Source organism: Pomacea canaliculata, linkage group LG7 (genome assembly GCF_003073045.1).
Source record: "Pomacea canaliculata isolate SZHN2017 linkage group LG7, ASM307304v1, whole genome shotgun sequence".
NCBI lineage: Eukaryota > Metazoa > Mollusca > Gastropoda > Architaenioglossa > Ampullariidae > Pomacea > Pomacea canaliculata.
The window spans coordinates 29,784,591-29,856,679 of NC_037596.1; the positions used below are offsets into that span (position 1 = coordinate 29,784,591).

General features: G+C 38.1%; 5 protein-coding genes across 8 annotated transcripts in view; all 5 read left to right on the forward strand.

Annotated features, from left to right (window-relative positions):
- LOC112567607 overlaps positions 1-9,242 on the forward strand; it is a 19,125-nt gene extending 9,883 nt beyond the window's left edge. The window contains exons 14-20 of the mRNA XM_025244302.1: positions 1,048-1,195; positions 4,566-4,716; positions 6,685-6,854; positions 7,191-7,332; positions 7,861-8,009; positions 8,828-9,047; positions 9,239-9,242. Coding sequence (XP_025100087.1) covers positions 1,048-1,195; positions 4,566-4,716; positions 6,685-6,854; positions 7,191-7,332; positions 7,861-8,009; positions 8,828-9,047; positions 9,239-9,242 — 984 coding nt within the window. The remainder of the gene's footprint in view (positions 1-1,047; positions 1,196-4,565; positions 4,717-6,684; positions 6,855-7,190; positions 7,333-7,860; positions 8,010-8,827; positions 9,048-9,238) is intronic.
- Positions 9,243-27,342: 18,100 nt separating this feature from the next.
- On the forward strand, positions 27,343-33,366 carry LOC112567608 (deleted in malignant brain tumors 1 protein-like). Its single transcript, XM_025244303.1, has 7 exons — positions 27,343-27,649; positions 29,087-29,237; positions 29,765-29,934; positions 30,276-30,417; positions 30,954-31,102; positions 31,826-31,951; positions 33,284-33,366. Exons 1-7 carry the CDS (start codon positions 27,592-27,594, stop codon positions 33,364-33,366), a joined length of 879 nt encoding a protein of 292 aa, XP_025100088.1. The 5' UTR covers positions 27,343-27,591.
- Positions 33,367-35,076: 1,710 nt separating this feature from the next.
- Positions 35,077-44,318, forward strand: LOC112569299. Its single transcript, XM_025247055.1, has 10 exons — positions 35,077-36,049; positions 36,309-36,459; positions 36,654-36,826; positions 38,062-38,212; positions 39,736-39,929; positions 40,555-40,839; positions 41,432-41,761; positions 42,218-42,328; positions 42,614-42,778; positions 43,422-44,318. Exons 1-10 carry the CDS (start codon positions 35,995-35,997, stop codon positions 43,517-43,519), a joined length of 1,713 nt encoding a protein of 570 aa, XP_025102840.1. The 5' UTR covers positions 35,077-35,994; the 3' UTR covers positions 43,520-44,318.
- Positions 44,319-46,998: 2,680 nt separating this feature from the next.
- Positions 46,999-52,948, forward strand: LOC112567610 (lysyl oxidase homolog 3A-like). The gene is made up of 7 exons (XM_025244304.1): positions 46,999-48,173; positions 48,453-48,603; positions 49,053-49,216; positions 50,312-50,462; positions 51,007-51,182; positions 52,444-52,512; positions 52,938-52,948. The coding sequence occupies exons 2-7, from the start codon at positions 48,512-48,514 to the stop codon at positions 52,946-52,948; spliced, it is 663 nt and encodes a 220-aa protein (XP_025100089.1). The 5' UTR covers positions 46,999-48,173; positions 48,453-48,511.
- Positions 52,949-66,492: 13,544 nt separating this feature from the next.
- LOC112569288 overlaps positions 66,493-72,089 on the forward strand; it is a 14,441-nt gene continuing 8,844 nt past the window's right edge. Inside the window, exons 1-5 of one of the 4 annotated variants that reach the window (XM_025247035.1) lie at positions 66,493-66,778; positions 67,929-68,035; positions 69,199-69,339; positions 71,271-71,418; positions 71,854-72,026. In XM_025247035.1, the coding sequence (XP_025102820.1) occupies positions 69,285-69,339; positions 71,271-71,418; positions 71,854-72,026 (376 nt within the window). In that variant the 5' untranslated portion in view covers positions 66,493-66,778; positions 67,929-68,035; positions 69,199-69,284. Of the gene's footprint in view, positions 66,779-67,833; positions 68,036-68,783; positions 69,340-71,270; positions 71,419-71,853; positions 72,027-72,089 lie in introns of those variants that run through there. The other 3 variants (XM_025247034.1, XM_025247036.1, XM_025247037.1) reach the window with 3 other exon arrangements.

Here is a 72,089-nt window from a genome sequence, read left to right on the forward strand (position 1 = left end):
TCCGCCAGGTTGACGGGGAGTGAGGTTAGTCACCTGACCACCACGCCACCACAGGTCAGTAGGGAGGTCGTTCTCTTGTCGATGGCTACTTGACTGGTTGGTGAGTGACCAATGGCATCCCTCGGTGTATGTGTCGCGCCACTCTGTAAAATAAAAAAAAAAAGGGAACGGAGAACCTGCAAGTGATTTCTCGACACGACGAGAGTGCGATGCCCGTATCCTCTCCTTTTCCGCTTTTTATTATTAAACCTAAGTCGTGGAGCTGTCTGTAGGAGGTTACCATGGCACGACTGTTAGTTTTCTTAAAACTCAACATGCACTCGTCAATAGCATTTGCGTGTGGCGCGCACCCGTTTTTCTCTAGTGGATTTGTGTATTTAGGACTTTTGTCTCGTTGGTAACTTGTATGCTTTTGTACTAGAATATTTTTTAGAAACTATGCAGTTTTGGGAGAGTCGCCTGTTGTTTTTAAATGAATTGTTTTTCTCTTCAGGCTTCTACTCGTTCTACCTCTTCTCCATATTTTGCATCTTACCCATATCCGACTTCTTCTACTTGTTTTACTTATTCTTCGCCCTTGACGTCTCATTCCTTTCGAGTTATCCACCATTGTGTCAACCGGCCACCCTGCACCCTCGTCACCTCATCGGCATGTGAACTCTTGACCCCGCTGCGCGAGCGTGCGGCCAGCCTCGTGTGGAGCAGCCAGGGTTAGGACCGGCGAGCATGGGGGTCACGTGACCAGCAACCTACCCACGTCTCGTACCTGGAAGAGGAGGGGGGGGGGAGCCAGCTGGAGGAGAAGGGTCCGGCGCGGGAGCGGCACGCAGGGTGTGAGGGCGGGCTGCCGCCCGCGGACACTTTGTACAGACAGGTGATCTGCCACCCCGCAGTACGAGCGGGTGGTGGGTCTTCTTCGTGTTGTTTGTTACTCGCCTGTGCACAGGGCAACTGTTTTATTGTATTTGTTTTTGTTGAGAGCGGTAGCGAGCGTGCATCCGGTGACGTCGGTGGCGGTCACGCGACAGTTACTTACTTCCGTGTTAGCTCACACCCTTCGGTTTCTGCTCAGTGTCAGCTTTCCAGCCACACTCTTCTCACAACCTCTTCGTCCCGCAAGACATCACAGCAAGCATGATGATCAGCTCAGTCCTCAGTGTCTGTGTGATGTTTACTCTTCTACTACAAGGTTTGAGTAAGTACTCAATTACACTTTGTCTTAATATCGTTATGTTATGATGCTGCAAGAAGACCATGCAACCCCCTGTAGTATATTGAGACCAGCCTACAGTTACACCACTCTACCGACTACTGTTTGTATTTTGCTTTGGCTACGAAACTGAGTCATCATGGTAGACCATCTGGGGGTGTTTTATTCATGGTTAAGAGACAGATAATTTTATGAAACAAATAAACACTGTCTATGATCATATGGTGGTACTTATCATGAATCGACTTGTAATGAATCTAGATAAAGATGTTATTTTGGTGTTTACCATATATTTCTCATACGACTTGACTCAGTATGGTACAAAACAACGGAAGGCAGCGATGGTATCGATAGTTTAGAACAGTGTTTAACGGATTTCTGGGAAATAAAAGAAGACTTTCACCTCATCCTGTGCGGAGACCTGAATGCACGAACTAGTTTATCAACAAACAGTAATGTGTGAAGTTTGAACTGTTTGAATATCAAGAAGACGTAAGCTACGAACGAATATAATACTATTTTCAAAATGTTATTGCAGAAAACTAACTGTTTTATATCAGTTATTTAATTGTATTATGCTGAATGGATGTAGATTTTTCTAAGTCAATTGTTTTGTTACCTTTAGTTCACAGTCAGGGTTCTGTGTTTTAGATTACTTCTGTGCATTCAACGAGCTGTGTAAGGAAGAGATTGTTGTTGCCTTTAAAAGTCGAAAATATTGTAGAGTTTAGGGTCACTGAGAGTACACACGACACGAATGAGAGAACCCACGTGGAAATGGAAAAAAAACGAAGAAGTAATGTGGGACGGCGACAATGTAAACCCTTTTTAAAGCAGCACTGAACAATGGAAAAGCCAGAGACGAAATTGCAGGTGCGTCCTCCGAAATAGAACAAAATGTGAATGAAGCGATTAATGTGTTGGTGAACTGCCTACAGAAAGTGGCGACGTGTGGGAGGAAAAGGTTTTTACAGGTAACCGCAGAAAGCAACCAGACTGGTTTGACCAAGAATGTACACAGGCAAAAAATATGGCTAAATCTTGTTGATGTAAATACAGATGTCAAAGGTCGGATCAAAGTCTTCATCAATCCGTAGACGCAAGGGGACAGTACGGGAGGCTAGTTAGGGAGAAAAAGAGAAGATATAATAGGTTTGATACAAAGAATTAGACAAATCAAATCAGTTACCCAAAACTATTTTGAAAAGAAATAAAAAGTTGGTAAAAGTAGAAGACACCTACTGGTTGAAAACATTACAAAAGATGAATGGATAAATCACTTTAAAGACGTTTTCCAAGAAAAAAAAGTTATTAATAAAGAAATAATATTCTTCAGAACACTGCAATACCCGTCAGTATTTTATACATGAAAATACATTTGTTAAATTTAAGTCTGTTTTTTAGAGGAAGGACGCCTAGAGAGGTGAAGTCATTCAGGTCTACTTTCGGTTTCAGCAGGACAGCTTTGATTGCTCGCCTCTGAACACTAGCTAGAGGTTTCATTGAAGTTCCACTAGCAGAGTCCCAGAGGGTGGATGCGTAGTCAATGACTGACTGGATGTGGGTGATAAAGAAGAGTTTTCTTGTGTGAGTGTCAAGGAAATGTTTTATTCTTGACAGCTGGTAGACTTTCTTGGAGATGTTTTACTTGTGGTGGAGATGTGTTGGGACCACGATAAGTTATTGTCAATGGTAACACCCATCAGTTTGTGGAACTGTTCTTCCATGACTGATTGAGCTGCGATTTGGATATTAGGAAATGGGGTGGCTAGGTTTTGTCTTTTCTGTCTGGTTGTTAGAAGCATGACTTCAGTTTTCTGGGGGTTGAGGGACATGTGGTTTGAATCAGTCCAAGCCTGGAGCTCGTCAGCGCTCAGCTGTAGGATGGAAGCAAGTGGCTCAATCTGTTGGTGGTGTGCGTGTATTGTAGTGTCGTCTGCAAACATTTTTACAAGATTGGGATATAGGGAGAGGAAGATCGTTTATGTATATGGAGAAAAGCAGGGGTCCTAATACTGACCCTTGAGGGACATCAAATTTAACATCAAGGGATCAAAACAGTTGGTTTTACATCAACTCTTTGAGTTCGGTACTACTGGTACTTAGTTTATATAAAGTTAGTTTTCTGATAAGCAGATTGTGATCTATAACATCAAAGGCTTTGGCAAAGTCAACAAATAAGGAGGCAGAAAAAAGATTGTCATTAATATTATTTAGCCATTGTTCCACCATAGATGTAAGTGCAGTGTGGCAAGAGTGACGGGGCCTAAAGCCGGATTAGTTTGTATGGAGGAGTTCATACCTTAGAAGGTGCTCTTGTAGGTGCTTGTGGATGTGTTTTTCTAAGGGTTAAGAGAGAGGCGATAGAATTGAGATTGGACGATAATTTGTAGGGTCACTTGGATCACCTGATTTGTGTATTTGTATTACTTTTGCTTGTTTAAGGTGCGTTGGAAAGTAAGATTTATCAATGCAGACGTTATACAGATAGGTCAGACTTTCAGTAATGGCAGGTGCTGAGAGCTTTAGGATTTTGTTGTCGATGCTGTCTGGTCCTTTGGTGTTAGTATCTTTAAGTTTGGTAAGTGCTTGATAAACATCCAATATAGTCATTGGGTGAATGGAGAGAGCCATATCAATATAGAGTTACAGTTAGGAAGGGCTGCTTAACAACAGATAATATATTCTCATTGTATGCTGTGATTCAAAAATATCTCAGTCATCCGGTCAAACCGTATTTATGGTTAGTGGATAGGGGCGTATGACTGTCCAACACGCAACATTACTGAGAGCTTTAATTAACTCTTGAACATCTCTCCTCTTTACTAAAACAATAATGTCAATGTATGAATCTCCTAAAGCATGTATTCGAACAAATAACCAACTCACCGATGACAAAGATAAAAAAACAGAAACCATTTTCCACCATTATTTTTTGTCTTCTATTCTTCAGATTTATCATGTATCACAGCATTTAAACCTTTGTATTCGGGCCAGCAAGTAAACATCATTGCGATATTTGTGGTGACATGCATTTATTCAGCTTTTCTTTTTGTGATCTCATGCGTCGGTGTCCTTTATTACTTTTATGTTCGACATAGTTACAATGTAATATAGAGAGGTTTATATAAAGCTAGTAAGATGCTTCTTCTGAGGTATGAAATGTACAACACATTTACTTATTCATTCTAGAATAGAAAAAAAGATTTTTACTGTTAGGTACAGTTGTTTTCATAAATTTGATATGAAAGTGTCTTACGTAAATCAACAGAGGAAAAGAAAAGTTTTGTTTTCCAGTCTGTAGGTAATCAGATTTGCTGTAGCTCGTTACGAATTCACTTTCATGGTTGATTAGATGCACAGCTGCAAGTCCGGCTTGTGAATGGAACTGCCCCGTGGAATGGCGGCCTTGAGGTGTTGTACAGAGGAACATGGCGCAGAGTGTGTGACCGTAGGTTTAGAAAACAAGAGGCACAGGTGGTCTGCAGGATGCTGGGCTTCAACACGTGTGTAGCTTGATGTTGTCTTGTGTTTATGTGCAGTGTAATTATATTTGATTTTTTTATGTTATATTTGTCGCGTGACCGCGACGAATCCAGTCGAACTTCAGTTGAGCGCAGACCATACACAGAAATGACAAAGACAAAATTCACGTAACAAACAAAACTAATTTATTAGCCACGAAAATAATACTGATAGGAATCAAATATCAAACATTCCACACTCTCACATGAACAAATATAGATCAGCGCGAACAATCCAACAAACAAAAAATAGATAAATTAAAATAAGACAAATCAGCTGCCCTGTGCACAGGCTAATCTCAGTCACCGTCTATACCAGACCTGGGCAAACGCCGGCCCGCGGGCCGGATCCGGCCCGCCTCCTGTCTCTGACCGGCCCGCCCGCTGGCCCGCCCGCCAGTATATATACTATGTATACAGTATTGGGTAAAACTGAGTTACCTATATTAGTCCGGCCCTCTAGAACCATCCCAGTTTCTCATGCGGCCCCTTGGGAAAATTAATTGCCCACCCCTGGTCTATACAATACATCACCCGCACGCACTGCAGGGTGACAGTTAGAAGTCCGTTGAAGATGTCCACAGACGGCAGCCCGCCCTCTGGCCTTGCTTGCCGCTCTAACGACGTACCCCCACCCCTCTCTGTCTTCTCGTCCAGATGCGATGACGTGGGCCGGCCACTGGCCACGTGAGCTCCTGCTCGAAGATTCCTGCTCTAGGTGTTCAGTCGAAAGCGTTTTCGCACACTGATGCAGCAGGGTCGCGAGTTCACTCGCCGACGAGATGATGATGATGGTGCAGGGTGGACGCTCGACACGATGACGGACAGCAATGCGAACAAAGGATGTGAAGACACGGTGACACGAAGGAAGAGCGAAAAACAACAACAGGTGGAAGAGTGAAGAGGAACGAAAAATAAGCCTGTAGATAAAACAATTCTTACAATCAACAGGCGTGTCCCTAACTGCTCAATTTCTAAAACAATATTTTCACACCGACACATATATCTGACCATCGGACTAATCCTAAGATTCGTCAAAAATCTAATGTTGATCTTACACAAATCCATACAACGGGAAACGAGTACGCGCTACAAGCGTCGCGACCCGGCAATCACGAACGTTAACCTAACAAAGTACAAGTCTTGCAATTAAACATCGGACTATGGCTTTGAACATAAAAGGATTCTCTCACTTGCACTTCCACCGCCACCCAAAGGCCCTTACAGACTAGAATGGTGTGGAACCCGACACAATGGATCTCTACTCACCCAAAACGGCTTGTGGCAGATCGGTCGATACAAAATGAAAAACTCTGACTGTCATGGCCACGGTCCAGCACCGTCTGTTACTTGATGACGACTACCCATGACGTCAAAGAAGTAAAAAGTAAAATGACGCATCAAGGAAGCTGTGCGCGCGCGCAAGACGTAAGACAAAGAGGGGACAAAAGCGTGAAGACAACACCTAACGATGGGCCAGCTCAGTATGGGAGGCATGCAAGGATGACAGCACAATCGCTGACACGTGACAATATTCACGATAAACTGATGATATACTACAGTTTCTTAAGCGGTCATTTTACTTTCGTCTTATTCTAACCATTAAGTTCCATACCGATTCGAAAAAAATCTTTTCATATAAAATACAATAAGAAAAAAATGTTGATGCTTGTGTGTCTGTGTTTGAGTGTGAGATTTGTTTAAAATAATGAAACAAGTTTATAATTATGTCATTTGTACTGATTAAAAAATATTGACTAACGTAGCCTATAAGTAACGAGAGATAATAAAAACAATGCTCGTGTATGTATATGGAAAATTGTTTTGTGAAAAAAGTGTTGATTTTGACTGCAACCTGTGTGTATATATTAAAATGTCTTTTTGTTAAGTCGGTACAATGTACAGATTAAAAAAAAAACCAAATGCACAAACATCCCTTTTGTCAAACAGGCCGCACGTTTATCCCTCGTACCTAGTTGTGTACAGTACGAGCAACAACGATATCAGGTTTGCTGACCTGAGGTGTACAGGCGAGGAGACCAGCTTAGAGAAGTGTAGTCATACAGGGATTAGCAGTGACACCTGGTGCCGCAATGTCGTTGCTATCACCTGTAACTCACGTAAGAATCTGTTGTTTCTATTCTGTTGTTTGCTGTGTCGCATTGTGTATCCTCAAATGGAGAAAAAGAAACATTGACACATTTACCGTTTTTATGCAAGAATTCCTGACAAAAGAGATATCAAGCATGCAAGAATATCTAGAGATTAGGTAAAACACATGATGTATTTTCACAACAATTAAAATGTTAAGACAGTATTGCAACGCATCTTAAATATATAAATGATTTTTACCTTTTTGTTGATGCAGAAACTGTTTTGTCTGCACAGATACTGAAGTGGCAATGCACATATAGACAAACTTATAGAGATAGTGAATAACTGACGGCTTGTTACAGAAAACATACAGGTGAGATTGGACGGCATCTCACCTAACAGAGGTCATGTAGAGATAGACATCGGAGTTGGTCGTTGGGGGAGAGTGTGTGTGACATCTAATATCACTGCCAGGGTCGTCTGTAGACAGCTCGGCTTACCATGGTAAGTTCTTTTCTCCTGTTAGTGAACAAGTCTGTGAAAGGATGATGAACAGATTCTACTGAAATTTTACAGTTTAAGGGAATGAACTATCAACCTTGCTAATCATTAAATGCTGATTTTGAAACTTTACATTTTACACACACAGTTAAACACATGTCTAAAAAATGTTCACCTGTTGCTCCATGCTTCATTCATTCTTTACTTACAAACTTATCCTCTCCCTTTAAAAAGAAAATGCTCTACATGAGTTACTTCAGATGGAAATATATATATAAAGTGGAGTAAATAAAAGCCTGTAATAAAGTTATGTTCTCATTAAGAGTATATCTATCTACATAAATACTGATCTATGAATGCAGACTGTTGTCGTCTGAATTTTGCCATCATCTATTCATTTATCTAACCTTACACGATACGGATGCATAGCATAAAAGTTCTTCTGAATTAAGAACACCTGAAGCATTTTAATTAAGCATTAATAATTATCAGAACAATTGTTTTACGGAAAAAGTATTCTGCAATGTTTAGGCTTGGTGCGAGGACGTTTTTAGAGATCGTGGGTTGGTTCCAAAGTGATTTCCCATCTTGCCTTGGGAATGAGACTAGCATCACTGAGTGTCAATATGAGAAGTCTAGTGACGGAGTCTGCTGGTCTCACATCATCACTTGCATTGACTGTAAGAACTTTTTCTTTTTATAAAACTAAAACTCATCAATATGTGTATAGTTTGTATATCAGGTTTTACAAATGAAATGACCTGTTTTGCATATGGAATACAGAAATTAAATATTGTAACGGTTTCCAGTCTCATATTAGGCTAAATGTGTAAATCTATTCCCCAAATGCAACCAACTAAAGGGATGCAACTTTTTATTAATAAAAAGACCGCTACACTTGCCTCTTTAACAGTACATGTTTCACTTCATTTAATATTTATTCTATGTTCATTTGAAATTCTTTTTATAACCTCAATATTTTTGTTAAATGCACACGGTGAAAGTCTTATCTTTATACTCTCCTTCTAACGTTTCATACATGTGAATCCTTTCTTACCCTTGCTGGTTTTTTTTCGGTCACTTCATTCAAGAATGTTAAGGTTCAGTTTAAGTCACACCTGATATAATATTTAGGGACCTAACGAAATGGAATGATAAATATCGTTTATTTAAACAAAGAAAAGAAACGACTTTTCAAAAAAAAAAAAAAAAACCAAAAAAAACTTATAGCTTTAATTTTTTTAATGCCGTGAGGAAAAAAAGGGGGCATCGTTGCAATATTTAGCTATGCTAAAGAGGCGTTTGTTCATTATGAAATATTTAGTTACGAAAGACAGATGGAGAGAGAGAAAGAGAGAGAGAGAGATTTAATTACATATTTTGCTTAAGAACGTGTTATAAGGAGAGTAAAGACATGAGGTATTTGGTTACATCTTTCTGCGGAGGCGACTTAATTGTTAGTTTAATGTCGCTAACAGTTTCAAGTGTTTTTTTACAGATCTTGTCAACATCCATGCAAACAGTAGCAGATATCCTTTAATGGAGGAAACCAGTGCTACTTTAAAGTGTGCGAGCAATAAAGAGTCTGGTGTAATAAATTACACGTGGCCAGAAAATGCAGGCGGGTTCCCTGATGGCAGTAGCCTGATCATCACTACAGTGACCAGGGAACATCATGGAAACCGAGTGAGGTGTGAGGTGATCTACAGTGATGGTGAAGTTGTCTCCAGTGACACACTGCAATTACAGGTTTACTGTGAGTATATTTATCCAACAACAATGAATGTGTGTGTGGACGTGTACTAGCGTGAACTGTCAATATAGATAGTAAATTTTGTTTGAAAGGAATATATATAATAAATATATAAATATATAAAATGAAGATTAAGTCATTTGTCTGACTGACTAGATGAGAAGGTCGATGAATATCGTTCTATCGGCTTGTTTACAGATCGCCCGGTTATCAGAATAACACGGAGTGATAATCAGGGTCAGCTCCTGTCCACCTCCTCTGAGGTCATCAAGGGTCACAATGTGACGTTTGTGTGTGACGCTGACAGCAACCCGCCTCCTGCTTCCATCACGTGGTCAGGGAAAGTGAGCAGCACTACTGGGGAGCTACACATCATAGCAGCACAGCAGACGACACACGACGGTATCTACACCTGTACCGTGGTCACTGAGACAGCTGTTGATGATGAACGCCTTCCACTGAGAGCATCTTACCAGCTTGCTTTTGTCGTTAAAGGTATCCTTATCCTTACTTCTCTATCTTTTTCTTTCTTTAACTCTCTCTGCGTCACGAAAGAGTAGTGTGTCAGGGACCTAGTCAGAGGGCTAGAACTGAGTGCACGTGTGCGCACGAAAGCCGTGAGTGATGGGAGTTTCTGGAATGTGTGCCTCTTTGATGTAAAAGAAGAAAAGGAAAAGGTGTGACGGGAGAGGGAGAGAGCGGTCAGCGAGGAGAGATTGGGGTAGAAAGCAATGAGTGAGAGGAGGTGAAAGTGGACGCTTAATGGAGGGGAGGAGGATTGTTTTTCTAATGGAAGCTAGAAGTCAATATATATACTTATGCCTATACATATATATAATCACCCCTTCCCCACAAACTTTCTTGCGATGCAATAGTTCACACAAACATTTGACTGAACAGCACAACTACTGCAGCTCGCAATAATAACATTGTGCCATCTATACCAGCTCTCCGTGTCAGTGCTTCTCCCAATCCCTACTTCTTTCGTTAATTGGAAGAGAAGAGATTCTTCAGCTCACATTTGTTAGTCGAAAGAAAGGCCATTGCCACGACAGTGTGCTTTAATTATTAGTAGATTCAGTGGATTTTTGTGATTGTGTCATTCGGAGTAGAGGCCATTGTCGAGTCAGTGTGCTTTATAGTTGTTAGGAACAGGGGGTGGTTACCCCTGTCTGTGTTAGTCAGGGATTACTGCCCTTACCTTACATATATGAGTGTGGTGGTTGCGTCGTGGTTTCGCGTCAGAACCCGACGTCATTTTATGACGTAATTTTAGTTTGGAAGAGAGGGAAAATTTTTGGAAGAAAGCAGACGACGGGAGATGAGAGAAGAGAAAGAACAGGTGTGAAAGTTGTCTGACTGTACAAGTGGATACAGCGACGGTTGGGAGTGTGGAATCCCAACGTAACCGCCGGAGAGGTGATGAGAAGCGGATGGAGAAGAGAAGGGACGGACGGAAAACTGAGGAGCTGTCTGTCTGTACGTGTGGATACAGAGACAATTTGGAGTTACAAGGCACTGTGTCGAAGCCCAGTAGCGGACTAGAGTGTATGGATTTTCCGTTTTGGGGAACTTGTGTATGTGCAATTGAAGGAAGATTTCATTTTGGGTGTGAGTAACTAAGACTAACGATTTATTTAAAACATACGACAGTTTGGAGTTGCAGGTCGCTGTGTGGAAGACCTATGGACTTTGTATATATTCAGTTAATGTTGATTGATTTAAAGTTGTTTTTTTTTTATTCCCACGACAAATCTTTGTGATATGTGATTGAAAGAACACGCAAGGGGACGCGTGCGTGTAGTGAGTGAAAGTGAGATCAAAAACAGCATCTCTGACAATAGTGTGTACAAGATTTAGTGGATTTAGTGGATTTTGTGATGGTCTTAGTCAAGGGAAGAGCCGTTGCAGAGACAGTGTGCTTTAATAGTGTGTAAGAGAGTGGATTTCTGTGATTGTGTTAGAAGAGCCATTGCAGAGATAGTAGGCTTTAATAGTAAGAGATACAGTGGATATTTGCGGTTGTATTAGTCGAAGAGTCATTGCAGAGACAGTGTGCCTGACTGGAGCAGAAGAAATTCAGAGCTTTTGTGACTGTGTTTTTTCATAGTTTGGTTTTTCTTCTTATTTTTTTTATTAATAAACGTTGTAACGTTTTGAGGAGAGTGGGTTACGAATGTATGCGAACGCGTGTAAACATCTACATGTAAACCTCCCTCGCCGCACTCTTCCGCCTTTTTCAACAAAAAGGTCCAGCCAACGGTTAACATATTTAATGTTTTAAGAAAAAATAAATGGTAATGGAATGTGAAAGAAACAAGAAAAATAGCTCTACCGCCTACTGTCTACCAGCTGTAGAAAGTAATTTCCCCGACATTCGACACTCCGTTCACCAGGTAATCCGATACGAACAATCCAACGCCTCGGTGTCTACACACACACTATAGGTGCAGGAGTCTGACGAATTATATCCAAACGAATCCCAAGCAGGTTATGTCCAAGCGTGTCAAGCGAGCGAAACGTTAATGCTGGAAATTAAAAATGTTTGAAATCCAAGGAAACAACTTCGGTTTACGACTCATAGGTCAGATTTGTCATGGGTGACTTCCCAGGGAATACATTATCGTTAGAACCCTTCAGCAGAAAGACAGCGATTCAGTCCTACCCTTGGGTAGGTGCAGTGTTAGCGACTGTTATGTCTAAGATGCCAGTGCGTCCAAGGTCTGCCCTCCACACAGATGCCCGCTGTATCCCTTGTGCTGGTGTAGTCGCTATACTCCTTGATGGCAGGAAGGTGTCGTTCAGGTCTACCCTTCGGTAGATAAGATTTAGCATCCGCTGGAGAGTAAGCATCGAATAGGACTTCGCAACTGAAGTCTTCGCTACATTGTGTGTCAGCTATCAACAGTCACACAGAAGACGTGGGGTTAGGGACACGGACCAAGAGGGTTTCATCAAACTGAGTGTAAAAGAAGAGTGACTTTTGTCCTTGAGAACTCCAGACCAACTCTTGGTATCGTAGTGGAAAAGTTGCTCTGGTCACAAGAATCGGCGCTGATTCTACTTTGAGAAACTTCAGGCCTGCTGGTGACGGAACCAAGGTGCACGTGGTGCACGGGGAAGATTCGTGTGAGAATTCGTCCCAGTCTATAGCTTTTACATCGTTCATCTCTCGTCGTGGTGCCGGACAATAAAAGACCAAAGTCATTGAACTTCATTTCTTCTGCGGTGCGTCGAGGGAGTCCTCCTTACAGCAAGAAACCATTGTGCGAAATCGCAAGTGACAGTTGTGTGTGTCCATCAGAGACTAACATTCCACACAGAAAGGGCACTTGGGTCAAGCTGAGTGGCGTGTGTATGTGTATTGTACGGAATGAGTGAGCGTGTAGTAGTACGAGTGTATATAGACTGACTCACTAGATATCTGGATTAGTATTAAGGTTAATAATTAGTATTAATGAGACACCCTAGATAACTTTCCAAGATAGGGAATTAGTTCATTTGCATAGTTGCATGTTGTTTTTTCATTCCTTCATCATTTTGTAATTTGTATAATACTCTCGATGATTAATAACTTTCTTTAATACACTAAATTGCCCTGAGTTATTTGATAAAGTTATGCGTGCACGGGGTCTCCAGCTCATTACAAATATAATAATCAATTTAGTGTAAGTGCATGCGGTAAATGTCGCGTGAGTTGGTAGAGGTATCGAGAGTGTGATAGGCCGAGGTGACGGAAATCACAACCTCTGACCATCTCCACGTGCTCATTCCCCTTTAAAGTGACACTCTGCTGTTTGCATTAATAACACATTTTATAAAATTAATTTTTATCTGTTCATACATTTTAATTTATCTTAAAGAACGTAAGCGTAGATGCCAAATATATGTAACAAGTATAGGTAGTATACCTTTGTTTGCAAAGATCGTTTTAAATGTAGCGGTCAGACATAACTTGTTGGCTTTTAGCTGCTGGTTAGGCAAATGTCATTGAATGTTGCTAACAATTTCACGTGTTTTTTAAACAGTTTCTGTCAACATCCACACAAACAGTAGCAGATATCCTTTAATGGAGGAAACAAATGCTACTTTAAAGTGTGCGAGCAATGAGCGGTCTGGTGTAATAAATTACACGTGGCCAGAAAATGCAGGCGGCTTCCCTGATGGCAGTAGCCTGATCATCACTAGAGTGACTAGGGAACATCATGGAAGGCGAGTGAGGTGTGAGGCGATGTACAGTGATGGTGAAGTTGTCTCTAGTGACACACTGCAAATACAGGTTTACTGTGAGTATATTTATCCGACAACAATGAATGTCATGAATAAAGCTGCTTAGTGATCGATATCATTTAGTTTTCTAAAGTCAATGAGTTCAACGTTTAAGAGCTCTATTACTTGAGTAAAAACTAAACACGTGACTAGACGACGGTAGAAAGGGTTTTAAGTAGAAACTGTCATTGGTGGGTTTCATCTTGCTTTTTCTGTGCGTGAGTATTTGTGTGTGTAAATTATCTATGTCAACAAAAATAACTACTCCTGCACCAAACATCTTTCTGATTGAATAGATTATATGTTTGACCAATATCGTTCTATCGGCTTGTTTACAGATCGCCCGGTTATCAGGATAACACGGAGTGACAATCAGGGTCAGCCACTGTCCACCTTCCCTGAGGTCATCAAGGGTCACAATGTGACGTTTGTGTGTGACGCTGACAGCAACCCGCCTCCTGCTTCCATCACGTGGTCAGGGAAAGTGAGCAGCACTACTGGGGAGCTACACATCATAGCAGCACAGCAGACGACACACGAAGGTATCTACACCTGTACCGTGGTCACTGGAACAAACGGTGATGATGAACGTCTACCACTGTCGACAGCTTATCAACTTGGTTTTATCATTAAAGGTATTCTCAGACATTTACCCACCTCTCTCTCTCTCACACACACACAGATTAACATTGTGTATTTTCTACCAGGTTCGGTAAAGCTTTCTGATCTTGCGCGAAACACGGTATTTTCTCGCTTTTATTCGCCTCTTTTGCGCCGTTGTAACGGGATGAATCTTCCCAGCAGGACTAAACGTCTCGGTATAGTCTGCACCTGCGCATAAAGCGAAACTTCACTTCGTTATCACTGCATAGCCATTTTTTTCTTTTCTTTTCTTCGCCGATTTACTATAACATTTTTACTGTTACTATTTTACTTGTTAACTCGGCGAAGAAAAGGAAAAAAAAATGGCTACGCAGTGATAACAAAGTGAAGTTTCGCTTCATGCGCATGCGCAGACAATACCGAGACGTTTAGTCCTGCTTGGAAGTTTCATCCCGTTACACAGTCAGCCTTAACTAGGTCACGCTTTTTCCCGTGGCATCGAAATTGACCAATTTCAAAAAATCATAAAAAAATAACTGTAAGAGATAGAAAAAAAATTGAAACTAATAATAAGAGATCAAACTGTGTGAAACAAAAATGTTTACATTTGAATCCTGCATAAACAGTCACTTATTAGGTAATCCAAAGCAAATTAGGTGTAATTGAATTTTCAAAAAACTTTCACACAGGGTTGCACAGGATATATCATGCTAGCACAAGTTAGACCTCCAGGAATCACACTTTGATAACCATATATAAACTTAAATTGAATAAAAAATTGTTCTTGTCCCAAAAAAATCAGATTGATGCATTTAATAATATTATTATCGGTACGCTAAGAAGGTAGAGAGCCGCGCGAAAAAAAAATCACTACGCAGCACCGAGTGCCTGCGAAGCAAATTGTCACCCGTGTGGAAAAAATTCTATCTGTTAAACTATAAAAAGACAAATATATGTGATACGCCGTTTAAAAGAGCATTTTAAACACATTTGCGTGGTGTTAATGTTCTGATTTCTTGTAGTAAGCTCAAATCAAAGATAGCAACTGTATTGGGAAGACCATTCACAATCCGAGTGGAAGGCCTCAAGACAGAAATTAAGAAATTTTTTTTTTACATAATATATACAAGCATAAAGTACCAAACAAGATCATATTTTATTTGAATATACATTAGAATTGAAATATTACTTACTGTTTTCTTCCCATTTTCTGTACAAATCCACTTCAAATCGAGCGACCCCAGCGAATGTGAATATTTCGCTCAAACTATTCAGTGGTATAAAACACGAGGAAACACATGATTGGTTGAATTTTTTAGCCTCTAAAGGGAAGTAATCGTTGGAGGAACAAGTCCCAAAGGTTCCCGTGTTTTCTCCCTTGTGTATTCGTTCATTTACGATTTATAAATGTCTTTAAAAAAATACAACAACGCATCCATCACCGTTGGGAGTCGCGCCAGCTAAGAAAGTAGCCGTTTCATCCCCCACCGGTGGGGTAAGCGCCGAGTATGTGCCAAGAACATTTTCCTTCTTTTACCAAGACTTTTTCATGTACATCATGGGCCTAGCAACATGACACAATGTTGAGGTAAGTGCAGCAGCAGCAATTAATCAAAGCAGAGATTATTACTTACCCTAAGGTCACGTTAGATATATTTTTCTGTTATCCAACTTTTAAACTAATAGTTACTTAAATCTGTGGCTTCTTTGTCTTTGCTGACCTTTCAACCGAGGAAATATACATATAAGTAAAGTTTTCCTTTACGTAAATGTCAGATAGAATGCGAGTTTGAATCACTATATGTTTACTCTTGCATTGCTGTAAATTTCAAAGGTGTTTAGTGTAGTAATCACAGTAATAACCACACGTCATATAAAACTACAGTGAGTGTAGTAAAACCAATTTTAGATTATTAACTTTTAACCAGCATACTTAAACCATTCTTTTCTGTAATAACAGTATATTGTGTCTCCTATGACATAAAGATTTCTGGGAACTTATAGTATTGCTAGAAATATTCCGTCTTGACCTGTAAAAATTTCTTTGCAAGCTACTGTGGGTTTTTTAATATCTTTTTTTGGTTTTTCAGGGGAAAAAATCGAGACCTAGAGTGATTTCAACAGCCTAGCATTTTTATTTCACGTGTAGTAGAAATTGCCTGATGGTAATGAATTTCAGGGTATAATGAATAGACGACCGGGTCAGTGAGTTAACCTTACGTCTAAGTTTTTTTTTTAAACTGAACACCAACAAAATTTCTGCAGATTTTGATGACTTGTGTAACGTTCAGCAGACACGTAAGTATCAAGACACTAGTTCTTCTCCCTTAAGTATGTAACTAAACTGTGGTTCACTGGGGAGGCTCTTTACCCTGTCTGTTCAATGTTTAAGGTCTACTTCAACCTGTGCAGAGAATTCCACTTCCTCCTGCCCCATCAAGTCCATCCTACAGGAAGTCCGGAGCATGTTGAAGAACAGGTACCAGAAGCTAAAGGTCAGGTTCCATCTTGCACTTGCATTGTCACGATGTGATAACATACATTTATAAAACTATGTTCGAAACCAAACAGGCTCACGCACGACAATATGACCGAAAGAAAAAAAATTATCGTGCACAAATGACAATGTACGTTTAATGTAGACACTCCCTGTGTTTTCGCAATCACACGTACAGACTGAGAAATGTTTGTCTTTAGACCAACAATAGTCATCGTTGTATGGCGCATGCATCACAACTAACAGCTTTCATTTTGACCCAAGCTCCTCGTCTTCTGTTTAAGAACAAAAAAATCTCATATGTGACAAACGCTACAAACAAGAAATCACGAAAGACTTTTTGTTAAGGGCAAAATGGTTAGTTGAGATTTAAAGATTACATTAAAACAGTTTTAACATGTATCTGTTGAAAGTTGAGAAAGGAAAACCAAACAGTTCCTTGTAAAGAAAATTTCCTAAACATTTAGTTGTTTTTTTATCATCACATGCACACGTATGGTTTGAAACTAGTAGTAGAAGTAGTTATCTTTATTTATGCATGTTGTACAAAATGTTCACTATTTTGGGTTAAAAGGTTAAAACAATAGTGGCTCATTCTCTTGCCATGACCTTTACTTATCTCACTTTTGCAGAAAACACGCAGGTTATACGCCAGGTGTCCATTGACAAGATTGACAGCCTTATCTTTTTACTCATTGTTTTGTGATAATTTCAGAACTGGACGAATGAGAGACACTCGTGTTGAACATTATTCTACTTTTTGAAAAAATATCTAGTGGGAACAACTCGTTTTTCTTACTGGACATGAAAGGGCCTGACCCTCTTGCCTATTTGTGACCGACAGTCCGTAAACCAAGTTCTTGCTGGCCACCACCGGGTGTCGACCACGTCGTTAAGGTGGTATAGTCTTCGACAAGGTGTCGTGAGGTCACTTTCAAATATCAATTAAAGTCGCTTGACTATTGAAAGTACAGGTTCCTGGCGTCCAACGAGTGTGGCAATCTTTTCTTAGTAAGTCGTTGGTTGTATTTCTTTGTGTGAGATCAAGACAGCTCTCTCATTGCACTTGTTTCTCGGATGCCTGGATTTTTTTCCTTTACGTTTAGGCGAACAGAGTCCACGAGTCACATCCTTACAGCAAGACCATCACTTCCAGAATTCGTGCACCTTGTACGAGGTAGTGCAATTTAAAAAAAATTCAAATTGTCACAAGCAATTTTTTAATTCATTGTAAAGATATCGAGAGGCATGTCGCAGCTCGGCATCAATATGGGTCTGTCTAATGGTAGTTAAAATGATGATAAATGAAAGCTACAACTGATTTGAGTGAGGTGACTGAGGAGGAAATAAAGTTTGTAGAGTACAAGGAGGCTGTGTGCTTTGTAATGTTAAGAAATAAGCAATTAAATTATCTCATAATAAGAAAGATAATATTTTGTCATGTTTAAAAGATCTTACACATTAGTCTGACACCTGCTCAAGAGATTCTGAGCCTTCTGTGAAATCAATGACACATTCTGGATAGAGGATAAAAGTTAAATACCACATTTAGACAATGTTTTAATGGACAGGTGCAGACTTTGTCCTCTTATTTGTATTTTACAAATTGTTGCCAGACAGAGTAAATACTTGATTTTATGAAAAAAATAAATACCGTCCTAGTATCGCAGGAACTAAAGAGAATATTTCATTACGATTGTCAAATTATATTTTTATGGTTCGTGCACATCACAAGTGCAAGAAGTATATGGAAAAGTTTAAACTGTCAACACATACCTTAAAAAAAAACGTAAGGGACTTGGAAAGTCTGAAAGCCCTAGCTCAAATGTGTAATTGGGGGTTTAATTTTGAAATCCACTCTATCCAGAATATGGTCAATGATCCGCACTCCTGAACATACAGAGTTGTGATCTGGCAATTACTCTCCTTCCCTCACCTAATCCTTTGTTACATGCTGTTGATTTAATAGTTCTTTGAAACACAACAATTGATTCCTGATTTCTTTTTTTCACTGCCTCATGTTTTTTTCTTTGTTAATGCCTTGTCATACTGTCTGCTTTGTAAAGAAAATAACATAGCACAAACATATTTAGAATAATGAAATTTAAAGGGAAAATGATTGTAATTTTCTTGTCTCTCCCTAAGCCAATGGGAATTTAGAATGTGCAACCAAATTAATATACACTTAGATAACATAATATACATATGCTTGTATTTCGATTAATTTTGTTTCATATCCTTTACTGATATTTGTGCAATATTGATCATAATGTTATAGTGTTAAACCACCCTCCCTACTTTACCTTGATGCTATTTTCTGCTTAATGAGAGATATTATAGTTAATGTGTCAATGTCTTGGTTAAAAAAGTAAAACATTTAAAGTTTAAGTTTATGTAGAGAATGGTTATCATCATACATGTAATACTTTTTTGGTATAATGGCCAATTAGACTGTTTTAGCAAGCCTATGTAACAGAAAGCATTGGAATCTTAAGTATTATATATGTAAATGAATTTTACTTATTGCATATATACATATATAAATGAAAAATTGATCTGAAAGTTGATTCTATGGCTTTTGTTTACGTAAGCACTAAATTCATGCACACATAAAAGAGTCAGTAATAAAGAAGCATAGTAACCCCTTCTTATTCACTAATTGATACCCTGAGTGAAGTAAAATTAAATGTAACATGCAGTGTACATTCAGAATCTCATACCTCGAGTTTATAAAAGATGTGTTAAGGGTAAAACTGCTGCTGTGAACGAACTTAAAATGTTAACAAAGGTTCTTATACAACCTCTTATTATTGAAACAACAGTGACGTCTACTCTTATTATTATAAATGCTTTAGCTTAGCTACTGCAAATGTTGTTAACCAGTTGACATGAAATATAGATGTCTTACTATGTTTTGATGTCTAATAAATCTGTAAGAAACAAACGAAAGTATATTTAGAAAAAATAAATTTATCATTACTGACTTACAGTTTTGACTTCATCTTCTATTTAACAAATCTAAGAAAAATGCAGGGGAGGTAATACACAAGTAAGCAGAACTCTTCCTTACGTATTTGTGATTACAATAACTAGCAGTTATCTCCGCTAATCCATAATTAGGATGTACCATACATACACTCTGAATGGTAAATGTTTGCAGGGCTCTACACAAAATAATACAAACACACACATAAACAACAAAAACTGGGATTTCCACACACAGCCTGTATTATTATTATTAGTAGGACAGATAAAACAAGTCTCTTACGCACAACGAATTTTCGACTTTTATCGGCCTCATCACGGTTCCCACGATGAAAGTACTGACCAAGACACAGTGTTAAAGGTCAAACTGACCTAACAGGTAAAAGGCTCACTCAGAAAGAAGATGAGCGCCTCTACATGTATAAGACCAGAGAAAAGACTGGCAGACAAGAAACTCGATGGCCGAAAAGACAGATTAACAGGGACCACGCTACTTATTATCACATTCCAGTGACTGAGATCTTGAAGGAATGACACTCGTGGAGCTGTCTGTAGGAGGTTACCATGGCACCACTGTTAGTTTTCTTAGAACTGAACATGCAGCTCATCAATCGTTCAAAGGTTATGGTAGAACAAGAAATACTTTTCAATAATGACAACACCCAAATCGATATTTTACAATAATCTAAGACTGGAGTATTTGCTGTCGTAGATTTATCGGAGATAAATAAAAGCCAATCGCAATCTTCACAATATTTTGTATTGTGTACTGTGATATGTCCCTTGGTATACGGCGATGTAATTTCTTACTCAAATAATTGTCCTTTCCCTCCGTGGTGGTGTTGAAAATGTACTCATTTCAATGTTACGTGTTAACTTTGTACGATGGGATGGGAGGTTCATCTTAGCATCTTAGCTCAAAACTCTACTATTGTAATCAATTATACAGAACATTTTGCTGCCGGCCGCTAGCTTAATGCGCTTTGACAAAAGCAATCAGCTTAATATTATCGCAATCAGCTTAAAATTATCACACACACCCATGCACATATCTTACATGTGTATCCAATAAGGCGCCTACACAAAAAAGCAGACACATGTACAGTGTGAAAGAAAGGCAGCAATCTACTAAAAACTATTCAAGAAAAAGCAGGTTCTAAGGTCAGACATACTGTCATCCCATGTGGTACTTGTATTCCAGACCCTGATGCAAGAGAAGGAAGACGAGAGGCATTCGGTGTCAAACGTGACACATGCTTACAAATAGAAACCGCGAGGAACCATAAACAACTAATTTGTCATAAGATAAGGCTGACATGAGGGATTGAGAGACCCACCGAGCTTAGAAGATTAAATAAAGCAGGTGTTGCGAAGCCTCTAAATTATCTTGCACAAAACGGAATTCTTGTCTGTATGATCCCAATGATTATATACCTCATACAGTCTTACCATATTGAATTTCATTATCCTGCCTTTTTATTCTGCAGTCACAAACACTAACAACGTGAGGCTTCACATTTACATAGACAATTTATATAGCCACCAAGTGCTGTTTTGGAGTTAATTTAATATTTATATGAGACAGGTTGCCTGTAAATGCTCAAGGACATTGTGATCATTGCACAAAATAAATGTTATTACACATCAGTTACGTTTTCATTACATACTGTAAATTTCTAGTTTGAAAACCACGTGAAGATTAGTGTTGGATAAAATACAGCTTAAAGCTACAATCTGAAGGGATTAGTTTCAATGATACTCGCGCACTGGCAGATTCGAAATTTAAAGCCGGAACTTTTGGTGTTCCTAAAATTTTTTAAGCAGATATTTAATACAGTTGTCGCCTGGACAATCATTTTTACACACGACTGATGTCGTCTACTAGACAAAAGCGATTAACTGGGGGATCGACGTTTCCGCAGTTTGGGGACGAAGTACGATGACGACCGTAAGTTTAAAAAAAACAACTATTCAGATCGTATTATCACTTTTGCAGGAACATGTTGACACTTTGTGTGTGAACATTGCACAACATTTTGAAGTGAAAAGTCTCAGTGTACCCCGAGTGTTTAAATCTTCGTAATGGGAAAAGAACTCATGTCAAACGTGACTGACCCTCCACTGGACATTGTTCTCCTTCGGTGATGACGCAGTTCCCACCTTGAAACACACAAAACATGTAAACAAAATCACAAAAAGCCAATATAAATGCATGTATCACCTGATACCTTATCATTCATTAATGCAGTTTTGGGTTTAACCAAGAAAAAATTAAGATGTTGTAAGCAATCTAACTCCGACTGTATGCCAGAGGCGAACTAAGTTCACAAGCTCATATACATCAAGATGAATCAAGGTACTCAAAAATTAAATTAGATCTTTATACAGGACAACATAAAGCGGTTATACGAAATAAGAGAAAATCAGGAAAATCAACCCAAACAATCCCATGAAAGATAAAGACGGCAAGACGATAACAAAGGAAGCAGGATAAAGAGACCGCTGGATGGAACACTTCGAAGAGGCAGATCCAGAAACAACGGCAAAACCTTTAAAGCGCCTTCTACACTAGGTCTGGGAGCAAGAAGTAGTACTAACACACTGGATACTAGGCGACCTGGTTAAGTTACCAAAGAAAGGAGACTTCTCCCACTTCATCAACTGACTGGGGATCATGCTGCTCTTCATCATTAGCAAAGTTTTGTCATGGGTAGAACTAGAGAGAGGGATGAAGGCACTGGACAAGAGACTGAGACCAGAAGAAGAAGGGTTTCACAAGGAAAGGTCATGCACTGACCACATTGCTACTAACCGTATCGTCATTGAGCAGTCTATTGAGTGGCAATCCTCCCTTTACATAACTTAGTGGACTTTAAAAAGGCATTTGACCGTGTAGACAGACAAATCACCTGGATGCTGATAACCCACTATGGAATTCAACCCCATGCTTCTCTAGGAGTAACAAGGAATAAACATAAAAATCGGGATGATCTTTTAAAGAAAAGCGTAACTAATGTTTGAAAGTATAGTGATTTTACAAGAGGAAGACAACCAGGAAAGTAGCAATAATCGGAAAGGGAGGGAAAGGTATAAAAACGGACAAGCATTGTGGGAAATGGTCTATGAGTTCCGTTATTTCGATGCCTTTAACTAAAACTCATGTGTCCATATGCTGCTTTGATCAAACGATGGTTGTCAAAGAGCAAAATTTCTAGCTGTGACTGAAGAGAAGTTCAAAGAAATAGCCATGAATTAAAACACAGCACAGACAGTTTACACTTGATACAAGAGCTATTGGGTTGCCATCACAGACAATGAAAATAAGAGGTAACACCGATTCGTTTCTTAGCTCTAAACACCTGAATTATAACAGGCAGAAACAGTTGACAGTTTCTAAAATCTTTTGTCACCACGAATATTATGTGTAGCTGCATGCAGGACAAACAGGTTGAGGCCGTTAATCGTTTATCCGGTTGTGTGATATCTGAGTGTGAAGTCTATGTGATCAGGAAGGAAGAGGCGTGAACGTCGCTTGTGTCCACACTGACAACAACGACAGTATTATCGACACGTCAGTGCTTCTTCCTGCTAACGAAGCTTGACTTTACGGCTGAAAGTGGCGATAATACAAAAGCTTTTTCCGAAAATTCCGCCATAAGCTCCTGAGATTATTAGCTAACAGAATCGTTTACAGAAAAGGCAACAACACAGAACAAATAATCCAGTAGGGACTAATTTTGGTGCAACGAAAAGTCTACAATACACGAAAGGCATTTTAATTTACATCCTCGTTATCCCTTTTGTAAGCAAAACTAGTAGTTTTATTGTGTGGTTTGTTGTTGTTGTTGTTGGTGGTGGTGGTGGTGGTGGTGGTGTTTTTTTGTCTTTAACGATTCACTTTGATCCTGAATTCGTGCTTTCTAGATTCTGTTAAAAAACAAACTTGAAATAAACAAAAGGAAAACTTCCATACCAGAATAACAAACACTGAAAAGAAACACACAGAAGTAAAACATAACAGTGAGGTAGGGCAGGATAAATAATACAGAAAGTGATATACATTGACTATCTACACATATCACAGACACTTGCAAGAGATAAATATTAGCCAGTTCAACATAAATTCGACCACGATTACCTCCCAAATTGTAATAACAACTGAAGTCTTGCTGTAATATTAAGAATACAGTCAGTCTCAGCAACACTGACGCAACCACCTCGAGAAAACACAGATTGACTGTCCGCAATCCTAGCAAATGAAGCTCTTAACATAACATAAGCTAACACACTTAAAGAGCACAGTAGGAGAACAGGCTACTACCCCCCATTATGAGATACTGACAGTGTCCTTCAGGCCGCATTATTTACCTCGTGAATTCGGCCAATTACTGTGGTCCTAGTCTATGTGCCCGGCCCAGACTTCAACCTTGCAGCTGAGCACATTGCAGACACATATAATCGAGCGACAACAAGATCAGTTGATCAGCCTGTGTTTTTGCTCGGTGACTTCAACCTCTGTGATGTCAGTAAGCTGCTCCCCTGTCTCCATCAATACGTCACGTGTCCCACCCGCCTCGACAGAACTCTAGACAGGTGTCTCGGTAATGTGCCGGGTGCTTATGTATCCAAGTGCTGGGCAGATCGGACCACAACATTGTTCATCTGCTACCCACATACAGACAGCTCCTTACATACAGTACATACAGATAACTCCTTAAACGTGAAAAGCCGACAACACTATGTATTAGGACCTGGACAAATGAAGCAACTGAGCTGCTCAGAGACTGCCTAGAGGCCACTGACTGGGATTTGTTCTTCACTACCTGTGGAGCCAACCTGGACTGTCTGGCAGACCCAATCACCTCTTACATCACCTTCTGTAAAGAGTCTGTCATCTATACCAAGCAGATCTGCAGCTACCCGAATAACAAACCATGGCTAGGTAAAGGACTGAAGCACTGTCTCAATGAAAAGAAGATAGCTTTTATGCAAGGAGACAAACAGAAAGTGAAAGAAAAGGAGAAGGAGTTCAGGGCAAAGGCAAGAACAGCTAGAGTGGAATACAGAAAGAAGGTAGAAAAGCAATTAAGTGAGGGCAACGCAAGGGATGCTTGGAAGGGCCTGGACACCATGATGGGTAGAGAACGCAAGACACAAAGAGTAAAGTGTGATGACCCAGTGACATTTGTTAATGAGCTCAACACTTTCTACGCGCGGTTTGATGCGAGAGACTTCAGCAATGAAGCAGAAAGTATCTGTTCTTCACTGTCGGCAGCCACTGTCACAATCTGTGAGGGAGCTGTTGTCAGAATTCTCTCTCATGTGAACCCACGGAAAGCCCCTGGACCTGATCACGTGAGAGGCAAGGTACTCAGTGTGCTAGTCAGCTGAGTGGTGTTTTTACCAGACTTTTCCAGCTCTCCCTTGACTCTCATAGTGTCCCCCGCGTGTGGCGAACATCAACAATCATACCAGTGCCAAAGAAGCCTAATGCTACAAACTTGAAAGACTTTGGACCTGTGGCTCTCACGTCTATTGTGGCCAAGTGTTTGGAGAGGGTTGTGGGAAGATTGTTAATCCCCACCATGGCTGATCGCCTGGATCCTTTGCAGTTTGCCTACAAGCCACGCAGGGGGGTGTCTGATGCAACTCTCACGCTTTTAAATACTATCCTACAACACTTGGACACTTCTGGCACCTATGTTCGGGTCCTGTTCATGGACTTTTCCAGCGCCTTCAACACGGTCCAGCCACACCTTCTTGTACAGCGCCTACTAGACCTGGATGTCAACACTGGCCTAGTTCTATGGATCAGATCATTCCTGAAGGACCGATCACAGAGGGTGGGTCTCAGAGTTCCACCGACAGGTACTATAGGGTCCAGCAGCTCGTCTGACGGAGTCAATTTGTCAGTGGATGGAATGATTCTGTCAGATGAGCAGATCCTCAACACGGGTACCCCTCAGGGATGTGTGCTTTCCCCCCATCCTGTTCTCTGTATATACAAATGAGATTACTATTAGCAGTGCTATTCTCAAACTTGTTAAATATGCAGATGACATGGCCCTTGTGGGCTGCCTGAAAGACGAGCAGTCCCTGTCACAGTACCTGGCCTGTGTGGGGGAACTGGAGGAGTGGTTTATCAGCAGCTTTCTGGAGCTAAACGTTCAAAAAACGGAGGAGATGGCCTTGGAAGAGCATACAAAGGAAGAGATGTCACAACCCCTCTCTCCCCACCAGTCCAAATCAGGGGACAGCAGGTGCAGAGGGCTGTTGTGTTCAGGTACCTTGGTACAGTGATCGACGGGAGGCTCTCCTTTAGTGATCACGTGAACCAAGTGTACAGACAGGCCCAGCAACGGCTGTACCTTCTGAGGAGACTCCGCAGCTTCCACGTCAGCTCTGGGGTGCTGTAGACTGTGTACAGGTCTCTTGTTGACAGCATCCTCTCATTCAACATCGCTGGCTGGTATGGTCACCTACTAATCAAAGACAAGGCAAGGCTGGCCAGAATCATCCACCAGGCAAATAAAATTATTGGTCAAGCACAGCTGCCACTTTCTGACTTGTACCTTCATGCAGTCAGAAGGATGGCACATAACATCATTTCGGACCTGAAACACCCTCTCCACACCAGCTTCCAGCTGTTGCCCTCAGGCAGGCGCCATAAAGTACCACGTATACGGAAAGCTGTCTACCAGAGGTCATTCGTGCCAGCAGATATCACCATCCTAAATAAAGGCACAAGGACTCAGGAGGAATCAAACAGAGACTGAAGAGGAGAGGGTGCTGACATCTATTGTGAGCCATCACCTCGTGTGTCATTCCTGTCACTGACATTTTGTAGACGCAGCCGCGGCAAGGTGGAAGAAAAATGAACAAAATAGCAAAATAAACAAACTGATTAATGCGTACGTGTCATCTACGGTGTCACCATCCGGACTGGAGACCTTGCGAATATTTACTCGCTGAAACCGCTCCACAAACTACTCATGACAAAGCTCAACCTTCTGTACAGGGTGAAGAGAACTACGCACATCTTTAATTTGCACTGAGAAGTCATGAGACTCGAAACGAGCAAAGAAGACATTCCGAGCATTAGGCATGGCCGTACTCTCAACGCCTGAGATCGAGATTTTGGCTTTCGACCCCTGACTCCGACCGTCAATATTGGCCATGTTGTTGAGTCCCTGCCAAGCTACTCGGATGTTACCTGTAGCAAACTGAGACTCGATTTTGGACTTGTGCTTCACCTTCACCCAACGGATAGCATCACGAACCCCTCTATGTACCAATCTTCTGTCGTGGGCAGAACCCGTGAAGAACACATGTTTCTTTTTGTTACGCACTGCTTTAAGGTCCTTGGTCACCCGAGGTTTGTTGTTAGGATAAACATAAACTGTTTTGATGGAACGGTGCAATCTACACTTTTTTACTCCTAACTTTTACTCCTAACTTTTACTCCTGTGTGTTAAATGTCTGTATGAGTATGTATGCCTGCCCTTGTGAGCGAAAACCAAATTTGTGTCCTGGGTCTCCTCGACAGATAATAAAGTCTGTTTTGATTTTGATTTTTTTTTTTTTTTTTTTTTGAAAAAAGAATTTGTTGAGTACTGGAATCTGATTTCAAACTTCCAAGCAAGAAACCCCTTTAGTGTTTTCCGGACATATCTTTGTCATAAAATCATTTTTGTAGTATATATTGAAAACCATAAGGTTAGGGTTCACGAGCACACACAAGCACTTCTAACCGTCACAGTGTCTAAAACAAAATTTTCAAGATCAAAAGCAAACCAATCAGAGGGCTGGGCTTACATGTCAACTAAGCGTGTCCTTGAGCCGTTTTATTGACATCCAATTACTATGTAGAATTGTAGATGAAGTGTGGAGATGTTGTTGAAGGTAATAGGTCAGTGTCAGCGTGTGAGAAAGCAAATAAATGCACAGAACATATAAATAAATCTTATATCTACACGCAGACGTCTGCCATTTAACTCTGTCACATAAGCAGTGGGAGAGAGAATATTTTTCTCCGTTATTAACATCCTTGTTGTCTGACTTTAAGCATCCACACTGCGGTCTGTGCTCAGTGTCAGCTTTCCAGCCAGACTCTCCTCACAACCTCGTCTTCCTGCAAGACATCGCAGCTAACATCATGATGCGCTCAGTCCTCAGTGTCTGTGTGATGTTTACTCTTCTACTACAAGGTTTGAGTAAGTACTCAACTACACTTTGTCTTAATATCGTTATGCTATGATGCTGTAAGACCATGCCAGCCCCTGTAGTACTCGTGTGATGACCGACCATTACAGCATCAGTAAAGTCAGCGGCTTGACTGGCTTATCACGTAACCCTGACTAGGCTCCCCACTAGCTCGCCTGCAACATCCTGGGACCTTCAGGCCAGTCGTGGCTCCTCTCTGTTCATCTGGAATGTTGATGGACCTTTACCCAAAGTAGGTATCACGTTGAATACCTGTAGTATTTCGATGTAGTGTGCATAACTGACAAGTATATTGAGACCAGCCTCCAGTTATACAACTGTACCGAGTATTGTTTGTATTTTGCTCCGACTAAGAAACTGAGTCATCATTGGGTGTTTTAGTCATCGTAAAGACACAGGTTTATTTATCGAACAAATAAACACTTTCATCATATGGAGGTACTTATCATGAACCGAAAGATAATGAAGTTAGATAAAGATATTATTTTGATGTAATCAGGACAAGGATGCCGTTCAATCTGTTTAATGTTTTAGATTACTTCTGTGCATCCAACGAGCTGTGTAAGGATATTCCTGTCTTTAAAAGTTGAAATAGTGCTGTCAGACCATCTGCCAGTCACACTGACAGTGCGCACAACACGAACAGACCGCGAGAACCCACGTGGAAATGGAAAATAAACAGAAAAAGACTACACTACTTTTTCTGTTTATTTTCCAGGGTAAATCTTTTCTTAAGCAGCACTAAACACGGGAAAAATCAGAGACGAACTTGCAAATGCGTCCTCCGAAATAGAACAAAATGTCAATAAAGTGATTTATTCGTTCGTGGACTGCCTACAGTAAGCGGCGACATGTAGGAGGAAAAAGATTTTTACAGGTAACCGCAGAAAGCAACCAGACTAGTTTGACCAAGAATGCACACAGTCATAAAAATCTTGTTTACAAAGGGCGGTCCAAAGTCTTTATCAATCTGTAGACCCAAGGCAACAGTACTGGAGGCCAGTGAAGGAGAAAAAAAAAAGAAAATATATAAATAAGTAAAAGCAGAGAATTTGACAAAGCCAATCAGTTACCCCAAACTGTTTTGGAAAGTAATAAAATCATGTTTGGGTAACACAGGGTGAAAGTATTACAAAGGATGAATGGATGAATCACTTTAAAGACGTTTTCCAAGATGAGAACCCTCATATACCTGAAGTAGACTGCACACATTTTGATAATCAGCCTGGAATAGAGGAACTCGATGAGACCATTAGAGAGAGCGAGGTACATACCGCAATACGAAACCTCAAGTTGCAAAGTGTGTGGCACAGATTAAGTGTTAGTACAATGTTGAAATCAGCCGATGAACAGGCAGTTGATTTTCAAGTCTGTATGTAATAAGATTTGCTGTAGCTCATTACGAATTCCCTTTCATGGTTGATTAGATGCACAGCTGAAAGTCCGGCTTGTGAATGGAGCTGCCCCGTGGAATGGTGGCCTTGAGATGTTGTACAGAGGAAAATGGCTCCCAGTGTGTGACTATAGCTTTAGGAAACAAGAGGCACAGGTGGTCTGCAGGGAGCTGGGCTTCAACACGTGTGTTATGTTTTGTGATCTTATATGCCGTACAATTATATTTGTTTTTTCATGTTATATTCACGATAAAAAGATGATATACTACAGTTTCTTAAGCGGTCATTTAACTTTCGTCTTATTCTAACCACTGTGCTCCATACCGCTTAGAGATAATCTTTTTATATAAGATACAATAAGATAAAAATTTTGATGCAGAGGGCATTGTGTGTCTGTGTGTAAGTGTATCATTTGTATACAAAGAGAAAAAGGAAAAAAAGGGACAATTAAGTAATATCAAAAGCAAGTAGACATACAATAATGAAACAAGTTAATAAATATGTCGTTAGTACTGATTAAAAATTATTGACTAATTTATTGTGTATAACTAAAATCAGGTAATAAAAGCAATGCGCCTGCATGTATATGCGAATTGTTTTCTGGAAAAAGTGTTGATTGTGACTGCATTTAGGCTATATCTATTAAAATAAGTCGGTAAATTCTATAGATTAAAAACAGACAAATACACAAACATACCTTTTGTCAAACAGGTCGCAAGTTTATATCACGTCGCTATTTATAAACAGTGAGAGATACAACTATATCAGGTTTGACAACCTGAGGTGTACAGGAGAGGAGACCAGCTTAGAAAAGTGTAGACATACAGGGTTTAGCAGTGACCCCTGGTGCCGCTCTGTCATTGGTATCACCTGCAACTTAGGTAAGAATCTGTTGTTTCTATTCTGTTGTTTGCTGTGTCGCATTATGTATCCTCAAATGAAGAAAAAGAAACATTGACACATTTACCGTTTTTATGCAAGAATTCCTTACAAAAGAGATATTAAGCATGCAAGAATATCTGGAGATTAGATAAAACACATGGTGTATCTTCAAAACAAATAAAATGTTAGGACTTAACTATATTGCAACGCATCTTAATTATATAAATGATTTTTGTCTTTTTGTTGATATAAAAACAGTTTTCTCTGCACAGATACTGAAGTGGTAATGCACATATCGGCAAACTTATAGAGACAGTAAATATCTGACGGCTTGTTACAGAAAACTTACAGGTGCGATTGAACGTCATCTCACCTAATAGACATCAGGTAGAGATAAACATCGGAGTTGGTGATTGGTGGACACTGTGTGTGGAGTCTGACAACACTGCCAGGGTCGTCTGTAGACAGCTCGGCTTACCATGGTAAGTTCTTTTCTCCTGTTAGTGAACGAGTCTGTGGAAAGATGATGAATAGATTCTACTGAAATTACACAATTTAAGGGAATGAACTATCAACCTTGCTAATCATTAAATGCTGATTTTGAAACTTTACATTTTACACACACAGCTAAACACATATCTAAAATTGTTCACCTGTTACTCCATCCATCCATTCATTCCTCAATTGCGATCTATCTCTATCCCTTTAAAATGAAAATGCTTGACATGAGCTACTTCAAGTGTAACAATATAGATCTTTTATATTTATATAGTGGAATAAATAAACGCCTGTAATATAGATGTTATGCTCTCATTATCTATCTACATAAATACTGATCTATGAATGCAGACTGTTGTCGTCTGAATTATACCATGATCTATTTATTTATCTAACCTTGCACGATACGGATGCATAGCACATAAGTTCTTCTAAATTAAGAACACATGAAGCATTTTAATTAAGCATTAATAATTATCAGAACAATTGTTTTAAGCAAAAGGTATTCTGCCATGTTTAGGCTTGGTGCCAGGACGTTTGTATATGAACACATTCAGATCCGTGGTGATTTGTTATCTTGCCTTGGGAATGAGACTAGCATCGCTGAGTGTCAGCATGAGGTGTCTAGTGACGGACACTGCCATGACTACAACATCACTTGCAAAAACTGTAAGAACTTCTATTTTATAAAAGTAAAACTCATCAACGTGTGTACAATTTGTATGTTTGTTTAACAAATGAAACTACATGTTTTGCATATGAAATACAGAAATAAAATATTGTAACTGTTTTCAGTCTCATATTCGACTAAATGTGTAAATCTTTTCCGCAAATGCAGCCAACTAAAGGGATGTAACTTTCTATAAAAAAAACCCGCTACTACTGCCTCTTTAACACTATATGTTTTACTTTTACTGTCTTATCAATGTATTCTCCTATCTGTTCATACATGTTTATGATAAACCTGTCTTACCCTTACTGTTTTTTTCCCATCACTTCATTCAATAATGTTAAGTTTCAGTCTAAGTCACACCTGATATAATTTTAAGAACCTAACGAAAGGGTATGATAAAGATCTTTTCTGTTAAATAAATAAAATAAATGACTGTTCAGGAAAAAAAACCTTATAGCTTTAATTTTTTTTAATGCCTTGAGGAAACAAAGGGGGCATCGTTGCAATATTTAGCTATGCTAAAGAGGTGTTTGTTCATTATAAAATAATTAATTACCAACGAGAGAGAGAGAGAGAGAGTGAAATATAGATTTAATTACATATTTTGCTTAAGAACGTTTTATAAAGAGCAGAAAGATGAAGTAGTTTGCTACATCTTTGTGCGGAGGCGATTTAATTGTTAGTTTAATGTCGCTAACAGTTTCAAGTGTTTTTTACAGATATTGTCAACATCCTTATAAACAGTAGCAGATATCCTTTAATGGAGGAAACAAATGCTACTTTAAAGTGTGCGAGCAATGAGCAGTCTGATGTAATAAAGTACACGTGGCCAGAAAATGCAGGCGGGTTCCCTGATGGCAGTAGCCTGATCATCACTAGAGTGACCAGGAGACAAAATGGAAGGCGAGTGAGGTGTGAGGCGATGTCTAGTGATGGTGAAGTTGTCTCCAGTGGCAGACTGCAATTACAGGTTTACTGTGAGTATTGTGATCCAATAGCAATGAAAGTTAGAAATAAGGCCACTTAGTCATTGAGAACATTTAGTCTTCAAGGAAATGAGTTTGCTCATTGGGGGCGACTAGGATCAAGAGAGATTATTTGAGTTAAGAAAAAAAAGACATGTTATTAACTGACAGAAAGCTTTATGTTTGAGCTGCCACTATTAGTGGGTCTCACATCTTTTTTTCGTGTGTGTGTGTGTGTGTGTATACGTGTGTGTGTGCGCGCGCATACGTGTGTGTGTGTATTTGCATGCAAGTGTCAACAGAAACACTTCAGGTTCATACACTTGTGGAATTCGATACATGATATATGCGATGAATCATAATCTATTGGCTTGTTTACAGATCGCCCGGTTATCAGGATAACACGGAGTGACAATCAGGGTCAGCCACTGTCCACCTTCTCCGAGGTCATCAAGGGTCACAATGTGACGTTTGTGTGTGACGCTGACAGCAACCCGCCTCCTGCTTCCATCACGTGGTCAGGGAAAGTAAACAGCACTACTGGGGAGTTACACATCATAGCAGCACAGCAGACGACATACGACGGTAACTACACCTGTACCGTGGTTACTGAAACAGATGATGATGATCAACGTCTCCCACTGAGGGCATCCTTTGAAATTGCACTTATCGTTAAAGGTATTATCACACACATTGACCGTCCTCTAGTAATGTCGCACAAACAACCGTCCTCTTTGACTACAAGCCTTAAACATTTCGAGCCTTCCCGCCGCTTTTGTCCGTTTTGTATCGAAGGCTGAGTTTCACATTATTAAGAGAGAGCTGAGGTAAGTAAAGTTTTATGCAATCACATTGAACACTTTTGTCGGCCTGTACGTTGGCATCTTTTAAAGTCGCCTTAATGTCACGTGGGACTTTGAGTTAGGTAATTGATTCTGTACACATGTATACTGATTCGTATAGCATTTTACAATACTAGACAATGTTTTTTGAGCTGTTAAACAAAGAAACAGGTGAAGTGCATAAATATCTGTATGGGCTGATTCAGAAATGCATTAACTGGCTCAGCCTTCATTCAAGGTTGACACGTCTGTCTAAATTTTCATTGAGAAACATTTTTTTTTTAAAACTGCAAAGTTTGGGTATCTGTTTCTTTCAGTTTTTGTTCTTTCTCCGCATTGGTATACGGATATTAAAATGACTTGTATTCAGGTTTGGGCCTCATCGTCCTTGGCGATCTGAGATGCACAGGTGAGGAGTTCAGGTTAGATGATTGTGACTATGAAGGATTTTGAAATGATGATTGCAGTCACATTGAGGACGTTGGTATGATCTGTAACACCCGTGAGAACGAGCTCTTCCTATATATTGGTTTCCTGTATGCCATGTTTTTGTAACTTTGCTGAGAGAAAAAATCGAAGAAAAAGAGATATTAATTAAACTAAAATTAAGGTACTTACGATACATAAAGACGCTTTACTTACCTACAAAAAATATAAATGGAACATGTATTTTCATAGCAAATAAATCTGTCAGTGTTCTTTCAAACATGTTTAAGACTTCAGACAAGGGTACACATGATGATTAATATTTTTGAGATATATTATTATCTTGATAAATTGATTTCTAAGTTTTGTGACTAATACTGTTTGTCTGTACAGGATAATGCTGCGATCACAGTCACAAGTAATGTTTGATTTAATAACAATGGACCAACCGCATGCCTCGGTCTTCTTTCTCGCACCTGGATCATATAATGCATGTGTTCTAGAAACACATCATCTTTGGGAGCAGGCAGACGAAATATCTTCCTAGGGCCCCGCTTTTGATTAATATGGTTTGATGCTGAAGTGTTCCTAAAGCTTTTTCAGTTCATTGTTTTATTTTTAAGGTCATAGATGTTGCTCGCTAGATATGCTTTGTTATTGTATGTTGTCCTTGTTCAACTTGTTGCTTCAACACTTCAGTCGCTTGTTGTAGGCTTTCTAAACGGTTCACTATTTTATTGCTTGTAGTTGTTACAGTGGGAAAGGCTTCTGTGAGTAGGTCTGTCGGTCGCATGACTGATGTTTACTTTTTGAGTCACATTATCTGTCCTCTCACACTGTCGCTCTTGTATTCCTTGGGAGTCTGTGGTGTTTTGAGTGGAAGTGCTTAACATACTATCGTCGGAGCTAGTTAATGTTTCATCCTTCCTTTAGTCTTTTTTCAGGGGCCATCTTTTCTTGAATCACAAGAAACCAAACAACTAACACAGTCGTACCACATCCCCCGCAAGGCACAGTTCAGCAGCTTTCCACAGAAGTGAGTACAAGTCACCGCACAGTGTACTTCTCAACTGCCGCACTTTCCTGCTTTAAATTTCACAATAATTGCGTTGGGAATCCATCGAAAGGTAATATTTTGAAGCAAACTGTAAAAAAATGACACTTGAAAGTGTTTAATCCAGTCAGCTGGCCAGAAAGATTTAAAAAAATGCTTACAGACATTTTCTTCACACAGAGACACAGACACGTCCAGCCTCTGCCCTGTTCATGGCTCACCTCCCTAACGTTATCTTTTATAGTAAAGAAAGAGAGAGAGAGACTAGGAACACAAAATTAGGATGTAGAAAGATGTATACTTCAAAAGTTTCCGAAAATAGTAGCTTTATTTCTTGCTCTTGAGCTGAAAAGCGCAACTAAAACTGTGCATGGCATCACTTTACCTACCTGTGTTTTTGAGGCAGAATGTCTAGTAGTAAAAACTGCATGAGAATGGCAAAAATATATCAAGTTACCGCAAACACACACACACAGAGTTGTAGAGAGTCACACAAGTTGTAGGCTTCATGAAGTTACCTCCTGTGTTCCACCACAATGGTGGCGTTTTGATAACTGATTAGCTCAAAACCATCATTAGTGACAGTGAGTGTGAAAGTTCATGCAATCCTAATCACCTAATATGCAACCTCTGATTATTTTTCGCTCGACCTAAACACATGCTGGACATAAATAAACTGTAAAGGCAATGGTATACCTAGAGCAGCACACATGCCACCCACTGGACACATGTAGTGAATAGGAAGCCAGACGGGATGGCGATGTAGTTGCAGATCGAGATACTAGGGAAAGGGGGTAAGGAGTAAGTATTAATTAGAAATTATTAATTGTAGTGTGAGCAGGAATAAGTCAAAGTGATCACCTGTCCATCATGTGTAAGCTACGGAGTGCTTGGATGTACCTAGGTAGCGGAATGGTCGGAAGTAAGTCTGAAGTATGTTTGACTAATCACGAGAAAAGATGATCCTAGCAGATGAGGAGTTAACATTGTGATCAGCATAGAATCGTTGCATTCGCACTGTTCTCTCGAGGAGAAAAGTTGTAACAGCGCTTCATCACCAGCAGCTGTTTGGTTGCAAACAGTAGAGGCTGAGGCTGGTAGATAAGGAGTCCAGCCTAGAGGACGAGAGATACGTGGTGGCACACGGCACTGCCAGTCTCCCAGTCTCTCTTTTTCTATCTCTCACACACACACACTTACTGGGTTACATTTAGTTTTCCGTCCATAAATATTTACAATGTAATGAAGGATTAAACCATCACTAAGTTTGATGCCTACCCAAACTGCCAAAGAAATATAGTAAATATTGACAATTGCACTCAAATTAAATGGAAAAAAGCAAAAGAAAATGAAAAATAGTTTATATATATATAAAACAATCATGAAGGCACATACACACACAGAAAGGAGCATAAGAGCACGGACACAGAGACATCGGTACAAATATAAAAAGTCACACAAACAAGACGAGGAAAACATTCGTGCGAAACGAAAACTAATGTTATTATTAGTCAATATTCCTTCCTTTTTTTCACTCCAGTTCTTCCTATATTGAAACATTTTAATTTGTGCATCTTTGCCACCAGACAGACATCATTGCAATGTTCGTGGTGACTTGTATTTATTCAGCTTTTCTTCTTCTGATGCCATATGTCGGTAAGGTGTCTTTTAAAAAGTTCTTTACGACTGATGAAAATTAAAAAAAAAAATACAACGTAGAAAGAATAATATGAAGTAATAAATGGCTACTTTTTCATTGTGAACTGTCTGGTACATTAATTTTCTTCCCCAGAATATTCATGGAATATACACATTTAACACAACATCTTACTTAGCAGGAACTTTTTGATGTGCAAAATTAGGGATAGAACAATTTTCAGTAGCTCATTGCAAATAAACTTGTATGATTAATTAGATGCACAGCTGAAATCTCGGCTTGTGAATGGAACTGCTCCGTGGAATGGCCGCCTTGAAATATTGTACAATGGAACATGGGGCACAGTCTGTGACGATATTTTCGGGAAAGAAGAGGCGCAAGTGACCTGCAGGATGCTTGGCTTCGTCAGGTGTGTAACATTTTATGGTCTTGCATTTATGTGCAATTTCATTATATTTACTTCGTATGTCACACTTGCAATGTTTGTTTCACCATTTTGATATATCAATTCTGAGATTTCGTTTATTTAGCTCGATTCCTTGCATTAGTCAACGAAAGTATTTGCTTATTTCTCGAAACAAACAAATATTAACTGTTCAACAGGTCTCAAGCGTTGGTGGTGGCGTCATTCATGTACGGAGGAGGCTCGGGCCTCATCATCCTTGACGACCTGATGTGTACAGGCGAGGAGACTAGTTTGGATCAGTGTGACCATAGAGGGTTTACCGAAAACGACTGCAGTCACAGTGAGGATGTTGGTATCATCTGCAGCACTCGTGAGCACACGCTCTTCATATTTTCTGGTTTCCTGTATCCCATGTTTTTGTGACTATGCTGAGAGATACAAAACGAAGAGAAGAGATATTTACAGAACTAAAATTGACGCACTTAATATTGTCTGTTCACTATAATTCTATAATAAAAACCCTATTTTCCTTAAAAAAATTATGCCAGTGTAACATGCTGTCTTTTAATATCAAATACAACTTGAAAATGAATCAAGGGCTTAATACGACAATTCATATATATTATTAATAAATTTCTGTCTGCACAGGATAAAGTTTAAAAATAATGTTTATTTTAAGTATGATCGACTAATTGCATATCATAACTGGATCATTGGAGTCTTGTGTCCTCGAAACAATTTATCTTAAGCTTTATTTGACCTTAAGAGTTCTAGCTGTTATCTAATTCTAAAGCACAACTGGTTTCTCAAAAATCCCCAAAACATGACTTATACAGAGAGTTTCACACATTAAAACTGCAAAACAGACCTAGAATGACACAATAGGTCAAACAATTGAAACAGCGACCGGAAAGAAACCCGGAACAAGCAAACGAAAAGAAAAGCAAATGGTTAGTGCATGAGTAGTGCGAGTGTTAGCGTGTTTCATGATAAGTGTAGTTATAGATACAGGAAGAAAAAGATAACAAAGGAAACCTTATGTAAACCTTGCTGCAGCAATGGCTATGATTTCCTTCTACAAACCTGAAACAGTAAGGTCCTTGACACAACTAAGTTTAGATATGACATTTGCAAACAAAACAGATCCACAAAATCTCGGAATAAAAACGATACAATTTGCCTCTGAGTATATCTTAACCGATACTTGTCTCAATTTTCAACACCATAACCATTAATTATTAAAAACAATAATAATCATTCAGAGTACATTACAAAATAATAGAGTTAGTGTAAGAAAGCAGAAAGCTTGAGAGATTTTGGGCTTAAACTAAAACTTGAAGTGAAATATCACGACAATAAATTTGTTGATCATTTCTAAATTCCACAACAAATTAGACACTCGTCTCTTGGTGCTGTTTCCATTATAAGTTCTGGTTATGGCACACCAGTTCGAAAGGTATTCTCGAAGTCTCCATTACGAAGAGAGCAAGGAATGTCATTTAGTTTTGCACGTTCTTTGCTTTGCGAAGTTAACAATCGTAACTGTAAAAAAATCAATTTATGGCACAAAAAGGGAGATACAATTGTCATACCCGACTGTTACAGAACCTGTGAAACTGCGTTTAAGGAATACTCAAAGCTCTAGCCCTTATAAAGGTCGGGCAGAGATGCAAATTGGAGGGGGCCACTGGATCGAATTGTGCACATCTGATAATAATATGGCCAAAGTCGTTTGCAGACAGCTTGGGTTATCATCGTAAGTTCTTTTATTTACGATGTGAATAAGTCTAAATAATGAACTCATATAGTGAAAAATAATGAGCATGTGAATTAGTTATATATGTAAGATACGCTTTTTATAATAGTCTCATTAATCCGCATATCTAATCCCATCCGTCTGTTAATCGATTCATCCACTCATCCCTTTCACAAACATTTTACATAAATACTTCAAACTGAAACACATGTCTCCATAAAATAGCGAAAAAAAAAAGAAAGCAAAAATAAGAAAAAGTTATTAATTGGCCTTTTACGTTTTTCTGACAAGAAATTATAGATATCCACATATCTAGTCATCTTTTAAGTCAAAGGTTATTTATATAAAAATCCAGATTTATTGCTCGATCCACACAGCTATGGATACATTAAACGGAGAATAAATTAAATAATCTTTGACTTGAGGGTGAGCAAGCCTGATATAGTTATGTGTATTATCCATGGTGATGTTCTCGATATATTCAGCTCATGAACATTTAGGTACAGGTAGTCCTCGGGTTACGACGGTCTCGAGTTACGTCGTTTCGTGGTTACGACGCTTTATACAACGCTCATTCCGACTTACGAGGTTTAGCTTCGTAAGTCGAGGTGTACCTGCGCCTCATTACACGTGCGGCACAATAGTTTACTGTACTTATGTTTATTGATAATTATGTAGGGTACTGTGTTAGGATAGGTGTTTGGATAGGCTAAGTGTTTGCAGTACTGTACTGTTATTATGGTACAGTACTGTATGAACGTATGATCCGACTTACGTCGAAATTCGGTTTACGACGCCGCGTAAGAAGGATCAACGTCGTAAGTCGAAGACTACCTGTATTATAATCTATAACCAGGTTAAATGAGGCGTCAACACTGCGGTGATCCTCAGTAAGAAACTCCTGTACCTCCTACACAAATCTCAAGTTTTTCTCTGTCAGCTCTGTAATTCTCATTAGGTCTTTCAGTCCTGGGTTGAGAATCTTATCACTGTATCCTTCATGTCCTGGTTCCATAGCCTCTCCCTAGATAAAATGCACGGCATTGCCTTCCTTGTTAATGCATGTTTCAAGATCACCGAGATGAAGCAGACAGACTTTAGTAACCACAAATTTTAAGGAAGGCATCTGTATCCTCACTGTTCCTGATCATGTGTTGGCATGTGAGTTCTCACTCTTGTAGTAACCACAGATACGCGATGCCTTTGGGCAGAAGGAATCATCACCACAATTGCACGTGCTGTGTATTTGATAAATTCTACTGGTAGTGATGTTGCGTTAGCATAAGGTCTACAGTACATTAATTGTTACTATAATATATTTATTAAAAATTTATTCACTGTCGTCAGCATGTATATGTATATATTCATCTGTGTATTGCTAGTGCATGAACATCTATAAATCTTAAGTGCAATTTTCATTGTGGATTAATAAAGTTGTATTGTATTGTAACCTTAACATTTAAACAGTAATAGCAGGCACACGACAATAACATGTTAATAAAAAGGCACTCTTTGATGTACAGGCATGCTGCGATATTTACAAATGCATCAGTAACTGAGATGAGTTTATATGGAGAAAGAGAGCGCCTTACACCTATGTCCATGTTTATTTGCCTTGGGAATGAGACTAGTCTTTTTGAGTGCCAACAGGCTGCAGATTCTACTGCAGGTTATTACTACAGATTCTGCGACATGGATTACATCATTTGTGATGATTGTAAGCTTTTTTTTTACTAAATAAAAAATTCTAGCAAATATTTTAGTTTTTATGCAGTATATGATGTACAAACGCTTGCTTAGTGTATGAAAACTATATTAATTTACTCATAATTATGGAAAATAAAATCATTATCTGCATCATGCTTTCTTGAAAAGAAAGGTATTCCTAATGGGAATGTTTACTCTTTTTCACAGAAGCAAAATGTTACTTATCAAATGATATTTGTCTAGTGTTCACACTGCAATATTATCTTTTTTCCTTTTCCTCAGCATTAAAAAAATGCGTATATCAATTTTCTGTTACCCATTTTGAGTACAATTCCCTGTTAGGTTATACCAGTATATATATATTTACAGCCCATTATGCCGGGTTAACGAATACAGCGTCAGATTAGTGGTTGGAGTTAAAAAGGGAAAATTCTGTTTGCGAGAGAAAAAGAAAAACGTTTGTACGGGAATGGACATTTGCCTTTATACTTAATTCTTATCCTTAACGCAGTTTTAAAAACCTGTTTAAAATAGTTCATGATCAAACAATTCTGGCAAGGACGTTTTCACCAGAAAGCTAAGCATGATGTTATTTTTTTATTATAAGCTAATATACTGTTTGTCCTATTGTGCAGCACTTTATCTTCGCATACTGTTTGACGATTATTCATATCCGCCATTGGAAGGAACGAATATGTCTCTAGAGTGTGAGAGAGCACAGTCTCTTCAGTCAAATGTTGACTACTGGTGGTACAAGGACTCCAGAGAGGTTTATTTGCCCTCTTTTTTTGAGAAAAGCTTGATCTTTAATAAGGTGACCAGTCAACATCAAGGTCTCAGAGTGCAGTGTATGGCCAGGTACAACTACAATGGACTTATTTACAGGGAAGCTAGTGACACCTTGGTCATACAGGTTTGCTGTGAGTATTGTCTAAGTTCTTGTAGCTGTCATGGACTACATGGCTCTTTTCCATAAGGTTTATGATAGACAAATTAAACACCTAAAATAACAGTTTTAACGGTCTTTGTTTGTGCTCAGTAATTCTTAATTTATTCAATCATGTAACCTAGTACACTAATTACTAGAATACAAACCTTTTTCACCATTTTTACCATACACTCTGATATAATGTTCATGTATTCATATATGCAGGAATCCAAGAATAATGATCATTTTATCTAAAGATGTAATTATGCTGATACGACTACAGTTGTAGACATAATAAAAATAATTTTGATGGATGTTTTGCTCCTCTTGTGTATACAGTAGCACAAACGCTGCATAATACAATATCGAACTTACGAATTCAATGTAAAACGGACAAGAAGCTTGCATTTATCTTTGGCAGACTTCCTATATGTTATATACGTCACCAAGTGTATACTTTTATAAATAGTTTGTGAAAGGCTTGAACTAATGAAATGGAGACATTGTTATATATGTAATTAAGAGAGCACGATATAGAGAAAACATTGAAAGAAATTTGTACAACTGATTGTCCTGTTCTGTAGGTGCTCCTACAATAAATTCCACTGACGGACCACCGCCAGCTTTATCCAGTATCGGTGATGAAGGACATCTCAGCATTGAAATGACAGCCCACCCCACCCCTCACCTGATAAACATCACCTACCTCGGACCAGTCTTGAATGAAAGTATTGAAGGCAAAAACATTGGAAACTCTACGCTCGTTGACTGCGTTGCTAACCTCGTGTCACGTGCTTCAGTCACGTGCTCCATTACCATCTTCAACATCTCACAGGCTGCTGAAGGCTTTTACAAGGCTATTTTAGGCAACAGCCTCGGGCACCTGCCTTTCATATTTAAAGTAAACCGTAATGGTGAGTATTAACAGTCTGCTATCAAACAATATATAAGTTTTAAAACCATTTTGTTTTTTATGAACTCTGTACTTACGTCTCTGATTTATTTTGTTATCGATTTAGCTAGGATTATGTATTTTTTGACATATGAAATTTCGAACGTGTTCTCACGAGTGCTAAAACGCTTAGAAAATTTCTTTGTTAGCTGGTTTCTAAATTTAGAAAAAGCACAAAAACCCAAACATTTTACGCCCCTTAGGAATCGAGTACTACGCACAACTTTTATATTGCTTATTTAATAGCTATATACAACTAAATATTTTTTTAAATGTTATTCTATATACTGATTTGGATGCTGCTTAGTAGAAACTTTTACTATTAAACTACAAAAAATGGATACATGTAGAAATCATAGAAATACTGAATTCCTTGCAATCATGATTGTTATCCGACTGTACCATTATGTTTTACAAGTCGATCGCACTGGAGAAAGATCAAGTTTTTTGTTGACCGTCCGTGGTTCATCTCTTGGCGGAGCTGTCACAGTCATCGCTGCAGCAATCTTCTTTATCTGTCACTGGAAACGTGAGTTTCTTAGTTCGACTACGACTACTACTAACAGATGACTAGTATAGGAGGAGCAACATTAATTACTAAGTCAAGAAGACATGAATGCATGAATGAATATTGCTATAAACACTTGTTGTTTTCTCTCAGCAAAACTTATTTTTCTAAACACGAATGTCTTCTGTTTAACATTCTGGGTACAAAGGAAAAGAGAAACAAATTAATAGACTGTGAAGCCAATGTCTGGCTTGATATGTCCATTTTACACGTTTTATTCCTGATAACCTATTAATGGATCAACAGGTAGAAATAAGAGCTGTGAGACAAGACAGACGAGTTCAGAGAGGAAACAGTCGGCAGGAGTGCGTCTGGAAGAAATACCAGCTGGAGGTGTGATGAACGTGTATCACGAAGAGAAAACTGTCGATCGTGGAAAGAAGACCCAAAATGCAGACAAAGTTGATTCTTGTGAGTCTCCAAGATCTTTATAGTCCCAAAGTTGTCTGTAGATATAAAATATCATAAAACAAAGGTGAACGCAAAGTAAATTGAAAAATTAATATTGTAATTTTTCAAAACAACAAGTCTCCGTTCTTTTATGGTGTTAATATAAACTGGACGCAAATATGAAATTTATAAAAAAGCAAAAATATGTCTTCAGCTAGTATACATTGCTGATATCTAACATATATTCGCATAGATGTGAGCAAAAGTTTCTTATACATTTAACTCGTAAATGTAGTGTTTCAATGCTTGGAATTTGTGATAATATCTATTTCGCAAGATTCGGTCACAGTTCTTCATTGCTGAGGTTAACTCCGGAAGTACGAGAATCTGATGCTATGTGTTGCTTAAAACACGTCAATCGCGGGAATACCGTTAGCACATGAATCATTATCATCCAATATTCGGCAGGTGCAAATTGGGGATGACACATTAAAAAAATATAAAACTAATATGTATCTGTGCCAATGTTTTGTTGCACAATTCCATCATGTTAACGCGGCCAGAAAGTACAAACGTTGGCTTTGTCAGCTGTTAAGACCTTCCGATAACTGAAAGATTGGATGTAAATGTTCGTCTTTCTTACATTAATATTTTTCTGCTACAGACCCCATCTATGTCAACACTGCTGAACTTGCCGAGGAAAAAGATCACATCTACAGCAATGTTGGAGAGAGTGGAAGTGGACGGCAAAGGCATGAATAACATCAGAACTGTTTAGTGTAAACAATCTGTGGATAACCCGTAAAATTTGCGAAAACCTCAAAAGAAATAAAGCAAAACAATGAAATGATCTCAAATTTTGCTTGTCACGTGTCAAGACACTATAATTGATAAATTAGATGGATAAATCAAAATAAAAAAGCAGAAACCCAAAGAAAAATAAGTTTTCTTTTAAGTGTCATGTTAAGCACTGAAAATACTGGCTAAATCGATTTAACATCAGTAGTGATCGTTTGTAACAATAGTTCTACTTGTAATTGAAAAAAAATATTTTAGTTGTCGTACTTTTAGAATGTTTGAAATTTTTTTGATCCACTATGTTTACTAAAAATTATCCTGTAGTTAACGTTCTTGGCTTCTTGTTATGCATTCTGTTTTTTTTAACATTTTCTTTTTCATATGAACTCATGTGTTTAAAACTGTGTACCTTTAATCTACTGAAGTATAATACTTAATATATCCTGTGTGAGTGTCGTGTTAATCTTTTGTTCGCTACGATGTGCTAATGGAAGTGCTTTTTATTTTCATGTTTAAAAATTTACCATGCCGTCTAGTAGATGTCTAGAAACAGTCGGGATGTGTAAAAATATAAAGACAAATAGCAGAAAGGATGGAGAGCGCAATTCTTTGTCATTTCATTAGCATTATTTATTCTAGTGCATTAGCTCGTGCACTGGGTTTCTTATATCAATGTAATAAACAATGCTCCATGTTTAACTATTTCATGAGTTATTAAATTGGAATATAAGAGAAGCGGAAATAAATTGTGAGTGAAAAATCATTTGAGGGGAGATAAGTAATGATGCTGTGAGGCTGAACTACTTGTTAGTTATAACCGTCTTCTAGCTAGTCAGAGCTATGTGTTAATGTTTTATTTCTCCAAACTACAGACATGCAAAGATGAACTGAATGTTTTTTTTTTTTCATTGTGAAGAACATAAGTCTTTCTCGTACTTCTCCCTTGTCCCCTGTTTCTTACGGTCACTGGTACAGATACACAGATTACTTTGAGAAAAGATTCCTCTATTATATACATTTGCTGAGTCCTGTTTTCTATTTTTTCTGTTCAGCGAATTAAATAGTCTAAAGTGTAAGGAGTGTAAGAACATGCCTTCCTAGTTTGTCAGGTACTCCATTACATCTTTCTAAAGGAGATAACTCTAGCAACCACTATTAAAGAACCCGTAGTAACCTATCAGTAAAGTAAGGCTTATAATTGTCCATGTCCACTCACATTAAATATAAAAATATGGACACTCGGTATTGATAGAGATCAAACAGAGTAGTGTAAAACGATAAACAACATTATGTATGAGCAGTGTAGTTCCGGCTACCCGCTTATACTATCGATGACAATAACAGGAAGAGAAATAAAAGACAAATGAAAAACAAAAGTACTTCAGACCTTTTTATAAAAATAACATTATTTATGGTGTCTTTATGGACACTAGTCACAATAATCCGTTAAGTAAACGGGACCTGGATAGCATTCACCTATCAAACATTTAAAAGAGTATGCATATGGAAAAGAAAGAGATTAAAAAAAATTCCAAGTATCGAAATAAAAACAAGCACACACACACACAGTGGAACCTCTCCGTACTACAAGTCACTTTTAAACAGACAGCTTCTTTCACAAGAATTAAACACATATTCATGATCTTTTGTGTCAACTGTACGATTATTATATTGTCACGTATTTGGTCTGTTGAAGAAAACCAAACAATACTATCTTTAAGAAAGAGTCCGAAAGCCAGCTTCATCCTCTCTCCTTCTTTCAATCTCTGCGACACTTTCGTTGGCTTAGGAGCAAGTTTCAGTTCGCGGAACTGTTTTCTTATCTCGTGCAAACAATGTCGAGCAGATGTCAGAAGTCTTCCTCTCTCAAGTGACGAACTTTCTACTGTCATCACGTAGATGTTACTGACGAGCCGAGGAGAAGGTTGATGGAATATACACTTACATGACAGTATGGGTAGAGTTACGAGAAGGGTACCTTAGATAGTACGATCGGAGAGAGAGAGATAGGTAATGATCTAGCTAACGTAAAAAGTCACAAATGTCAAGCTAGAAGATAAACTTTGTGCCATCATCATCATCATCATCATCATCATCATCATCATCATCATCATCATCATCATCATCATCATCATCATCATCATCATCATCATCAGCACCTTGGGGTAAGAACAACTGCATTTCAACTCAGTTCCTTAAACCAGGATGTTTGACTTAAGTGGGAGACAAACTACTTTCATTAGTTGACCCAGCTACGGAGTGGACATCTGGCACTTTAGAGGGATGAGGAAAGTTGGACACCAAGTGAGAGATTATTCATGAGAGATGGGGGATTATCCCCATTAAATGCTGTCCTTGAAATATTTAAGGTCTTTAGCACTTTAAGTCCTGGGATAACTATTGTCTGTACTGCATTAACCAACAACGATGTGGGTATAGTCGATATGATTTTATGTCGGCATGATTTGTGCTTTCCAACTTACTGAGTAAAATAGGTTGATTTTAATACACGAGTTTTCTAAAAAGGCAAGAAAAAAAAAAAGAAATCTTTCACCAATCTAGTGTTTTATTTTTATTAAAGGAATTTATGTAGGAGTGGTAATAAATATCTTTTCATGTCAACTAAAGAAAACCTTTATGTTTTTGTGGCTGTATGTAAACCTGTAATGTTTCCAATCTTCCTGTATCAGTCACATTAACTATAAACTCTCCGTCACTCTACTTTATACTTCACGGATAAATGAAAATGGATGCCTCTGATCTTTATCAGTGTGTTTGGGCTTCCTTAGGAATGAATTTTAATAATTACAAGTACAAACATTCTCTTCTACAAATGAAGGAAAAAGTAGCTGACTTTATTGTGTTACGGGACTTGAGTATAAGTGTGGTTTGTGTTGCACTAACAACATATTCCGTTGTACAGACTTTTATTTAGTTCTCTCTATGTGTGGTATTATGTAATGCCATCACTTTTTTCACGCATGTGTCTAAGTACTTGCGTATATTGCCACTCAACATAAAAACAAATTTGCTCCACTTTCCATGTCTCTTCGTAACAGATGCCATGCGTGGTAGTCACTGTCGAGCTAACCCAAACGAAATGTCTCCGTCCTCCAAAACTTTGTCCCTCTCTCACACAATTGCACTTTTTCTATGGAGCACATAAAATGTGGAAGACACACAGAGATACTTTTTGTTCTGATTTATTTCTCCCTTGCCTTACTTGAAGCAGTCACACTACAGTTTCTCTCCATGTACCCCAGTCTCCTACAGAAGAAAAGACCAGTACCAGTCATGTGATAAATGATCGACTGACAGTCTTACAGTGCGAAAAGCCGGCATAAGAAGGAAATGACCTCTTCCCTAAATTCTTCGGTGATTACAGAGATTACTGCTGGTCAGACTTGTGTTCAGTCATCGTCCTTGGACTACACCAACTGAGTGGTTATATATACGCCGTACACTAATATACTGGACAGCAAATCGCATGGTGTATTTGTTTCTATATCGTGCTGTAAGTATCTTTGTTTTATGTACTAAGAACATTTTAATTACCAACGAAAATTTATACAAGTAATAATAATAATAAAGAATATTAATAAACAACGCGCGATTATTGTGCATTATCATGCTCATGAAAGAGGATACTGTCAGCACTGGAGACAAACTAAAAAAAAAAACCAAAACAAAACAAAACAGAAAGAAACAAACAAACATGGAAAGCACACTACGAAACCGATGGATGAGCATCAGTATTGACAAACATATAAAATCATAAAATAAGTAAGAAGAAATGAGGACCTAAAGGTAGAGATTAAGAGCTACTCACATTAGTATGCTAGGGGAGACAAGCAGGACATACTAGTCATTGAAAGTCGAAGGAAAGAGAGAAAGTATTAGTAGAGATGTTAAGAGTAATGCTCATAGAAGAGATGTGCTTTAAATGCACTTTAAGAAGATTTCGTGCTGATATTTCATGACCCATCTAGAAGTGGAGTTTTACTGTTTCGCTTCCCAGTAATTAAACTGCCAGTAATAATAACTGATTGTTTGAGTTACAAGGGTGGCTTGCATACGTTAGTCACTAGAACTTTGAATTGTCTCCAAAAGAGTCCTTCGTGCAGCAAGAAAGTGGATTATGTGCCTTTTGGTTAAAAGAATGTGGATAGTTGTGAAAGTGCGTTGACTTTCAGTACCTGACATTGTAAGTGATATGTTAATGTTCATCAGTTGTTTGAACTGTAAAAGTAATAAGTTACATCACTTTGGGAACAGCCTATACTTTGTTTCTTGAAATTTTTTGTTGCCTTTGTGTACGTTAAGCTGTAAGTTTAGTTTAGTTTACTGTGCTGTGTATTTTTAATGCAGACAAAGGCACGCGTGTACACAAAGAAGTATGCGAGGACATGACACCCCAGTCAAACATACAAAGATAGAGACAAACACGACGACAAAGATATTCCTAGAAAACAGAAACCATTGTTCACAATTATTTGTATTTTTCTTATCTTTAGAAGTTTTACGTAACATCGCATTTTAACCTCTGCACCTGGGACAACAAACAAACATGACGATGTTCGTGCTTTTGCAGCTTTTCTTCTTGTAATCACATGTGTCGGTAAGGTGTCCTTTACACAATTCTTCACTAATGACAGCGAAATATAGAGAGTTTCATATGAAGCAATAAAGACACTTTCTTTTTTGTCTCGTACATTAACTTATTTATTGGAAAATAACAAAAATAGGGTTCTCATGATCAGGTCCTTTCAGTTTTTGTAGATTTCAGATAATAGTATCTGACATAAATCAACAGAAGAACAGAAAGGTTGGGATGTACAAACTGTAGGCAATAAGGTTTGCTGTAGGTCGTTACTAATTCACTTTCACGATTGATCAGATGCACAGTCTCATGTCCGGCTTGTAAATGGAACTGACCATTGGAATGGCCGCCTTGAGATGTTGTACGATGGAACATGGAGCACAGTGTGTGTCTTTGGGTTTAGGAAACAAGAGGCGCAGGTGACCTGCAGGATGCTGGGCTTCAACACGTGTGTAACTTGATTTAGTCTTGTGTTTATGTGCAGTGTAATTATATTTGTTTTGCATGTCATATTCACGACGTGCAGTTTATAGATATAAAGCTTTCAAAGAATTTTTTTTTCATGAGGTTTAAATCCTTTATTCGTGCGTGTATATATAAGCATGGCTATGTCTGTGTGTGTGTGTGTGTCTAATTTGTTTCAAACAGAAAACAGGAGCATTAAGTGGTTTTAAAAGCAAGACAACTTTTAAAGCAATAAAACAAGTTACGTTCATAAATAGAGATTGAGAAATATATTGACTGGCTAAGCCTTCATTAAATAATAAAAGCATTGTGTACATTTCTGATTTCGAAATAAAGTTTTAATTTCGACTTCAAATTGTGTGTATCTATTGAAATATCGGTACATTGAATATGTCAACAGACAAACACACAAACATATTGACTGTCAAACAGGTCGCAAGTTTTCGCCGTGTCAACAGATAGGTACGGATATGGTTTGGACTATAAAATGTTACACCTGAAGTGTAAAGGTGAGGAGACTAGCTTACAACAATGTAGCCATACACGGTTTTACACGGACTTCTGCCACAATGTCGTTGGTATCACCTGCAACACAGGTAAGAACCCGCTGTTTCTATTCTCTTGTTTGCATTCGAAAAGAGAAAAAAAAAAGAAAATTTAAAGAATGAATTTGACGCATTTGCCATTTTCTATGCAAAACCCTAGAATGGTAACTTCATTTTACTTAGAAAAAAGATATCATGCTTGTCAAGCAAGAATGTTTAGGTGATGCACTTGATGTACTTTTTACAACAAATAACATTTTAACACTTAACAATATTGCTTTTAAATGAGTTTAGGACTTAGTGTGAGGATACATGTGACGGATATATATTGTTTGCGATGTGCATGGATTATATATGGATATTTGGATACTTTTTTGTTGATATAAATATTCTTTTGTCTGCACAAACACAAACATGACAATGTACGACCCCATTTAAAAGTAACCTTTATCTGGAGTACAGTCGGCTGCATGTCTCAATCTGTCTTTTTGCAGAGAGACTATTGGATGTTTGTGTTTAAAACACTGTATTTTCTGCTTTGTTTTAACAGTTTTTAATCTGTTAATAAAATAAATTGTACAGCGACGATGATTGCTAAAATTGGAGAAAAGAATGTTCAATAATAACTTAAACTGTTTTGCAGACCCCGAGTGACTTAGTATGTCATTAGTTAACTTGTAGAAACTTGAATTTGCATCTCTATTATATTCAGCATCACATATAAGCAAACGTAACATAAAATGTGTTTTTAATCACAAGATACCAGAAAATAATTATATCGCTATAATAATATAAATCTTAATTTTTATGTTCTTTGCTGTCATGAAAATTATTTTAACATGCCATATATAGAGCATGTTCTTGAGAAGCAAAAGAACAAACAAACATTTGAATAACCGAGCACTGTGGACAATTCCAAGAACAACAGCAACAACAACAGCAGCAACAACAACAGCAGCAACAACAGCAGCAACAACAATGATAATACCTTATTAAATAAAAAAAGTTAGCGATTGTGAGTGTAGTTAACTTGATATCCTACTGGTTATTCTACTCCAGGTCATATGCTACTGTCACAAAACCTACTATCTACTGTCACAAAACCTAAATAAATCTCTGATGGATTATTTAAACTGAATGTTACAGAACACGCACGACTGCGTTTGAGGGATACTCAGAACATGGGACCTGACAGAGGTCAGGCACAGATAGACATCGGGGATGGTGATTGGGAGACAGTGTGCGTGACGTCTGACGTCACTGCCGGGGTCGTCTGTAGACAGCTCGGCTTACCATGGTAAGTTCTTTTCTCTCTGTCAGTGGTCGAGTCTGTGTAAGGATGAAGAATATTTACTCTACTGAAATTATACAGTTTAAAGGAATGATACGTTAAGTTCGATAATCATTAAATGTTGATTTTGAAATGTAACGTTTTACACACACACACACACACAGCGAAACGCATGTCTTAAATGTTTTCCCGTCATTCCATCTATCCATTCTCTTTTTCATATATCCCTATTCTTTACTAATGATAACACTTGACACGACTTTCTTCAGCGTTACAATTCGATCTCATAAACAAGAATATAAAAAAAAAATTGAGAAAATGCCTATAGCACTTTCTATTTTTCCAGGAACAGTATATTTATTTACATAAAATATCGTCTACGAAAGAAGATTGTTGTCGCCTGAAGGACGCCCTAATATATTTATCTAACCTCGCACGCTACAGATGCTTATCACTAAAGTTCTTATAACTTAACAAATGCAGCCTTTTAATTAAAATTTAATAATAATCCTGACAATATTTAAAGAAAAGGGCATTCTGCAATGTTTAGGCAAGCGGCGATTTTGAGAGAAATACCTGTGGAGACTTCCTATGAATTCAACCGACTGCTTCTAACAGTAACCAGCTTTATATTTTGCCTGGGGAATGAGACAAACATTTTTGAGTGTCAGCATGGGTTGCCTCGTTACGGAGACTGCCGGGACTACAAAATTATTTGCAGGAACTGTAAGATCTTTTCTTTGAAAAATACAAAACTCATCAATGTGTTTACCATTTATATGTTAGGCTTAATGAAAGAAAACTACACATTTGCATGTAAAAAAGAGAAGGACAATATTTTGTTTCAAGTTAAAAATAACATGATGTATAATACAAAATGACGGTTGTAAATCAAACAGTATTTAGCTCACCTAGGACGGTAGTCACCAAATAGCTGTGAGCAATGGATAGTTTGCATTCAAGGGATACTCAAGGCTTGTGATAAGGCTGTGGCGACGGTCAAACGTTTCAAAAATATATTTAGTTACAATTACAGAGCACGAGAGCAACACAGGAGAAATAAAGGATTCGTTTCTCACTTAATTACCACCTATTAGCACTATGTCGGTTGCCGATGTTTATAAAAATTGAAAAAATCCAGTGAAATCGACCTTTGTGTCCTTCCGCCGAGTAACCACGATATCTTCCCGAGATGTAGTACTTGTCTCCTTATGACGTCAGTCTCCTTATGACGTCAGTCTCTGACATGAAGTGTCTGTGGTCACTGGGAAGATTTTGTTAGATTAGTGATCTCCAAACTAATCTACAATCAAGATGGCTTGAAGCATAATACGTCCCACTTTTTGGGCTCCCCAAGGATTTTCGTACTGGGATCGAACCTTTCTATTGGTATGACCCACTCTTTTGTATCGTCTTGTCTTTAGGAAACTGATGAAAAGAAAATTTTGAATCTTTTTTGCGCAATGAGTATTCTTCTGAATGGATACCTGCGCATTACAAATCGACATCAACATCATCTTTCCCATCTTTTCGTAGCAATCGGGTGCAGCACATTCTCGAGGCATGGTTCTCACTATGGAAACCACACGTCATAGGGTCACGTGACGGAGAACGAGACTTCGTTGAAGCAAAAAAAGAGTCCCGTGTAATTTCTCTTATTAAACACAACATTCTACTAAAAACCTTCAACGTTTTCCACATGAACACACATATAAATAGACGAGATTCAAATTTATCCTACTCTTTACGCGATTGTAAGCAGTTTTATTTTGACTTTAGAATCCCTTTAATTGGACACTGAACAAAATGTTTAGAATCTGCCTGTATATTTTAATTAAAGTGAAATGAAATCTAAGTATAGATGTAAAATATATGTAAATTGTATACATAAGTTTATTTCGTAGACCATGTTGTAAGGAGCAATATGACATAAGTCTTTCTTTGATTTTAGCTGAAAGTCAAAAATAAATCTTATGTTTTTTAACAGTTTCTGTCAACATCCATACAAACAGTAGCAGATATCCTTTGATGGAGGAAACCAATGCTACTTTAAAGTGTGAGAGCAATGAGCGGTCTGATGTAATAAATTACACGTGGCCAGAAAATGCAGGCGGGTTCCCTGATGGCAGTAGCCTGATCATCACTAGAGTGACCAGGGAACATCATGGAAGTCGAGTGAGGTGTGAGGCGATGTACAGTGATGGTGAAGTTGTCTCCAGTAACACACTGCAATTACAGGTTTACTGTGAGTATTGGGAGCGACAGGCAATGAATGCTGTGAATAAAACCCCTCGACAGCATTTAGTCTCCGTAAGCAAATTAGTTTTAAATTGAAGATCCCACAGAAAAAAGCGCTTTTTGTACGAGTTGTATAGGTTAATGTTCTCTCTCTTTTTTTAACCTACATACAAGGTTAAGTGTGTTTGTTTGTGTATATATATTTGCACATTTTTCAACATAAACTTGTGTTTTTGGTTTCAGGGAGATGTTAGTAAATTAGTAAAAACCAAGACACTTGTCAGATGTACAGATGATATATGCGATGAATCAAATTCTATCGGCTTGTTTACAGATCACCCGGTTATGAGGATAACACGGAGTGATAATCAGGGTCAGCCACTGTCCACCTACTCTGAGGTCATCAACGGTCAGAATGTGACGTTTGTGTGTGACGCTGACAGCAACCCGCCTCCTGCTTCCGTCACGTGGTCAGGGAAAGTGAGGAGCACTACTGGGGAGCTACACATCGTAGATGCAGAGCAGACGACACACGAAGATATTTACACCTGTACCGTTGTGACTGGAACAAACGGTGATGATGAACGTCTACCACTGAGGGCATTTTCTCAAATTACACTTATCGTTAAAGGTATTATTACACAACAACAACAACAACAGCAACAACAACATCAACAACAAGACACATTGTTCGTCATGAACCAGGTTTTCACGAACAACAGTCCTCTTTCACTACAAGCCTTATTACCAGTAACATTGCGAGCCTTACCGCCGTATTTGCCCGTTTTGTATCGAAGACCGAAATTAACTTTATTGAGAGAGAGCTGAGGTAAGTAAAGTTTTATGTAATCACATTGTCGGCGGCCTTTACAGACACCTTAAGGTCACGTGGGATGTTGAGTTGATGTTATTGGTTCTATAAACATGCAGACTGATTTTTATTGCTTTGTATAATACAATTTTACTTTCTTCATTTCAAGAGACTATTATCTTTAGAGCTTTTAAGATTTAAGAGTACGGTCCTTGTTCACCTAGCAGTGGAGAAATCTTTTACCTGAAATTTTACGACATCTTTACAGGTTATCGCGTTGTATGGTTCTTCGACAAATAGAAGAAGACCTGGAATGTTTGTTGTATCTATAGTTGACATGGCTACAGATGGCTGCTTATTTCTAGAGCACACCAAATAAGCGACACGGACATTGAGTAAAATATGTTTTCAGTGGGTATTGAACATCAGCAACATCTTTCCAGACTTGAATAACAATATCAACTGTGTATTTGTGTAACTTGTATGCCACATGTAACTGGCCAGATACTTTCTTTTCGCTTTGAACTTTATAGACTTTGGTTCACGTGCGGAGGCTCCTTATTCTCCTGGTTACTGAGTCGGTTAGCCTCAAGATTGTGAGTTGTATTCCACTTTCTCCTCTCCCATCGCTTCCAGCTGACATGAATAGTTCCTTACATTTCAAGAAATAGAAAATGAGTGAAAAGGTAAGGATGGGCTGCATTTTGCGTTTGCCTTGCTACAATACTTTTCTTACGTTTATTTTAAGTGTTTCAAGCGCTAGTACACACACACACACACAAACATACAGAAACGTGAGAGCGTACACAGTCACCTACAGGAACATTTATGTTTGTGGTATAGTGTGTTTATTTAGCTTTTCTTCGCGTCGGTAAGGTATTTTTAAAATTTGTGATAGAGGGCGTTAGATGTCCTGCAGATTTAATTAACAGATTTCAACTGTTTAACTTATCAGATACACAGTCTCGAGTCCTGGTAGTGAACGGAACTTGGTCGTGAAAATGCCGACTTGAAATATTGTACACTTGGACATGGAGCAAAGTCTGTGACGATGGTTTCGAAAAAGAAGAGACGCAGGAGACCTGCAAGATGTTGTTCTTTGACAAGCGAGTAATATTTTATTGTCTTGCTATTATTTGGACTCTAATTGTTTTGTATGAAATACTTACAATTTGTAGGTCAACGAATTTCAGTCTCCCACAGCGATTTTAGTGTTCGTCTAGGTTTCTTTTAATTTAATCCATTCTATGTCTCCCCATTAAGTGTGATCTTTTTAAAAGAGAGAGTGTTTTATGAGTTTGCAGCTGTTTGCTCGTGCGTGTGTAATCTTTTTAAGAAAAAGAAAAAGAAAGTAGTCTTCTTCTGGAAGTGGAATGGCAAGAGGGTTAATAACACCAGAACTGATTTGGTCAACCTGGCTGTGGATAAGCTGCGAAAATTGTGAAAATGCCATAATAAACAAAGCATGTACTATAGAATAAAATATATATTGCATTTTACTTATGGTGTGTCAAGATATTATAATTTATAATATTGAAGAGATATTGGATAAATCTAACCAAAAAAAGCAAGTAACGCTATAGAAAATAAAAGTTTTCTTTTAAGCTTGGTGTTACGCACCGAAAGATGTATTTAATATTATGATTAAGTAGTTATCAGTAGTGAAAATAGTTCTCCGTGTAAATTAAAACTGTTAGTTGATTCAAGTTTTAGAATATTTCAAACACATTTTTACCCTCTATGTCCATATACAATTATTCTTAAGTCTAACTTTTTGGCTTCTTGTTAATGCCTTCTGTATTTTGAATGTTTTTTTCATATTAATAAACCTGTGTGAAATTATGTACTTTTATCTAGCGAAGTATACTACTTGATTTATCATCTGTATGTCTTATATTACTCTCCTGTTTGCTAGTATGTATGCACGGAAGTGTCTTTAGTTTCCAGGTTTAAAAGCTACCATGGCGTCTAGGTTTAGGAAAAGAGTAGACGTCTAGAAATAGTTGAAAATGTTTGAAAGGTTTAAAAGATAAAAAGTAGAAACGAATGGACAGTGCATGTCTCTGTGATACCAGTATCAGTATTTATACACGTACATTAAGTCGTGTACTAGGTTGCTTAAGAACTGCACATATTGATATAATAAACAATGCTCCTCTTATCACTTTTCGTTGTGTTTTTGAACTGGAATACATGAATGACAAAAATAGTGTGTTAAAATTATTTAAGGGGAGATAAGGCATTTTGCCGTGAGACTGTTTTACCTATTACTTAAAACTGTCTTTTAGCTAATTAGGGAATTTTACCTCTGTAATGAAAAAGAGAAATCTTTCTCTTACTTTCCCTTTGTCTCTTGTTTCGTTCGGTCACTGGTACAAAGATAAAATTTACTTTAATCAAAGATGCCTCCTTTATACGAATTGTACTAACACGTGTTGACTATTTTTTTCTGTTAAGTGATTAAATTGTCTAAAAGATTTATATAGGTAATATTAAAATGTTTTAAAAGATCAAAGTTTGCTCGCATATGAATAGAAAGGACTGTAGGTGTGTATGAGGGCCATTGTTATTTTGTTGGTGGTGTGGTTAAAGGCGGTGTGCTATGTATTACACAAAGAAGAATTAATATCAAGACAACTAAACTAACTTGGGTACACCAGTAAACGATATATATTCAAAAAGCGGGAATGCGAAGACTGACAAGAATAAATACATAAGGGAGAAAACACTGGATTCTTTAGGAATTGTTCCACTATGGATTACTTCCCCACAGATCCCGCAAACGTTAACCAATCAGGTATTTCGTTAGGTTTGCAAGTAGGCGATGTTTAGTTTTCGTGCGCTATTTCGAAGTCGGTTGCCCGTTACTCAATTCAACATGGATTTGTACTTAAGCAACTGAGAATGAGAAAAAAATCAGTAAGTAATATTTAAATTTTAATGTATATTCTAATAAAATATATGACTGTTTTGTACCTTTTATATGTGTGTATAAATATATAGTATAATTTTTATTTCTTTCTGTCGTACTTTTGACCTACCTCCCGAGTTGTGAATTCTCTGTCCTACACAGTTGCAATCTTTCAGTTGATTTTACTGCAAGACAGCAAAATATATATTGCTGCAGAAGACACAAAGGAGTCCCGTGATTAAAGGACAGCAACACATTGATTACAAATACCATAGTAAGATACAACAGGACATTAAAGTAGAACGATGGAATAACAATATACAATTTGAAAGATATCAGAAAAAGAACAATAAAATCCTTGAATTAAAAAAAACTTCTAATCCCTGCACCCTAAAAGTAACAAAAAATCGAAACAACGCTCACAAAATAAGAACCGCAGCTTTTACATGGAAACTAATGAGTTCAGACCTAATGAACAAAATCAGATGTTCAACGACCATATATAACAGGCGATAACAGGACACTGTAAACACTAGGTTGTGTAACACAATCTATAGTACAAAAATCTTTAAACTTAAATTCAATTGACCAATCAAGTACTACTGAAACGTTTGAAATAGAAACAGATCATTGGATAAACATCTTCATGGAAAGATAGATAAACACTCTTGCATCTTGCCCACAAGGCTCACAAGTCTCTGGAAGTTATATATACTAAGCTATTCTTTACAAAATCAACCAACTGGTAAAGACTACAGCATCCCCTGACATTCTAACCTCACACTATTACAGTAAAAGGCAGTCAAGTAAATTTCGAAATGCAAGAAAGAAAAGTCCGTGACAGTCTCAGCAACAGGAATACAAACGGTAATCACATCGGAACTGAAACCACGAAGACACAGCTGGTACTCAAGTTGGGGGATAAGGGAAAAGAGTGAAAGAAAGGTCGCAAGTTCGTCCTACTCGCCATTGAGAGACACGTTTGTCAAACAGATCAGAGGGGTTAATAGGCCATTCCTTGTTTACCACTACACAGTCAGCTTGTTGGGTAGTAGAGTTGACAATAAAATGTGGAGCTCTTGTGCGGTAAATGTTACATTTGCATCTATGGCTAGAAAATGTAGAAGTAAAGGAAATATAGAAGTTTATCTAAAATATTGGAATGGTTTGCAATAAATTGCATTTTATTGTTTGATAGAAATACGTTGCCTTGTGGTAAGAGACACTGCGTCGAAACCCAAAGACGAGGAAACCAGGAGGTTTGACCAAAGTGGGGCACAAACTACTTCCCTGACTAAGCTACGGAGAGGACACCTGCTAGATGGCTGAGGAAAGTACAAAACCAAAAAAGAAGCGGAATAATATATTCTCAAATGTCTACCCGTGAAATAAGTGAGGTCTTAACACAGGAAGTTCCGGGATAACCATTGTCTGTATTATATTAAACACCGATAGTCAGTATATTAGGAGGAAGCATTTAGGAATACGATTACGAACGTCGCAGCACGTGTTCAGGAGATTTTCATGATGATTTCATGTCAACATAATTTGTGTTTTCCAGCTTGCTGAGGTAAGCAAATTCAGGTTGATATCATGTCACGACGCCGCCGGTGCCTCTCGTTTTTCGCTCTCTCCAACTCACCAGCGGGTCGGACAATTGCGCGTTCTTTCGTTCGTTCCAATTAAAGAATGATTCGCCTGTACGAGTCTGTCTGTTTAATGATCAAAATTACAAAAAAATATAGATCCTAACTATAAAAACAAAACGGTCTTTAACACAATAGTTTTTCCTCCAATTTCCACATCTACGAAGTACAAAGAACACCTCACACACTATAAGCTCACTGTCTTGGCAATCAACGTCTCTTCTATCGCAACCACAAAAAATCCACCATAGCTTTTACTCTCTTTTCAAACTTACTGTCTTGGCAGTAGTTCCTTCGTTCATACTACCTCATTCTATCTCTGACTAGCGAAGCAAATGTCTTGGCAAATGCGTTCACCTCTCCCTATCCGCTCTGTAACCTTCTTCTTCCACTCGCTAACGTTCTTTCTCTTCTATCTACTCTCTAACATCCTCTTCTTCTCTCTATTCTCCAGCGTCCTTCTTCTTCTAAAAATGCCCTCTAACGTCCTTCTGCTTCCATATCCCTTCTAAAGTCTCTCTCCATTACCTCACTATTTTGTTTGACGTCACTATACGTCATTTTTCACGTTCTATTTAGATCCGTGTTTTAAATCATTATATAAGGTATGCAGGAGGGGTCTATGACATGATATCTTTTTATAAACTAAACAAATCTTTTATTTCCTGTGGGTAAACCAGTAATACCTCCAATCGTCTTGTATGACAGTCACATTATGTGAGGGCGGTGTTCGTATCCTTTCCTTTCCGACTTTTACATTTTCATCCTTTTAAAAAGATTGGACACAAAGTGACACAGGATGAAATTTGTACTGCTGTGGATCCAATTATCTCTTCTTTAAACTACGAATGTATGAGAAAGAAATGCCTATGATCTTCATCAGTGTGTTTTAGGATTGCAGCCCCTTAGTAGAATGACTTCATTTCCCCTAAGGGTGGAGCCTAAATCTGTGTGATCTCAAGTAAGCAGCTCAACCCTTAGCGGTGGTGAGTTGTCTTGTAATTAATGAGTAATTAGTGAGGATGTAGAGTGCCGACCAACGATGTCAGAATATCGTTAACGAGTTTTGTCTTCTCTCAATGAGTACATATACATAAGTACATAAAGATCTGAGTAAAAAACGGTCACTACACAGCTCACTGCAACATTAAAAAGAAAAAGTAACTGCCGTTAGTGTGTAAAGGGACTTGAGTATAAGTGTGTTTTAATTGTGTTGCACCAAAGGCGTCTTCTGTTGTACTAACTTAACCAGAGCTTTTATTTATTTCTCTTGTATGGTATTACATCACGACACTCATGCAAGACACTATTTTCTCAAGCGCGTATACAAATAAATGTGTATCCTGTCACTCAACATAAAGACAAATTAGCCCCACCTGCCCTGTCTCTTGTAATATAACTAGTCGTATACACGAAGTATACATTCTGAAGACAAATGCCGTAAGTCGCAGTTACTGTCCAGCTCATCCAAATGAAATGTCTCAGTTCCCTCAAAACTTCGTCCCTCTCTCACACACTTGTGTTCTTTCTATTGACCACACAAAAGTGAAAGACACACTAAGAAATGCTTTTTGATGTGATTTATTTCGCCTTTGCCTTACTTAAAGTAGTCACAATATGGGTTCTGTCCATGTACCCCTCATGTACCAGTAATGGAATACATGATCGACTGACACTCTTGTGCGAAACTCCGGCATTAGAGGGAAATGACATCTTCCCTAAATTCTTTCTTTCGTGAGATTGTTGCTCATCCTTGTCCTCAGTCGAGTCAGGATTGACTTCCGGCCAAGTGGTTATATATGCGCCGTACACTGGAATACAGGACAGCGAGTCGCCTGGTGTATTCTTCTTTAAGTTGTACTGTAAGTATATTAGACTTTATGTACTAAGAACATTTTAATTAGCAGCAGAAAGTGACAATAAAATTAACAATATTAATAGAATATTAATATAAAAACTCACGATTAATTATTGTGCATTATTATGCTCGTGAAAGAGGATGCTGTCAGCATTCGAGGAAAATGAAAAAAAAGAATAAAATAAAGACATGAAAAGCACACAACATAACAGATTAATGAACATAAACACTGGCAAACATATAAAAATTATAGAAGAAATAAGGAGAGAGGAACCAAAGGTGGCGTTTGAGAGCTACTCACATTAGTATGCTGAGAGAGACAAGCAGGACGTACTAGTCATTGAATGTCGAAAGTGAGAGAGAGAAAGTATTAGTAGAGTTAAGAGGAATGCCCATGGAAGACATGTGATTTATGTGCACTTTTAGAAGATTTCGTGCTGAACTGTTAAAGTAATAAGTTGCATCACTTTGGAACAGCATATACTTCGTTGCTTAAAATTACTTGTGGGCTTTGTGTTATGTTAAGTTGTAGGTTTAGTTTAGTTTAGTGTGTTGTGTATTTTTAATACAAAGGTGCGCATAATACAGGCATGCGAGCACACAGACACGCCCGTCAAACATACAAAGACACAGATAAACACAACAAAGATATTCATAGAAAATACAAACCATTATTTGCCATTATTTGAATCTTTCTTTTCTCCAGAATTTTTATGTAACATCGCATTTTAACCTCTGCATCTGGGACAACAAACAAACATGACGATGTATGTGGCAACATCTGCTTTTACAGCTTTTCTTCTTGTGATCACATGTGTCGGTAAGGTGTCCTTTACACAATTCTTCATCACTTATGACAGCGTAATATAGTTTAATGTAAAGTGATAAAGGTACTTTCTTTTGTGTTGAATTTGTCAGGTACATTCACTTATCCATTCTAAAATAACCCAAATAGTGTTCTCATAATCAGGTCCCTTCACTTTTTATAGATTTAACACAATAGTGTCTGACATAAATTAACAGAATAACACGAAGGTTTGGATGTACAAATCCGTAGGTAATAAGGTTTGCTGGAGGTCGTTACTAATTAACTTCTGTCATTGATTAGATGCACAGCTGAAAGTCCGGCTTGTGAATAGAACTGCCACGTGGAATGGCCGCCTTGAGATGTTGTACAACGGAACGTGGCATCCAGTCTGTGTCTTTGGGTTTAGAAAACAAGAGGCGCAGGTGACCTGCAGGATGCTGGGCTTCAACACGTGTGTAACTTGATGTTGTCTTGTGTTTATGTGCTGTGTAATTATATTTGTTTTGCATGTCATATTCACGACGTGGAGTTAATTTAAATCTTTCAAAGACTTTTCTTTACTAATGATAAGGTCTTTATCTTGTTCTGACGACTTAGCTCCAATATGTACAACCTGATTTCAAAATTAAGTGTTAATTTTGACTTCAAATTGTGAGTATATATTGAAATGTCTTTTTTGTGTTGGTACAGTGGATAGATTAACAGACAAACACACAAACATACTGACTGTCAAACAGGTCGCAAGGTTTAGCCATGTCGACAGAAGATAGGTACGAATATGGTTCGTACTACATATACCTTAGAAACCCGAGGTGTACAGGCGAGGAGACCAGCTTAGAACATTGTAGCGAGTTTTACACGGACTCCTACTGCCCTTATGGCGTTGTTATCACCTGCAACACACGTAAGAACCTGCAAATTCTATTCTCTTGTTTACTGTATTGCATTTCAAAAGAAGAAAAACAAGGAGCAGATTTTAAGAATAGATTCGACTCTTTTCCTATGCTATTTTCTATGCTAAAATTCTAGAAGGGTAACTTCGTTTTCCTTAGAAAAGAGATATCAAGCCTGCAAGAGTCTTTAGAGATGTAGGTGATATGCTTGATGTATTTTTTTTACAACAAAAATCATTTTAAAACTGAACAATATTGCTTTTAAATGAGTTTAGGTGTGACAAATTTATTTAGTTTGCAATGTGTACGGATTATACATGGATAAGGTGACCAGACGTTTCGGGGGCGAAAGCGGGACACGTGCCGATGATGGTGTTGTCACCGTCAAAGAACGCCGAAAAAAGTGATTTTTAAAGACAACCGGGACATTTGATGGACTTGCCAGAAAGCCAGAAAGCGGGACATTGGGCGTTCCGCCCGATATTCAGGCCGGACACGAGGTCAAAAGCGGGACTGTCCCGCCTAAAGCGGGACGTCTGGTCACCTTAACATGGATATATGGATATAGGTACTCTTTATGCACAAATACAAAAATGACAATGTACAACCCCATTTAAAAGTAACGTTTATCTGGAGTACAGTCGAGTGCATGTCTCAATCTGTCTTCTTGCAGAGACCATTGGATGTTTGTGTTTTAAAATATTCTATTTTCTACTTTGTTTGATAGTAAAAGTTCTTATAAGAGCAACGTTGATTGCTAAAATTGTAGAAAAAATGTTCACTAATAAATTAAACTGTTTTTCAGACCCCGACTGACTTAGTATATCAGTGAATTCGTAGAAACTGCAGTTGGAATTTCTACTGTATTCATACTGTACTATACATGTGATACTAACATCTTTCCACATATAGGCAAACGTAACATAAAATGTATTATTAAATGACAAGATAGCAGCAAATAAGTATATCACTATAATAATAAAACAATTCATTTTTATGTGATTTTCTGCCATGACAGATATTTTAATATACCATAGCATGTTCCTGATAAGCAAAAGAACACAAATTTGAATAACTAGGCACTGTGGAAAAATCCAATAAGAATAAGAATAAGCATAAGAATAAGAATAAGAACATGAATAAGAACATGAATCAGAACAAGAATAAGAATACAGTCCCTTATTAAATAAATAAATTAAGCGTTTCTAAGTTGAGATATCTGGTTATTGTACGCCAGGTCTTGTGCTATTACCTACTCGTTTTAAGGAGATTAAATACTACCATCTACTTGTACAAAACCTAAATAAATCTCTGATGGATTACTTAAACTAAATGTTACAGAATACACACGACTGCGTTTGAGGGATATTCAATACATGGGACCTAACAGAGGTCGTCTACAGATAGACATCGGAGATGGTCATTGGATGACAGTGTGTGTGTCGTCTAACATCACTGCCAGTGTGGTCTGTAGACACCCCGGCTTACAATCGTGAGTTCTTTTGTTTTTCTCTATTCGTGGTCGAGTCCGAGTGAAGATTATGAATACTGATTCAACTGAAATTACACAGTTCAAAGGAATAAGTCGTTAAGTTTCTTAATCATTAAATGTTGATTTTTACTTTAAACGTTTTACACAAACACACAGTTAAACACATGTCTTAAAATGTTCCCCCGTCAGTCTATCTATCCATTCTTATTTTCATATTTCTTTGTTCCTTCCTAATGAAAACACTTGACACGAGTTTCTTCAGCTTCAAAAATCGATTTCATATATAAAAATATAGCGGAGAAAAATGAGAAAAAGCCTATGATACTTTCTATTTATCCAGTAAGAGAATATTACTTATTTACATCAAATACTGATATTTTAAAAGAGAGTGTTCTCATCCGATGGAAGCACTTATATAGTTATTTATTTATCTAACCTCGCACGCTAGACATGCCTAACACAAAAGTTCTTCTGACTAAAGAAAACAATATGCATCATTTGGAAAAAAAAATCCTAAAAATATTTAATCAAAGGGCATTCTGCAATGTTTAGGCCTGCGGCGATGTTGAGAGAAACACCTGTGGACAGTTTCTATAGATTCAACAGAATAAAAGGAACAGCCATTTCTTTATTTTGTGTCGGGAATGAGACAAGCATTTTTGAGTGTCAGCATGAGATGCCTCGTTACAGCGACTGTCGGGATTACAACATCATTTGCAGTAACCGTAAGAACTAATCTTTTATAAATACAAAGCTCATCAATGTGTTTACCATTTATATGTTAGGCTTAATGAAAGAAAACTATACGTTTGCACGTAAAATAAAGAAAGAAAATATTTTGATTCTTTCTTATCACATATTTGGGTAAATGTGAAACTCTTACAACACTTTTCTAAAAATGTCGCTAAGTAAAGGGACAAAACTTTTTTTGAAAAAAATTAACCACCACTACTACTATCTCTTACACATTATATGTTTTATTAACGTTATTATTCTTTCAATACAAATTCATTTTATTAATCTATTTCTTGTTAAAAAATACTCTCGATGATAAGCGTTATTTACTTACTTAATTTTTACCTTTTCATAAATGTTTATGATAAACCTGTCTAACCCTCGCTTTCCTTCTTTTTGTCCCTTTGTTCAAACTTGTTAAGGTTCAGTTAGAATCATACCTTTTATCGTCCTTAAAAAGTGATAACTGTTTTAAAAAACTCATACCTTAAGTTGGGTTTTGTTTTTGATAATTTTTTTCAAGAAATAGTCGATGAAAGCAGTGTAAAGGTTAGCTTACCTAAAGAGGCATTTATTTATTATACAATGTTACAATTCTACAATATATAAAAAGTAAGAGATTCATTAATTGAGAAATGCTTCAAGTATAAAAAAAACCAATGAAGTTTAATACAAAATGACGGTTATAAGTCAAACAGTATTTGCTTCATGTAGAATGGTAGTCACCAAATAATTGTCACCAATGGATAGATTTCATTAATCGCACATTTAACAAAATGTTAAGCATCTGCCTGTATATTTTAATTAATCAGAAATAAAATCGTAATGTAGATATGAAATATTTGTAAAATGTATGCATAAGTTTATTTTGTAGAACATGTTGTAAGCAGAATTAAGACATAAGGTTGATGACAACATTTCTCCAAATGCACTTTGGTTTTACTTTAGCGATCGTAATGTACTATGGTTTTGTTCAGTTCGTACTGTAATAAGCAAAAAGACAAGTAGTTATCTAGTAATTCTCTGAATTTGTTTGAATGTTATAAAGAAATCTCATGTATTTTAACAGCTCGTGTCAACATCCATGGAACTATTAGCAGATATCCTTTAATGGAGGAAACAAATGCTACTTTAAAGTGCGCGTGCAATCAGCAGTCTGGTGTAATAAAGTACACGTGGCCAGAAAATGCAGGCGGGTTCCCTGATGGCAGTAGCCTGATCATCACTAGAGTGACCAGGGAACATCATGGAAGGCGAGTGAGGTGTGAGGTGAAGTACAGTGATGGTGAAGTTGTCTCCAGTGACACACTGCAATTACAGGTTTACTGTGAGTATTGGGATCCAGTGACAATCAATGCAATGAATGAGACTATTGTCATCGACAGTATGAAGTCATAGTAAGCAAATGTTTAAGATGAACTATTACTTGAGTGAAGACTGAACACATAAGTAGACTACAAAAGAAAACGCTTTATGTATGAGCTGTCATTAGTGGGTCTAACCTTTCTTTTCTCTCTGTGTTTGCATAAAAGTGGCAACATAAGCGATTATTGTTGGCTGAAGGGAAAGTTCTAAGATATATGTATTATTGTGTAGATGAGATGTGCGACGAATCACCTTCTATCGGTTCGTTTACAGATCGCCCGGTTATCAGGATAACACGGAGTGATAATCAGGGTAAGCCTCTGTCCACCTACTCTGAGGTCATCAAGGGTCACAATGTGACGTTTGTGTGTGACGCTGACAGCAACCCGCCTCCTGCTTCCATCACGTGGTCAGGGAAAGTAAACAGCACTACTGGGGAGCTACACATCATAGCAGCACAGCAGACGACACACGAAGGTATTTACACCTGTACCGTGGTCACTGGGACAGATGATGATGATGAACGTCTACCACTGAGGGCATCTCACTATCTTGCTTTCATCATCAAAGGTATTCTTATTAAATTTGTCGGTTTTTTTGCATACACACACCCACACCCACACACTACACATCACGTACCGATATTGAAACCGTGAAAAACACCGATTATTTCGACATAAAACCTTATAACCAGGAAGATTTGCAGCTTTCCACCGTCCTTACTCTGAGTGAAGCCAGGGTTGTGATGACAGGAGTAAATCTGAGGTAAGTCTAACAGCAGTAAGTAATCACAGCAGACACTATAGTCGGCGTCAATATTCAGTCGCTTCATTTAGGGTCACATGGAAAGAATTTTTTTTTAATAGACTCTGTACAATTGTATTTTAGCTTTTAAAACTAGTCGTTCATTAACCACTGTTATCATTCTTAGAAAAACATGATGTGCATTTTGGTGTAAAACACTGTTGGCGGATTAAGGAAGTTTTTAAAGTTACTACTGGTAGCATTACTTGGCTGACTGTTGATATCAGTTTACACCCTGCAATAGTAACCAAGTACAATATTTTAGCTTTTTAGCAGGATGAAAGATAGAAGCGAGTAGATGATTAGTTTTTAACTTGAGTTACATTCACTACACAGTCATCTCATTTGTACACAAATTGTTGTAAAGGTGTCCTGTGTGTACTGACACTTATGCAATTTTTATGACTAAACAGTTTGTAATCTTTTGTTGTAGCGCATGAAAGGTATACTCAAGGCTGTGGCGACAGTTATAAAGTTCGTTTCTCACTTTACTACAACTTCTTATCACTATTTCTGTTACCGCTGTTATAACAAATAAAATAATTCATTGAAATCGACCGTTGTGTCCTTCCGCAGAGTAACCGCGATATCTTCCCGAGATGGTTAGCAGACGAACTTGCACAAACACATACAACGAGAGACGCCATTCGTCACTCACCAACCAATCAAACAGCCAACATTGACAAGAGAACGACCCGCCCCGCCTGCAGTGGTGTGGTGGACACGTGACTACCCCCATTCCCCGATAATCTGACGGACAGGTGTGTGAGCCACCGATGTGTCACTCTCTTCATACACTTACATTCAACACAGAACTTTTTAAATCTATGAAAACAGACATTTTAATCCTCGAAAGATTATCGTAGAGCATGAAAATTATTTTAGAAATTTTGAATGACGACAACACTTGAGTCAATAGTTTACTCCAAAGAAATTTGCAGGCTATGGATACAAAACTACATTTGTCTTTCATAGATCCTCCAACTTGTTAAAAATTGGTGTATTTGCTGTAGTAATAGTGTGAGTGCCATGAATATATTCTTTATTATTATTAGAAAATAAGGAGTCGACATTCTTGACACCATGTGAATATGGATCTCTACAAAGTTCTGCTGTACAACAGCCACTCTCAATCTTCTTCAACGACCTCTATTTGGCAGGAACTAGCACGTTTAACCAAGATATATATATCATGATTGCTGTACTTTATACATATGAAGAGTACAGTCCCTTCCCTGAGTCTCTTTGGTTTGGCGAAGTATTTTGCCTCTTCAGCTGTTTTGTAGGGTAGTCACTCTGGGGAATCTTTCCTTTCACACAATCAAGGGCAATAGCCCTGATTTGTCAAAATAATTTGAGTTTCTACACGAGTCATTTTCAGAACTAAAGTCTGCATCAGCATCCTCCAATATTTGAGCAACCGTTCAGTCTTCTCTCTACATCAAGCCTGTGGGCAACTGCCGATAAAACCTGTTTGCAATCACAGCTGAATTATTTCTACATGTGACCTGTGCTTGTGGCAAATGCTTGGTCATAACCTGTGTTGCCAGGATATGGCTAAGTAATAAGGAACGTTAATAAGTGCTAGAGCGTACTGTGATTACGTCCCTTTGTGTACAGCGATGTTATTACTTTCTGTCAATAGACGCTTCTCGCCCTTGTGGTGCTGACACAGGTACTCAGCTCAGTTCATTGTTACAACATGCTGCCTATAGGGCTGAGAGGTCCATCTGAGCATACCCTTGAACTTTATTTACACTTAAGTCATGGCTGCTCCCATGTAAAGAAACTCCACGATGATGATCATCATCATCATTATTAAATGAAGAGCACATTTCCTTTCTAGCATCAAACTTAATGAGCTTTGACAAAAGCAATCGGCCTAACACTATCTCTGTCTCACACGCACAGTGAAACAGCGGAACAGTGTCCTGAGAGAAAATTGTCGACGAGCAGACGAGACCTTGTGCAGAGAAGTGTGATGTGAACAGAAAAAGCTAGTGCATGAGCACTACATGGTGAGTTTATTAAAGCTTTTCCCTTGCCATTATCAGTAAAATAAGAAGAAAAAAAGAATGAAAGTCAAAGTTTGTGTTTGCCTTACTGTAACAATGGTCACTCTGTGTCCTTACACAGGTCTGTAAATATTAAATATTAACAGGATATTCATGAACACTCAAAGCATTCTTAATTGCTAGTGATTACGAGATGTTCCTAAGTAAATTTTAACACGGCAACTAGTAGGTACTTAGCTTAGTCTACTAATATATATATAGAGAGAGCAGTACATGCTTCTAAAGTCTCCATTATACTGCGTGCGTTAGTGCACCTCACATTATACAATTCTGTGTAACAGTTCAGTCTTGTTAGTCCTCGTCCCGATCAGATCCAGTGATATTGTCTCGCTTCACATTGTAGAGAGTGTAGTATATATATGTATGTGTGACAGAGAGAGAGAACGGGGGAATAGATATGCTGTTTACCAATCCCATGCCTGTTTTCAAAGGTATTTTAATTCATTTTAGATACGGTCATCCTCTGAAAACTCTTTACATTTAACAAAATGTTTTGTTAGTTTTGGTTAGAAATGTTTGCTGTAAATACATCGGTGTGGATGAAAATTACTATAAATGAGTGTAAAAGCACACAGGCTGTCATGTAAATATCTGTGTAGTAAATAATCGCTGTAAACACATCCTGAAAATAATCGTTTTTGATTGGACCGTTTGAAGTGACTACAACGACATTAGCTCCAGTGAACATTTCACATCCTGTTATCTTCTGAGCAGCAAGAAATGTTCACGCGTGTCTCGTTACTGCCTCGGAGTGCCTATGATTAGTGCGATGGACTTTCCAAATTATTTTAAATTAACTCGGTCTGTAGCATAAGAATTAATTGTTTATCACTAATTGCTGCTACACATAGTTAGTTTTGAGGCTGGCCACGGGCTATTTATTCGCTTCCTTCAGCTGGCAAATCGACATGTAGATGTTTCAATATCTTATAGCTGAGAAAAGTAAAATAATACCGAGAAGAAAAAACTGGAACTATGTCAGGCGCCGTTTGTTGGACTGATATATAATGACCAAACGAAGAATACGAGGTCTGTAACATCACTGAACTCTGGTCAGTGCGGCATAAAAATTCCTTCCGACTTACCTTTGTTTTGACGGAGACCAGGACCACAGCCACTGCAGACTGCGTTTGATGTCCTGCCAGTCAGTCTGACGTTCCTGTCAGTCTATCGCATCACGTCAGATGTCATCATGTACAGGCTCATCGCATCTTGTCTTTTATGTTATCTCTTGATTCCGCAGTCGGGTAAGTTAAAAATGTTTCTCCATGGTGTTCCTTTTAGTGTGTGTGTGTGTGTGTTTTGATCATCAATATCAGTGTTGGTGTCAACAGTGAGTAGAATTTAGCTTTATATCAACATATTGCTTATGTCAGAGAAATTGCTTAGCTTGAACATCGTAGGATGAATACCATTGGTCATTATCTCGCCACTGATGCAACTAAAACTCTATTCTGTGATTTTGTGCTGTCAAGGATGGAATATTGTAAGTCTCTTTAAGCTGCATTCCCCAAGTATCTTCTTGGCAAATTTCAAAAGACCGAAATTTCAAAGTGCTGCCCGCTTCATCTACAAACCATCTAGATGTAAACATATTTCACCTATAATACGCTCTCTTCCCTTGCTCTAAGTCGTCAACCGTTGGCCTACAAACTTTTCACTTTGATTTACTTTGCTGTTTCTGTCACTGGTTCGTAGTACCTCTCCGAACTCACTTCCATCTACACTCCCGCACGACTTCTCCTGACACCAAGCTTCTGTGAGTCCCACAAAGACAAACACTATGGACAGAGGTCTTTATCCTACCAAGTCCCATCAACTTGGAACTGATTACCCGTCAGCCTTTGACACTCTTAATCTTGTACTACTTTTAAGACTAAGCTTAACCACCTTTCAGAACAACATCATGACTTCACTGTGACCCTGTCCTGACCCCGAGCGTGTATAACATGTTTCTGTAATTTAGTTGCTTTGTGTACGTGTCTGTTATATGCCAGTATAGGTTTATGGTTCCTTATGATTCAGTCTATTTAGTAAAGCTCTCTGCGGAAATATTTGGAAAGGGGCTATTTAATCCTCATAATCATTATTACTCACTAAACATATCGTATTCATAGACTGCTGTTCTCTTGATTTTCTTTCTCTTTCTTGGGAGAGGAATACATTCTTAGGAATACCTGCCATATGAATACACAAGACACTAAACCATTGTGATAATAATCTGTTGAAGTCGTTATACGAAATGACATTCTGATAAAAAAACAAATTAATTGACTTTCATATGCTAAAGAAAGTGCATAAAATATTAGCACACGTTAGAAAGCACACATCATATTGTCAATGTTATTCCCTGTGATTCTAGATGCATGCATATTGATACGGGAAGGGCATGAACAAAAAGTAGACATACACTTAATCAGACATGCATAAATAGATACACAAAAAATACATATGCATAAATATACAAACTCACAAACCCAGACATACATTATTGTTAAATATTAAATATGTATAAAATCAGTCTCAAAGGCCAATGATGCAGGACGTATTTTCCCGAAATTGTAAACTTGTACAGTTGTGGTCAATCACTTCTTGTTGTTTATGTATTTTTACTACTCAAAACTTTGTATTGTTTTGAGAAGTATATTTCGCAGGACCTCGACACAGGCTGGCGTCCAAATAATAACACGAGAACTAAAACCGGAAGTGACGAGATTAGTATCAAGAGCTTAGTGTTTCCGCTGTTTCCGCACGCGCTCACACACACACACACGTATGCAACACAGATATACATGCACTCTTACATATCTTTAGATATATAAACACTCATATTCACACACACGCACGCACGCACGCATACACACCCGCCATACATCTTCAGAGACAGTTTTTGAAAACGAAAATATGTCAGCGTATAACACAAAAATCAACAAAATCTCACTAACTGAACTAGGAAATAGTTTCAGTCTATCACAATGAAGTGAACAGTCCTGCCTTGTCCAATCAATTTTGTGCGCAATAAGTGTTAATGATATAAGTACGGCTTATAAACTAACAAAATAGTTTGAGAGCTGAGTATACGCAAATAGACATATGGATAGAATTTCCAAATATACACATACACAAGACAATGCATTTAATTCAGACACTTAAAGCTCGACTAATTTAAATTTATCAGGGGGCCAGTTGAAGGCGCGTTTGGTGAACGGGACATTGTCGGCGGGACGCCTGGAGGTGTTGTACAACGGGGAATGGGGTACAGTGTGTGACGATGAATTTGATAAAAACGATGGTCAGGTGGCCTGCAGGATGCTGGGATTTGACAGGTTTGTAATTTGTTGTTCAATGTCTTTGTATTACTCCCCTCACATATATGTATTTTTTTTCTGGATAACTTACAAATAAATGTCTTCATTTCTTTCTCTTTAACAACCTAAGTTACCAAACCCCATAACATTTGAACAATGATCTTAAAATATAACTTACTTTTTGTTTGGTTCCTTTGTGTTTTCGTTAGTCTGTTTTTTTGCGTTTTTTTTTTTTTTGGGGGGGGGGGTTAAAAAAATTATCGTCACTGCTAAATGAGAACCTCTTAACTTTAAATTGAAGAGATAGTATCGAGTCCTTACTCATCATTCGCAGCCTTCGTTGTCTACTATTGTAGTTTTATTTTCTATTTTGTCTAGTTAGGTCGCTTGTGTGTATGCTTTATATTCTCCAAATATGTGATAAATCTGACAAGTGCAATATTTTGTTTTCAGTTCCGGAGCATTAGTTGTGGGCTCCTCTGTATTTGGAGAAGGTTCAGGACAGATTTTGCTGGACAACCTGGCGTGTATGGGTACAGAAGCCAGTCTGGAGCAGTGTAGGCACAATGGGTACTATTCTGAAAACTGTGCGCACATAGAAGACGTTGGTGTCCTCTGCAATAATTGTAAGAACTCTTTTACTTTAATTAAGAGCATGTGACGCACATTATTTTTATTTTACAAGACAA

Bases quoted from the DNA above. Each gene is read 5' to 3' on its own strand.
- LOC112567608 (XM_025244303.1), top strand. From the start codon at position 27,592: ATGATGCGCTCAGTCCTCAGTGTCTGTGTGATGTTTACTCTTCTACTA. The intron at 27,650-29,086 runs GTAAGTACTCAA...ATGGTTGATTAG, and splicing joins TCTTCTACTACAAGGTTTGA to ATGCACAGCTGAAAGTCCGG. The intron at 29,935-30,275 runs GTAAGAATCTGT...GGCTTGTTACAG, and splicing joins TGGTATCACCTGCAACTTAG to AAAACTTACAGGTGCGATTG.
- LOC112569299 (XM_025247055.1), top strand. From the start codon at position 35,995: ATGTTCGTGGTGACTTGTATTTATTCAGCTTTTCTTCTTCTGATGCCA. The intron at 41,762-42,217 runs GTGAGTATTAAC...ATGTTTTACAAG, and splicing joins ATTTAAAGTAAACCGTAATG to TCGATCGCACTGGAGAAAGA. The intron at 42,329-42,613 runs GTGAGTTTCTTA...ATGGATCAACAG, and splicing joins CTTTATCTGTCACTGGAAAC to GTAGAAATAAGAGCTGTGAG.
- LOC112567610 (XM_025244304.1), top strand. From the start codon at position 48,512: ATGTTGTACGATGGAACATGGAGCACAGTGTGTGTCTTTGGGTTTAGG. The intron at 48,604-49,052 runs GTGTGTAACTTG...ACTGTCAAACAG, and splicing joins AGGATGCTGGGCTTCAACAC to GTCGCAAGTTTTCGCCGTGT. The intron at 49,217-50,311 runs GTAAGAACCCGC...TGAATGTTACAG, and splicing joins TGGTATCACCTGCAACACAG to AACACGCACGACTGCGTTTG.